At 55.6% G+C, this 69,010-nt stretch overlaps 5 protein-coding genes across 7 annotated transcripts in view; 1 reads left to right on the top strand and 4 right to left on the bottom strand.

Annotated features, from left to right (window-relative positions):
- The window catches only part of POU2F2 (POU class 2 homeobox 2), a 54,181-nt gene extending 52,734 nt beyond the window's left edge, over positions 1-1,447 (bottom strand). Inside the window, exon 1 of the mRNA XM_021003768.2 lies at positions 1,395-1,447. The gene's annotated coding sequence lies outside the window, so the exon portion shown is untranslated. The remainder of the gene's footprint in view (positions 1-1,394) is intronic.
- A 26,405-nt stretch (positions 1,448-27,852) lies between these two features.
- Positions 27,853-37,568, bottom strand: DEDD2 (death effector domain containing 2). The gene is given in 7 exon segments (XM_021003799.2): positions 27,853-28,028; positions 28,031-28,350; positions 32,538-32,672; positions 33,725-33,791; positions 33,794-33,834; positions 35,263-35,674; positions 37,345-37,568. Coding segments are annotated over 7 exon segments (1,182 nt in total). The 5' UTR covers positions 37,474-37,568; the 3' UTR covers positions 27,853-27,950.
- An 850-nt stretch (positions 37,569-38,418) lies between these two features.
- Positions 38,419-44,518, top strand: ZNF526 (zinc finger protein 526). Of its 3 annotated transcripts, XR_013482617.1 has the most exons (3): positions 38,419-38,501; positions 39,192-43,868; positions 44,104-44,518. XR_013482617.1 is itself a non-coding variant. In XM_021003283.2 (2 exons), exons 1-2 carry the CDS (start codon positions 38,433-38,435, stop codon positions 40,947-40,949), a joined length of 1,827 nt encoding a protein of 608 aa, XP_020858942.1. In that variant the 5' UTR covers positions 38,419-38,432; the 3' UTR covers positions 40,950-44,518. The 3 variants fall into 3 exon arrangements, 2 of the variants coding, with proteins under 2 accessions (XP_020858942.1, XP_020858944.1); XM_021003283.2 differs by having other exon boundaries at positions 39,192-44,518; XM_021003285.2 differs by having other exon boundaries at positions 38,424-38,496; positions 39,192-44,518.
- Positions 44,519-44,757: 239 nt separating this feature from the next.
- On the bottom strand, positions 44,758-52,343 carry GSK3A (glycogen synthase kinase 3 alpha). Its single transcript, XM_021003292.2, is given in 13 exon segments — positions 44,758-45,482; positions 45,575-45,661; positions 45,822-46,008; positions 46,129-46,196; positions 46,199-46,223; positions 46,314-46,411; positions 46,793-46,899; positions 46,995-47,125; positions 48,780-48,890; positions 48,981-49,064; positions 50,521-50,708; positions 51,151-51,438; positions 51,441-52,343. Coding segments are annotated over 13 exon segments (1,530 nt in total). The 5' UTR covers positions 51,538-52,343; the 3' UTR covers positions 44,758-45,423.
- A 3,561-nt stretch (positions 52,344-55,904) lies between these two features.
- On the bottom strand, positions 55,905-62,858 carry ERF (ETS2 repressor factor). Its single transcript, XM_021003291.2, is given in 5 exon segments — positions 55,905-57,164; positions 57,167-58,021; positions 58,107-58,222; positions 58,659-58,893; positions 62,688-62,858. Coding segments are annotated over 5 exon segments (1,611 nt in total). The 5' UTR covers positions 62,710-62,858; the 3' UTR covers positions 55,905-56,781.
- Positions 62,859-69,010: the final 6,152 nt, after the last annotated feature.

Genomic DNA, 69,010 nt, shown 5'->3' with positions numbered 1-69,010 from the left:
AGCCCTCCATACTAGTCTGACCACATACAAAGGCCACCAAAGCTTACGGTGTGCTCTACAGTTCACAGAGGCCTTACTGCAGGGCTGCTAGGTGGTGCCATAGTACGTAGAGCACAAGACCTGGAGTCAGGAAGACTCATTCTTCTTAGTTCAAATCTGGCCTCTGACACTTACTAGCTGTGTGACCCTGGGTAAGTCACTTCACCCTGTTTGCCTCAGTTTCCTCATCAGTAAAGTAAGCTGGAGAAGGAAATGGCAAACCACCCCAGTATCTCTGCCCAGAAAACCCCCGATGAGGTCACGGAGAGTCGGACATGACTGAAATGACTCGACAATAACTGTTATTTGGGCCTCACAAGAATCTTGTGAGAGAACCCTAAATTCTCGCCATATTACCCAGGAGGAACCAAAGGGCCAGAGAATACACCCAGGAGGAAAAAGGCAGGCTTTTTCTGGAGCTGAGGCCTAGATTTCCTGACTCCAGAAGACCTACATGGTGAACCCACCATGTTTCCCAACTGGTTCTCCCCAGATATCAGAGCAAATCCCAGTATTACAGTCTCGTGTTAGTGGCAGTGTAGGGCAGTAAAAACAGCACAGGTCTGAGGACCTGGGTTTGAATTCTAATTCTGCTATTAGCTGTCTGAACTTGGACACTTTCAGAGAGTCGCAGAATTTGAGGGAGTTGGGAGGGGCCTCAACAGCTGTCACACCCAACTCATCCGTGAAAGGAACCTCCCCTCTCACACTCCCAGCAAGCGGTCCTCACCCATTCAATGTGGCCTCAGTTTCCCCCTCTGTCAAATGAGGGCATTGGACTAGATGATCTCTAAAGTCCCTTCTCAATAGAAGTCCTAGGCTCCTTCAGTGATCTCAGTGGCAGAAAATCACTGCCTCAAGGAGAGGCCTGCTTTGGTTTTGGCCAACTGAGAATATCAGGGAAAATCTCCTTCTATTTGCCCAAATGATCTGTCTGAGGCTAACCCCCTGCAAACAGAGCCTTTCGGTTACTAAGGACAGCTGTGGTGCCCCACCCCAAGCCTTCCCATTCCAGGCTGAACACCCCCAGGGCCTTTAAGACAGCCCTCGCCATCCTGGGTGCTCATCTCTGGGGGTGCTCCAGTTTGTGAAAATCTTCTCTAAGCTACGCTAAGCTGGTCCTCCACGTGTGGCCTAGCCAGGGCTAGAGGACAGCGGAAGCATGACCTGCCTCATTCTAGATACTTTGGCTAGCTCCTTCCCATGGCTGGCTCATGTGGGACTTGTGGTCCACTGAGGCCCCCCTGCCCTGTGTTTTTCCAGTTCAGTCAGACAGGAGCCCCTGGTGAGCCACATTCTCCTCTCCCCCACCGCCGGACACTGGACATAGCTCAGTCAGACTCAAGAGTCCTTACCTCTTGGGCAGCAGCAGCGGCAGCAGGGGGGCTAGCTCATTCAGTCCACCAACCCAGTCCAGTCGAGAACCTTTAGTTGGGGAAGGGAAGAGAGGGAGAAAGAGAAAGGTCACTTCCAGCCAACAACATCCCTCTGGCGTCTACACCCCCTCCAGAACCCTGCTGGGGGAAAAGGGGAGGCAGCTACGAGGACCCTCGTCGATGTCCTTAAGGACTTCCCAGGCACATAAGTAGATCAGACAAGGGCTCATCTAAGATCCGAAAGGCCTCGAGGTGTACGATGCTAGAGCACAGAATCACAGTCCTGGAAGGGACCCCGGAAACCACCAACTCCAACCACCTCAGTGGATGAGGCCCAGAGAGGGCGAGAGATTTCCCTGAGGTCACCCAGCAAGACAGGGACAGAATCAGGCTAGAGCTTTCCTTCATTCCTTCATTCACTCACCCCTTCATTTAACAAGCATTGATTAAGCACTTACTGCATACCATGCACTGTATTAGGGAGGTGCTGGTGATACAGAGACAAGCTTGCCCTCAAAGGGCTTACATTCTAATCTTCCCAGATAAGACTGAAGTGGAGCTGATGGGCTGGGGTGGGGGGTGGAAATTGAGGCACAGACCATTTAAGTGACTAGCCCAAGGGTCGTGAAGCTAGTAACTATCTGAGGGTGGATTTGAACCAGGTCTGACACCAAGGCCAGTGCCCTATCCACTACACCACTTTGACTCTCTAAACTGAGGCCTCTGTGACCCCAAGCAAGCCCCTTCCCATCCCTAAGCCTCAGTTTCCTGTTTTGTACAAGGAAGGGGCCAATATCTTTCTGGCAGTTGTGGCCTGAAGGGAAGAGACAGGAGACCTTGGTCCTGGACCTTGTTCTGGCTTTAACTCACTGGGCCCCCCGGACCATTCTCTTCCTCCTTTCCCTCCCCTCACCGAGCCTCAGTCTCCCTCTCTGTTAAACGACAGGCCTGGATGATCCCCAAGCCCCGAGCCCAGAGAGCAGGGGCTTGGAGGAGAGGGGAGGAAGTTGTAGGTCTATCTTTCCCAGGCTGGTTTGGTGGGATCCCCCACCGGGGGGCTGAGAGGTGGGGGGGACAGAAGGGGCACATGGGCCTGTCTCCCCCCCCACCAGGCTCTCTCAAGGGGCGGGGGAGCTAATCAGGGCTTGTCATCTGCGCTGTGAGGTCTTGGTTAAGGAGATTTAGGGCCGGGATCAATAGGAAATTTAAAAATCGATGCAGCGCGCGGGGGGAAATCGATGGCGTTTAATCGCCTTGCCAATTCCCAGTCAAAACAATTAGCCGCGCGGAGTGTAGAACACGGCCAGACACCGCGGGCCGTCAATACTGCTGTAAGTGACGGCAGCTGGGGGGGGAGCGGGGGGGCTGGGGATTCCCCAGCTCTCAGTCTTCCAGTCCAAGACCCTCGTGTTACCAAGGGGGGGAAACTGAGGCCCAGAGAGGCAAAGAGACTTCCCTGAAGTCACACAGCACGGCAGGAACCACAAAATGGCAAGACATACAACTCAGAAAGCAGAAGAGAGAAGGTCAGAGCTGGGAGGGCCCTTAGAACAGGGTATGTCAGAGCTACGAGGGCCCTTAGAACAGGGTATGTCAGAGTTGGAAAGGACATTAGAACAGACTGTCAGAGCTGGGAGGGACCTTAGAATAGGGAATGTCAGAGATGGGAGGGCAGTGAGAATAGAGAATGTCAGAGATGGGAGGGACCTTCTTACTGAGAATGTCAAAGCTAGAAGAGCCTTTATAATGGGGAATGTCAGGGCTGGGGGGGCCCTGAGAACATAGAATGTCAGATCTGAGAAGGACCTTAGAACAGAGTATGACAGAGGTGGGAGGGACCTTAGAACATAGAATATCAGAGCTGGGAGGGCCCTTAAAATGGAAGGTCAGAGCTAGGAGGGCCCTTAGAAGAGGGGATTCAGAGCTGAGAGGGCACTGAGAATAGGGAATGTCAAAGCTTGGAGGGATCTTATTATTGAGAATGTCAAAACTAGAAGGGCCTTTAGAACAGGGAATATCAAAGTTAGTAAGGACCTCAGAACAGAGTGTCAGAGCTGGGAAGGACCTTAGAACAGGGAATGTCAGAAATGAGAGGGCAGAGAGAACAGGGAATGTCAGAGCTGGGAGGGCCCCAAGAACAGGGAATGTCAGAGCCGGGAGGGCACTGAGAACAGGGAATGTCAGAGTTGAGAAGGACCCTAGAACAGAACGTCAGAACTCGGAGGTACCCTAAAATAGGGAATGTCAAAGATGAAGGACAGAGAGAACAGGGAATGTCAGAGATGGGAGGGACCTTTTATTACTGAGAATGTCAAAGCTAGAAGGGCCTTTATAACGGGGAATGTCAGGTCTGGGAGAGCCCTGAGAACATAGAAAGTCAGATCTGAGAAGGACCTTAGAACAGAGGATGACAGAGCTGGGGGGGGGCCTTAGGACATGGAATGCTAGAGGTGGGAGAGACCTTAGAACAGAGAATGTCATAATGTAGGATGCCAAAGCGAAAGACAGTCTAGTCCAATCCATTATGTTACAGAGAAGGTGAAGCTGGCCCAGAGAGGGTCAAGAATGTGTTCCCAATCACACAGCAAGTCAGAGCGCCACAGAGCATCGGAGCTGGAAAAGCACAGAGGGCAGAATGCTTGGTTCCAATTCCATTCAACCTGATCATGGGCCTATTCTGTGGGAAGCACGTAGATTAAAGGGTAGAAACAGAGGGCACAGAAATGAGGCAGCAGGATGGCAGCAGAATGTGGAATGTTCACACTTCAGAGGCTGTAGCTAAAAGAGGGTAAACTGAGGCCTACTGAAAAGAAGGGGTTTGCTGGGTCATGTGGAAAGGCGAGGACAGACTCCGCACCCTTGCCCAGCATCTCCACAGGCTTCCCTCTCCTCTTCCAGCTGGGCTTCACAGGGCTTCCCCTTTCAATCCTGCTGCTCCAGGCAGAGGCTTGGTCCAGATGTCACCAAGCCTGGGTCCTCATCTCAGGCTTCTCACTAACCGTATGACCTTAGCTAAGTCCCTTCCCCTCTCTGAACCTCACACCTGTAACATGACGGTTTGGATTCCACAACCACCAAGGTTCATTTGGACTGTGACAGTGTGTGACTTTATCTCAGGATGAGGGCGTGGCAGGGAGGCACAGATAGGGGGTGTGGGGCAGGGACAGGACCCAGCCCCTGCTGGGGTGGGGAGGCAGGGAGGGACCCAGGGGCAAGAGAAGGATGGGACCATGGCTAAAGATGCCAGTAATCGGGAGCTTCCTGTCCATGCAAGGAGAGGGCGGGAGGCAGAGAGGGAGGGAAGAGAGGAGAAGGAGGAGACGGAAGGGGAATTGATCTGACAAGCTCCTAATCGGATGGTCAATAACCCTGACCCTACCACTTAACCTATCGATAAGCAGGCTCAGGAAGGAGCCCGAAGCCAGGGCTGGAGAGGGAGGCTCCGCTGGACAGGCTGAGCCGGGGAGGCCCTGGCCCTACTTCTGGCACAGGGTCCTCCCCTGGAGCCCGTCCCCTTGCCCCTAGAGCACCTCCTCCTCCAGGAGGCCCTCTCTGACCAGCCAGGTCCCCAAAGGGCTCCCCCTCTTCTGAGCTTGATGGGCAGACAGCCCTGGGGCCAATGGCTGGCTAGAGAGGGCAGGGGCAGGCTGGGCACCTCACTGGCCTCCCTGCACCCCGGGGCCTCGGAATGAACAGGTGAAGGGACAGTGGAAGGCAACTGAGGAAAGCAATCGGGGAGACAGGAACAGCCTTATGCCTTTCAGCACACAGAGGTGTAACGCTTTTTTTTATCACGTTTCCATGTGATCCACAACCTGTGTGTTTCCATGTGATCCATGTGGGCGCGTTTCCATGTTTTCCTCCACAGGTCTGTGTTCCTGAGTGTTCACTGATGGGTGCATATTTCTATGCAACCCTTCTGATGTATTTTTCTGCGTGTTTCATCTTCTGCACCTGATTTTGTGTGGCCTGTTGTGAGTATCATTTCCGTGTGGTCATTCCCACGTGGATCTTTCTGTGTGCTCCATTCCAGGTCAGTGTCTGGGCACATGTGTGTTTCTCCACATGTCCACCATGCATCCATGCATTGGTGGTCCCCTTCTGTGTAGAGCAGCCCTTGCTACTGAGCACACATCATGTTGTTTCACCCATGTCTGTAGGTGGGGGTTGGTTTCTGTGAGTTTGTGTGTGCCTCTTTCTGTATGTTTCACCATTGGAGGAGTGTGTGTGTGTGTGTGTGTGTGTGTGTGTGTTACACCTTTCTCTGTCCTTTGCCTGGCCAGTGAGGCTGAGAGTCTGGTGCTGGGCTTCCACACGTGTATATGCGTGTACATTTGTATACGCGTGTCACAGCGGGCAGGGCGGGTGTCAGCCGCTCTCCCATGTCACAGGGTTAATTTCTCCGCAGCCGGGCAGCCTGGGCCCTGAGGGGAGCAGTGGGGGAAGGGCAGCCCCCGTGGACTCTCTGATAAATATGTATTCTGGGCTGGCAGGCAGCAGAGGTCATGGGGGAAGGAGGAGGAGGGAAGGGGGTGGGCTGCAGGGTTGGGGGGGCTAGACACCACCCCTGCCTGGCAGACCCTGAGTGGCCCTTCTTGGGGGGACACAAAGCAAGTCTGTCATTTACCTGCATCTGACAAAAGCCCCCCCCCATGAAGGGAGATGCTAAGACAGCGCAGCAGCTGTGAGGCCACAGACAGAAGGGCCCTAAAGAGTGAAGACAGCCTGAGATCCTCAAAGACGTCCACCGAACAATGCAGAGACACCCCACGGGATGAGGAATGAGGCAGGAAGCTGGGGAGACCCCTGGAAATTCAGAGAGGTGTCCTGAAAAGTGTGGAGTAGAAAAATACACAGGCCCCCCTAAAGACACAAGAACAAAGACTCAGACGCCCCTGAGAAATGCCCCCAAAACCAAGGGCACCCCCTAAAAATCACATCAACACCCCAAGAGCCTGAATATGGAGAGTGAACTGACAGATGAAGAGATACACTAATAACCAGGGAGACTCCCCCCAGCCCCCGAAAGAAAGACCTGGAACCACCTTTAAAAACAGAAACATCATGAAAGGCTCAGAGATCAGTGGACAGATGCAGAGACACCAGACAAGACGAAAAGGCAGGCAGGAATACACCCTGCACACCCTGTCATAGATGCAGGTTCGCATAGAAAGACAGGGAGTCACCCAGACCCTAAATGATGGTGGCCCCATGTGTAAAGATACAGACACATCTCAAGGGCTCCAGAGACACAGGGGGATCCAGGCAGAAAGGGCCCCGGAAAAATACCACTCCCCGCCTCCCCTCCATCACCACACACACATTCAGACAGAGGCCCCGTGGTGGACAAGCGTCCAACCATCCTTCTGAACCGCTCCCCCCTCCCCCCAGGCACCAAGTTAACGATGGCCACACAAAGGCTCTGCCTCCCAGACTCCCAGATGTGCCGACGTCTGCAGGCCCTGATCCAGGCCCGGACACACTCAAAATCTAGGTGACCCTGGGACAACCACCCCCCCGGGACGTGTTCACAGACACACAACACACACGGAAAGGCACCAGGAGGCCCAGGGACACACACACACCCACACCCACGTCCACATATGCATGTATTCTATGTAGGTATGCCACTGTAACTGGACACGTACAGTCAAACACATAACAAATCCTCCAGATGCACACACACACACAGAAAGGTAGACAGACAGACACACCAGAAACCACTAGGCACATAGTTGTACATAGTATCAGTATAATATAATACACACACACCAACCTGGGCACATATAGAGATGCAAGGATTTCAGGCTTCATTAGGATGCCGATGGAAAAACACCCCCCCCCACAATTAGCCACGCGCCGCGCGCACACACACACACACACACACACACACACACACACACACACAGCCTGCCTCCCCCTTCTCCCTTCCCCCACCCCAGCTATCCAGCCTGGGTGTGGACTTCACCCCCATCCCCACCCCCAGCCTCATCTCACCCTCCAGGGAAGAAGGAGGGCTGGTTCTGGACACCTCCTGCCCACCTTGGAGCAGACCTATCCCAGTCAGTCACGCTCAGCCCAGGACTTTTGTTCACCCTACCTCAGGATCCAGCAGGGATTCGGGGCTACTTCTCAGACTGGTAGTTAGAGAACCTGGAGGGCAGTAGGCAGGTTATAGAACACCGAGTGTGAGAGCCTTTGTGTGTCAGGATGGCCTATGTGTGGGTTTATGTGTCTCTGTATGTACAAGTGTGACCTGTGTTTGTGGGTCCCTGTGTATGGCATGAAGCCTGAGTGTATGTATATACTTGTGTGTTTACATAGCTGTGTACACTAGAGTGGGCTATGCCTTGTCTGGGTGTACATACATGTGAGTTTGTGCATATGTATGTGTGAGCATGAATATGTACTCCTTCTTTAAGGTACATGACACTGATGGGGTCTGAAGGCCTGCATTTCCCTCTGACTGAAATGTGTGCTTGTGTGGGAGAGGATGAGGGGAAAAGACGGGGACCCTAACTCCATGATGTGCTATTGGGAAGGGTAGCTACAAAACAGTCTTCCTAATTCTCATAGGAAAGCCCGTGGTTGTGGATGTAACAAAGCCTCATGGGCATTACATGTGTCTCTTTGGAGGGTAATGGGTCCCAGGCCAGGGTCTGGAGTACATTATATCTCCTCCATCAAATCTCTGCCATACGATATAATGAGCCTACCTGAAAGAGAAGAGCACTGGCTTTGGGGGAGATCCTCAGAACCAGGCCAACCAGATCTCTTCTCTACTAATACTCTAATACAAGGGTTGGCACATTATGGCCAGCAGGCCAAGTCCAGCCTGAAGCCCAGGAATCTAAAATGTTTTTCAATTTTAAAATATGATAAAACTTTATTTATAAACATTTAGGCCAAACAAAAACAGTGGGCCAAATCTATCCCTTGGTTTGCTGATCCTGTTCTAAATAGTTCTGCCACCCCAGGAGTCGGTAGACCATTCCTTCCTTCGTGGTTTTTGTCTACATGGAATGGACAGGTGTAGAGCAGTATGAGGGTCAGTCTTTTGGCTTTTATCCATGTGTGTCCACCCCTGTTTAAACAGAAGACTTACATCTATAATAGTGATGATAAGACCAAGAGCCGGAGGGGCCCTTAGAACATAGAAACCAGAATGAAAGGGTTGGGATGTTTCTTGAAACATAAAGCAGAGATGGAAAGGATCACAGGATCATAGATTTTAGAAGGGACCTTAGACATCACATTTTACAGATGACGAAACTGAGGCCCAGTGAAATAAAATGGCCTGGAGTCATGCAGCTAGTACAAGGTAGGAATTAGGGGAAGGTCCCAGGTAGAGAAGGGACCTACCCTCCCTGAAGAACTCCATACCTAGTCCCATTTCTCCCACTGGAATAAATGACTCAGACGTCTGGCCTAAATCCTTTGGAGTCTTCCTGACTACAAGTCCAGCACTCTATCTATTCCACCACACTGCCTCTCAAAAGGATCTTGGAGACAACCTAGTCCAAGCCCTTCATTGTACAGAAAAGGAAAGTTAGGCCTGAGAGAAGAAAAGATTTGTCCAAGGATATAGCTCAGAGGCCTCTGACTCCAAACCCGAGTGCACGTGGAAGATTGGGATTTAAAATGACCAGCTACCAGGGTCAAAGGGACCTTAGAAACCACCCCACATGGCCTCCTTGTTTGGCAGAGAAAGGACCCAAGGCTCAGAGAAGGGCAGGACCTTGCTCAATGTCACACGGCCAGCCTAGGACCCAAGTCTTCCACATTCTTCCATATCCCACATCACAGAATGTCAAGAGCTGAAAGCGACCTCAAAGATGATGTCATCAGGGCCCATTATATTACAAATAAGGAAACTGAGGTGGCAAGGTCGGTGGGGGAGATTACACAATGGAGCAAGTGTCAAAGCTGGGGTTCAAACCCAACCCTTTGGTCTCTAAGTCCACCAGAGGCTATTTATTCCATGATGCTGTCTCCTCTGTATATAGGCTCTAGAATGTCTCTCTATTGACCATCAGGTCTAGCCCAAACTCTTCATCCTAGCATTGAAGACTCCAGGGCCCATTGTGACGTAGCCTCCCAAGTCCCTGAATTTCCCAGGCCTATCTTTGCCCCCAAACATCTTTCTCTCAGTTGACCAAATCCCAAAGGCCCTTTAAGCCCCAGATCTAGAGCAACTTCCTTTAGGAAGCCTGTCCTAAGAGTTAGAGGCCTATGGGAACTTGTCAAGGACTTTCTGGCTGGTAGGACCACTGAACATGAGCACAAGGAGCTTGGCCCGAAGGCAGGTATAAAAAGAAACCCCGGCCTGCCCTCACTGAGGAATCCCAGAGCCAGGCCAACCTGCGCTATTCTCCACTCCCATTTGTATAAATCTGCAACCCAGATATGCAGGAAGACCCATTCCCTCACACTCCTGTAGGAAGAGGGGCCTCTCAAGACCAGGCCTAGTCCAACCAATAGTATCCTTATTGAATGAATGAATACTATCCCACACACAGAGACAGAACCAGAACCTGACAGAAATGGGGTGTAGAGGGAGAAGACAACTCACAAAGAGAAAGTAACAGAGAAGAAAGAAACAGGAGACAGAGGGATACAGAGAGAAGAAGAGATACAGGAAGAAGAGGGAGAAGGAAGAGAAACAAGGAGGAAGACAGGAGATGATGTGGAGGAGAAAGACACAAAGAAAGAGAAACAGAGGTGCACTGGGGGATGCAGACACACATTGATTAGGTAGGCCCTCATCTCATGGATGTGGAAGGTAAGTAATGCAGACATCTTGGCCATTTGTAAAGAAACCCCAACCCAAAGGAAGAGGAAAGGATGGCCTTTGAACCTGGAGATTAAACCAGCCTCCCTCCCCCTGTAAGAAGGCCACACATGCCTTGGAGAGGGCAAAGAGGAGAAGAAGAGTCATTCTTTCTGCCTTACTCTCAATGACTCTGGGATACAGACCTAGTAAAGTAGGAGTAGGGAACAGTTCAAAGTGGCCTAAGCCTGGTTCTGCGGCAGATCCCCTCGCCTTCTCTCCCACTCAGACATTTGTGTCTGATGGTACAGAAACAGCATGGAAACGATCCCACTTTGGGAGGGGACAGGGTGTCGCCTGGGCGAGGGGACCTCCAGCCCTTGGCCCAGAATACCTTGGGCCTGAAGGAAGAGGAAATAAGGGACATCTCTGGCCAAGCCTCCCTTTTCCACTTCCCCACCAGCTTGAGGCTACTGACACGTTAGTCCCCCATCTCTGGACCTCAGTCACCTCTATTTAAACAGCAGAGGGACTGGACCAAATGATTTCTGAGATGCAATGCAGCTCTAATTAAATCCCATGTTTCTGTAACCACACAGACTCAGGATACAAGTAAAGAAAGTTATCCCTTGGCGGGCAGAGGGAGAGACAGTAATGGCTAGAAACTGACTAGAGCCAGTGAGGAGTGAAGTTGTGGACAGGTAGCTGGCTGTCTGGGGAGCTGTAGCTCACACCTTCCTGGATGGTGAGGGGACAAGGCAGAAGATTCCAAGGTTCATTCTGGTCCTCACTGGCCTTGAGACTCCGCCTGAATGGCCCTGGTCCTGGGGGTCTTGGAACAGCCCTGGTCCAGGGGCTTTGTCTGCTTTCCTCCATTTATACAACAGAATTAAAGTCCTCACCCACTCTTGCTTCCAGGGCCAAGAATCAGAGTAGATGAGATGGGTTGAAAGGCCTTGTGAAACTGAGCCCAGGGGAAAGAAGGTGGCTAGGCAGAGCTGGGGAGAAGATAGACCTGAAGCAGAGTCTGGAGAATCAATGGGTTTTTTTGGTTTGGGGGGGCTTTTTTTAGGCAATTGGGGTTAAGTGACTTGCCCAGGGTCACACAGCTAGCAAGTGTCAAGTATTCCATCTGAGGCTGGATTTGAACTCAGGTCCTCCTGACTTCAGGGCCAGTGCTCTATTCACTGCGCCACCTAACTGCCCCCAAGAATCAATGTTTCTTAACCTGTTCTGAGACACACCTAGAGAATGTCATCGAATTCTAGAAAATCAAATCTAGAAGGGCCTTTAGAACACAGAACATTAGAACTACTAGACTATGAGGAGGAAACTTAGAACACAAAACTTAGAATGTCAGAGCTGGGAGGGCCCTCAGAACAGGGAATGTCAGGGCTGGGAAAAAACTTGGGCAGGAAGGGACTTAGGGAAAGTTACACAGGAATGAAGTCCTGGAGTCCTAAGTAGGACAACAAGGTCTTGTGTCTTGATGGTCAGATCAGGAGGGGTGACTGGCCGCCTCTGTGTGCCCACTGAGAACAAGGCTTGGCAGACATCTCCCACATTGGACAAAGAAGAGGGAGGGGGACAGTATGGGAGGTGCCGGGAGTGCAAACAGAAGTAGAAACATCTCTCTGAGCATCAGGAACTGGAAAAGGGGGAGGCTCAGGGTACAATAGCCACCCCAAAAGTATGCTACACCTGCCCCAGGTACTTGAAACCCACCTTTGTCTCACACACACACACACACAGCCTCATTGGTGCACTGAGGCTTGGCCACCCCAAACGGCTCTTCATGTGACACACAGATTCGAGATAAACACACATATGTGTGCCTTCTTCAGGCCCGGCACACGTATGTACACTTCTTTTACGCGCTCCTCAGGAAAACTCAATCCTGCATGCAGCACAGACATCCTGAATCCCGACACGGAGACTCAGACACACGTAGAGTACACAGAGTCAGAGCTGCAGGCACATACACGCATCCACATGTGGACACACACTCATTTACTCCATCAGAGGTGGTCAGAGACTCAAAAGCAGAGACACGTTTGCGTCATGTGCATGTGTGTGTCCGTCTCTGTGTGCGTGTCTCTAACATACGCACACACACACATAGGGATATACGGAATCCCTTCTGTGTACCCATCATGCCTTTCACACAAACACCATGGAAAACCCTGCTTTTGGTCCCTTCATGCTCACATAGCAGAGAATCCTGCTTACAACTCTCCACTGCCGACAGCCGACTGCAAACCTCCCCGACGCCCATCACCGACCCATTCCCCACCCCCCAGAGACACAAATACTGCACGCACTCCTGAGCCTCCTAGAACATAGCCCTTGGACTCACAGGCCTTCCACATGGCCCCCTGAGCCCTACACAGGACTCCCAGCCATCTCATCTGGAAGGGAAGGGATTGCAGGGCCCTGGTTAAACCTTCAGAGCCAGCTCAGCTGGCCCACACAGGCTCAGTGGCCCCAGGTATCAGCCCTTTCCACAATCCCTTTTAGCTTGCTCTTTCCAAATTAATCCACCTGCCCCCTGCCTCTTAATGGAGAGGAGCTAACTTTCCAGCAGAATCCCATTAGTATACCTGCCCGCCCTGCATCTGAATCAACCCCCCTAGGCTCCCATTGGGATGAGTCCATACATCCATGAACCCCTACTGGTGACTCTCTCTCTCCCTCATGCTCCCAAATTCTGCCATGGAGGCTAGAGGATGCCAAGCTGACTTGCATATGAGCCTCCTGGCCTCTAATCCCTGAGATCATTTCCCTGGGGATGCCTCTGTGTGAGCCCCTCACACCCTCATTTCCTTATGGTCAAACCAATACTGTGAATGGGGATAGCCCCAAGCCCCTGTGGTTCACCTTGGCCTCTAGATAGTGGTGAAGAATTCATTTGTCTGTGAACCCACCCACCTGCCCCGTAGTCCCTCTGCAAACCTGTATCTGGGAGTCCCCTCCACCTGTACCTCTATGGCCCAGCCCAACTTCTGGATGGGAATGCGCAGTCATGGCCCTCCCTTGTCCTCATAACCCTGAATGCATGGCATATGTGTACACCCTTCTTTGTAACCTGTATTCTCCTAGGCCACCTAGCTTCAGCCCAGGAAGGGACCAGTGTTTTTTCCTGTGGCCCCTTCTGGCTAACTTGGCTTCTTGGCTTCTCATTGGGAATGAGCTGAGTTCCCATAAACATCAGACAAATGCTCCTGGGAAAGGATCCAAGCAAGTGGTCCTTACCCAAAGGAAGTAGGTTCTTGAGCTATGCCCTCTTGCCCAAGGCCCAGACAGCAACAGTCCAAAGGGCAGGTATGATAGTGCTTGGGGCACATCTACAGAAGGGCTAGGGCAACGTTCTGGGCCTCATCTATCAATCACTCATACAAGATGGTTCAAGGTGGGGGTGGGGGGGCAGGAGTAGAGGAAATAGGAGTAAAGAGGAGAGAGAGGAGGAGATAGGAAAAATGAAGAGAGAGATCAACTATCAGAGGGAGGGAAAGAGGGAAGGAGGGGGTGGGGGGAGAGGGAGAGAGAGAGAGAGAGAGAGAAAGAGAGAGAGAGAAGAGAGAGAGAGAGAGAGAGAGAGAGAGAGAGAGAGAGAGAGAGAGAAGAGAGACAGAATGAGGAAGAGAGAAAAGACAAAAAGTGTGAGGAAGAGAGAAAAACAGAGACAGAGCCTGAGTGATAGAGAGGAAAGAGAAAGAGAGAGAGAGAGAGAGAAGAGGAAATTGCAGTGATAAGTGATGGAAACAGTAAGGAGGAAAGGGGCTGGTGAGAAGAAAGGGGTGCTAAGGAGGAAGAGAGAGAAAAGGGATGACACAAAGAAGAGCTAAGAAGGGGAGATCTCAAGGCAGCAGAGGGAGGAAACCTGTCGGGGAGGGATGTGACAGGGCCCTGGCCAAGCTCGCCAACAACTTTTCTCTTCTCCCTCTGGACAAAGGGACTCCCCTAGCAGTAGGTACTGCCCCCCCCCAGGCCTGCTCCAGCTCCCACATTCCAGATACCTCTCTCTCTCACCCTTAACCCCCGATTTTCTCCCCACCTACCACAACTCTCCTTCCTGTCCCCTCCATCTCATTCTTTCCAGTCTCCACCTCCTCCTTTCCTCCATCAGCAAACACGCCTAAAAGGGCTTCCAAGTACGACTGATAATACCCCTCCAAACACACACACACACATACACACATATCCACACATTTGTGCCCTGATGCCCCGGAGATAAGGAGACAGGCACATATCCCAAAGACCCTGGGAACAACCCCTCACACATGTCCTAAATACCCCTTTACCCTGTGGATAATTCCGTGGTGTATACACATACACACTCCACACTCCTGGACATATCACACCCCACAGGCCCCCTTACATTCCCCAAATTTCCCCTCACACACCCTTAGTCACACAAATAACCTAGCTTTCCCCTCACACCTCCACCCCCTAGGAACACCTTCATTATTCTCTGACTAACCCTTCATACACCTTGTTACCCCCTCCTACACCCCTAAACAACCTGAGTATACACTTACCCAACCCCCACCTCCCCTCACATCCTAATACTTTCATCTACCCTCATACTCAGGTAAAAGGGGAAAAAAAGTCCTACACATACCTCCCTCCCATCAATACTCCTGTTAAGCAGAAACCAGTAGCAACCCTCCATATACCTTGGTACCTCTTTAAAGGGAGGACAGCACCCCTCTCACAGCATACATACACACACACACACACACACACACACACACACACACACACACACCCTGGAATATATATCTGAGAAAGGGGAAACAGCCCCCTCCATATCCTTTGATAGTCTCATTTTTTTTAAATCACAGCCCCCCAACAGTCTAATTTAATTCCAAAAGCATTTATTAAGTGCTTACTAAGTACAAAGCACCCAACTCCTTCCCACCAAGAGGAAAAAAACAGACTGCTAGATGTTAAATGCCTTCCTCAATACTGAGAAAAGCCCTCACTAGAAAACAGCCCAGACCCCCAAATACCCTCGAGTGGACCCACTGAATAACCTATGCAAGAGACAACCCCCACACATCCCAAGTCTCTCCCCAGATCCATTCTCCCTTTTATGCCTCCTTCCTCCCCATTTCCTTATTCTTATGCAGGGATTTTTTTTTTAAATAAAGATTTAAAAACCTTTCCCCCCCCCCAAACTCCCCAGTTGGGAGGGAGTCTGGAAGAGGGGACTAGAGGAGGGCAGAGACCCTTGTCTCTTTATTGTCCAGTCAAGCTCTGGGGTTTTATTGAGTCCAGACTGGCCATCCCTGGCCCCCTCCCCTTCCTCTGCCTTGGGGAGCTGGTCCCCCGTTACATATCCACTCTCCTCTCCCTCTCCTTCCTCCCTCTTTTCTCTTTTCCTACCCCCTCTTCCTACTGTTTTAGAGTACCCCTCCACCACCTCCCCTTTCCCATCCCCCTTTTCTTTCCCTCTCTCGCTTCTTTCTCCATCTCCCCCTTTCTTTCCCTCCCTTTTCTCCTTCTCCCTCCCCCCCCTTTCCCTCTCCCACCCTCCCCCTTTCCCTTTCCCTCCCTCCCTCCATTTCTCCACCATCCCTTCTTTTTCAGACCTTCCTCTCTTTCTCCAGTCCCCCTCTTCTGTCCCCCCCCAGCTCTCTCTTCCCTCGTTGTTTTCCTTCGGAGCACCCCTCACTCTTTTTTCTTTCCTGCTTGCTCCCCCCTCCATCCCCCTTTCCCATCCCTTGCTCCTCATTCTCCATCCCCCTTCCTTTTCTCCTCTCCCGGTCTCTCCGGCTTCGGTCTGCCTCGGCTGTCGCCCTGACTTCCCATCTCTCCCGCTGTCCTCACTCTCCTTTTCTCTCCAAATCCATCCCTTCCTCTTTTCCTCTGCCTTCAAGCCCCCTCTGCATCACTCCCTCTCTCCTTCAGTCTCCCTCTTTCTTTCTATTCCTCCCCCCCTCAGCCCCCCTGTTTCCCGACCATCGCTGGCTCTCGTCTCCATCCTCCCCTTCTTCCCATCCCCTTTTTCTTCCCTTTCTGCTCTCCCCTTTCCCCTTCTCTCTCCCTTCTCCGAATTCCTTCCTTCTTCCCCTATTTCTCTGCCTTTCCCCCCTTTGCCTAATTCTCCCCCTTTTCTGATCTCCCCCCTTTTCTCTCCCTTCTCCCCCTAATTTTCTCCCTTCTCCCCATATTTCTCCCTCCTCCAGCCAATCCTCCCCCCTTTTCTCGGGTTCTTCCTCCAATTTGCCCGCTTCTCCCCCATTTGTCCTCCTGCCCCCCCAATTCTCCCGCTTCTCCCCCAATTCTGCTCCCCTTTTCTCCCCCTAATACTCTCCCTTCTCCTCCCGATTCTGCCCCCTTCCTCGGCTCCCCCGCCCCCGCCCCGGTCTCGGAGGCCCCGGGCAGGGGCTGCCCCCCGTTTCCCCCCGCGCCCCAAAAAGCGGCGCCCCGGCGAGGCGGAGAAGCGGGGCTGGGCTGGGTGTGGGGGGGGAGAAGCCGGAGCGAGGCGCCTCCGCCGGCTCCCGGCTCAGCTCTCCCAGCCACGGGGGCCGCGCCGGCTGCATTAAGCCCGCTTTGCAATCAATAAAGCGCGGGGCAGATTATGCAAAGCGCGGATATTAATATGCAAAGTTTTAAAGATTTTTAAATGCAGCTGGGGGGGGGAGGCGCACTGGCACGGGCGGCGAGGGGGAGCGGGAGGAGGAGGAGGAGGAGGAGGAGGCGGAGGAGAGTGGGGGGGGGGGGGACCAGGCAGCAAGGGGAGGGCGCGCCTCACCTCTAGCTCCATCGGTAGGCGCCGCTGTCTCCGCCATGCGCGTCAGCTGCCCGGCTCAGAGGGGCTGGCTGAGCCGCCGCCGCCGGCCCCCCGCTCCCGCTCCTCCCGCTCGCTGCCTGCGCTCCTTGGGCTGCTCCCGCCTCTGCCGCTGCTGCTGCTGCTGCGCCCGCCGCCCGCCCTCGCTCCTCCTCGCCCGGCCCCGCTTGGCGGCGGCGCGAGCCCAGGCGCGCGCCATCCCGGGCTCTCCCCCACCTTGTCCCCATGGCAACCTCCAGCCCAAGGATGCTCAGGGAGGGAGAAGGAGGAGGCGGGAGGAGGGGGCGGGCAGGCGGGGGGGAGCTCCTGACGGGGAGCAGGGAGGGAAGGAGGGGGAGCGCCGCGCGCCCCCTTCAGGCTGGAGAGGGAAGGGCCGGAGGGGAATGGAGGGGTCCAGGGCCCCCCCAGGTGTGTGTTGGGGGGGTGAGGAGGACGTGGGCGCGGTGAGCAGGGGAGCCCCAGGGAGGCAGGTCGAGGGCAGGCCACTGTACCCCCGGCGGGCTGGAGCGAGGATGGGGGCGCCAATGGACCACAGAGGAGAGAGCCGGGCCTCGGGGAGAGGCAGGTGGACAGGAAGGGGCAGGTAGAAGCCCCAGGGAGGCAGGTGGAGGGCAGGGCGCTGCACCCCTTCCAGGCAGGAGCGGGGAAGTGAGGAAGGACCTAGGATGTAGTGAAGTGGAGGGGGCAGTAGAGGAGGAGGGTGGAGGGGAGAGCAGGTGGACAGGAGGGGCAAGTGGAGGGGAGAGCTCTGCGCCCCCTGCAGGCAGGAGCAGTGAAGTGCGGAGAGGACGCCGTTGGACCACAGCAGAGAGAGCCAGGCAACCCTAAGAGGCAAGAAGACAGAAGGGGCAGGTGTATAGGGAAGGCCCTGTGCCCCCTGCAGGGTACGTGAGGAAGTGCGGAGGGACCAAGAATGAAATGGAGAGGAGAGGCAGAGGCTCAGCAGAGGAAGCAGGTAGACCAGAGGGGACAGGTGGATGCCCCAGGAAGCCAGGTGAGGGGAGAGCGCTGCGCTGCCCACAGGGCACGTGGAGAAAAGTGGATGAAGTGAACTGACTGAAGAGCAGAGAAAGTCATAGGGAGAAGCAGGATACAGCAGGGAGCAGATGGAAACTCCAGGGAAGCAGATGGAGGGGAGAGTGTGCGCCCCTTGCAGGATCGACCAAGGAAGTGTGAAGCGAGTAAGGATGGAGTGGAGAGGAGAAAGAGACGCAGGGGATAGAGGGTGGGGCAGGTGGAAGCCCCAGGGAGGCGAGTAGAGAGGAGGAGCTGCACCCCCGCCCCTGACTGGAGCAAGGGAAGTGTGAGAGGACCAAGGATGGAGTGAGAGAGAGGCGGAAACAGGTAGACAAGAGGGGGCAGGTGGAAACGCCTGTGAGGCAGGTACAGGGGAGGGAGCTGCATCCCCTACTAGCTGGAGCTGGGAAATTCACAGGGGGCGAGGATGGAGAGCAGAGGAAAGAGAGCCGGGGCCAGGCCTAGGAAGGAGGCAGGTAGACAAATGGTGGGACAGGTGAAGGGGGGACGCTGCGCCCCCTGAAGGCTAGAGCGAGGAAGTGAAGAGGGGCGGGTGGACTACAGAGGGGAGAGGGAGTCAGGAGGCAGGTGGAGGGGAGAGGGCGCACCCCGCAGTCTGACGGGCGAGGATGGAGAGGAGGGAGGGGCAAGCTGAGGAGGCAGGTAGACCAGAGCAGAGCAGCCGTGAGGGTTGAGTGGTAGATGGAACAGAAATGTGGGAGTCAAGGAGACCCGTGAGAAGGCGGGCGTTCTCAGTCGAGGGCCGGGCTGGAACAGGCCAGGGGAGGGCGGACGGCTGGAGGCTGGCGGACTGGGAGTGGGCGCGGGGGAAGAGGAGAGAGAGGCAGGTGCGCGGGAAGGCGGGCATCCCCTTCAGGACCGTAAGAGGACGCAGTGAAGGAAGGGGTTGACGGATCCGCAGGCGCAGCAGAGCTTTCTTGGGGCCCAGGGGAGCTGGGAAACTAGAAGGAACTTTTGAAGGCTTCTAGCTCGGCCCCTTCATTTTCCAGACGAAACCGAGGCCCACAGGGGTGAAAGGGATTCTCCCAGGATCCCAAGAGTGACGGGTGACGGGTGATAGTGGCAGAGCAGAGTTTGAACTGAGGTCCTCAGACCCCAGATCCAGGATACTTTCCAAACTCTTCATTTTACACGGAGGATGGACTAAAGCCCAGAGGAGTGAATTGCCCAAGGTCACGGATAGTAAGTGGCAGAGCTAGGGTTTAAACTCCTAACTCTAGGCCTCTTCCCCCACAGTTCCGAGCATTTCCCACCTAGGGGAGTTGGGTGGAGGAGCCTGTTGGGGGGGGCATCACCTAACAGGGTGTGTCTGAGAACACCTGTGCCTGCATACACTTTGGGTGAAGTTCCAACTCCAACACACCTTTGAGCATCGAATGATCGAGCGGTTTACATGCATGTGTGTGCATGTACCTCTGGAAAGTGTGGTCTGGACCACAGAGGATTTGGAGTCGGGAGCCTGGCGGTGGTCAGGGGAGAGGGAGAGGGTCAGGGGAGGAAGCAGGCAGACCATTGCTGGTTTCCATCAGTCTTGGTGCATGTGTAACCTCTGCCAAGTCCTTCTTTCTGAGCTTTGGTTTCCTTCTCTGGAAAATGGGGATGGAAGTACTTACCCAACCTTCCCTCCCAGGCTTGTTGTAAGGACACTGGCAATGTAGAGTCACTAGAGCTATGGTGGAGAGCCTTGTCTTCGGTGTTATCGTCTCTCCTCTCTTGCCCGTCCTCTCCTCTCTGTCTCTCCCTCCCTTCCTCTCTCTCTCTCTGTCTGTCTCTCTCCCTTCATCCTGTTTTCTTTGGTCCTTTCCCACTCTCTCTTTTTGCTTTTCTCACTTTTGGCCTCAATCTCTGCTTTGATGTTGTTTTAGTTCTGCCTAACTCTTCATGTCCCCGTTTGGGGTTTCCTTGGCAAAGATACTAGGGTGATTTTCCTTTGCCTTCTCCAGCTCCTTTTACAGATGAGGAAACTGAGGCAAACAGGGTGAAATGACTTGCCCAAGGTCACACAGCTAGTGTCTGAGGCCAGATTTGAACTCAGGAAGATGAGTCTTCCTGATTCCAAGCCGGGTGTTCTATGGTGTCACCTAGCTGCCCCTTTGAACTCGTGTACCCTGACTCTAAATCCAAGACACTTTCCACTACCTCCCTTTATTTAGAGACAGATTCAATTCAACACACATTTTATTTATTTAATTTACTTTTTAATTAATTTAGTTTTAGTCTTCAACAATCACTTCCATAAACTTTTGAGCTTTAAATTTTTCTCTCCCTCCCTCCCAATCTTCCTCCCCAAGACAGCACGCAATCTGATATAGGCTCTACACATACACTCCTATTAAACATATTTTCACATTAGTCATGTTGTAAAGAAGAATTAGAACCAATAGGAGGAATCACAAGAAAGAAGAAACAAAACAGAAGAAAAAAAAAAGAACAAATAATATGCTTCAATCTGCATTCAAACTCCATGGTTTCTCTAGATGTAGATAGCATTTTCTATCATAAGACTTTTGGAGATGTCTTAGATCTTTGCATTACTGAAAAGAGCTAAGTTTATCAAAGTTAGTCATCCCATAATGTGGCTGTTACTGGGTACAATGTTCTCCTGGTTCTGCTCACTTCACTCAGCATCAGTCCATACAAGCCTTTCCAGGTTTTTCTGAAGTCCACCTGCTCATCATTTCTTATGCAACAATAGTATTCTATTACATTCATATACCACAACTTGTTCAGCCATTCCCCAATGGATGGGCATTCCCTCAATTTCCAATTCTTTGCCACCATAGAAAAAGCTGCTATGAATATTTTTGTACATGTGGGTCCTTTTCCCATTGTTATGATCTCTTTGGGATATAGCCCTAAAAGTCCTACTGCTGGGTCAAAGGGTATTCACATTTTTATAGCCGTTTGGGCATAGTTCCAAATTGCTCCCCAAAATGGTTGGATCATTTCACAACTCCACCCACAAGGCATTAGTGTTCTAATTTTCCTATGTCTTCTCCAACATTTATCATTTTCCGGTTTTGTCATGTTGGCCAGTGATAGGTGTGATGTGGTACCTCAGAGTTGTTTTGATTTGCATTTCTCTAATCAATAGTGATTTAGAGGGTTTTTTCATATGGCTATAGATAGCTTTAATTTCTTCATCTGAGAACTGCCTACTCATATCCTTTGACTATTTACCAATTGGGAAATGGCTTGCATTCTTATAAATTTGACTCCATTCTCTATATATTTTAGAAATGAGGCCTTTATCAGAGACAATGGCTGTAAAAATTCTTTCCCAGTTTTCTGCTTCCCTCCTGATCTTGGTTGCATTGGCTTTGTTTCTGCAAAAACTTTTCAACTTAATGTAATCAAAGTCATCCATTTTGCTTTCATAATGTTCTTTGTCTCTTGTTTGGTCTTAAATTCTTCTGTTCTCCATAAATCTGACAGGTGAACTATTCTTTGCTCTCCCAGTTTGCTTATAAGTATCAGCCTTTATATCTAAATCATGTAGCCATTTTGACTTTATTTTGTCAACACATTTTTAAAGCCCATCTGCCAGGCTCCATGCTAGGTGATAGAAATACTAAAACAAAAATGAAAACAAGTCCTTGCCCTCAAGAAGCTTACATTCTACCAGAATGGAACAGTACCTAAAAGCTAAACAAATACAAGATAAATACAAAGTGATGGGAGATCATCGCAGGGGAATCTGGGATGAGGAACCAAAATGTAGAATGGAAAGGAATAGGAAGGACAACTCCTGCCATTCCTCCAGAGGGGTTGTGGATCTAGGGTTCCTCATCTCAGCCCAGGGTGGTTAGGAACTTCAGAAACTGTTGACCCAGACTGATGTGACTGAGCCAGGCTCTCTGGACTGGCATGTACAGCAGCTGGTCATGCCACTAACATTTACTTAGCACTTTCGAGTTGGCAGAGAAGCATCCTGAGCTGGCCTTAGAGTCAGGAAGACTCTGCCTCCTGCAATATGGGCTCACTGCCTCACTTCTCAGCACCCAAAGGTAACTATCAATGTCTTGGTAGAGGGAGTTCTTCTACAAGAGCTCAGGTTCAAAAAAGAAAGAAAAGATTGTAAAGAATTTCACACATTAGCTCGATTGAGTCAAGACGAGAACCCAGGGGAAAAAACTGAAACTCAAAAATTTATGGGAGTGATTGTTGATAAACCAAAATATATTATTTTTTTTTTAAAAAAGACTAGAACCCAGGTCTCCTGATCATCAAATCAGGACTGTATCAATGAGGCTCCCTGGGGGGAAAGGGTCATTAACCCAAGCAGAGCAACTGAGGAAAGGGGCCATCAGGCCAGATCGAGGGGAAATCAGAGGATAAAATAAGGCACTGAGGTAGCCGAGACTTGTCAGGATTAAGAACCTGGCTCTGCCCCAAGCAGAGGGCTAGAATTAGCTGTGGGAGTGTTGGCAACAGCCACTTCCCTCTTTGGGAATTTTTAGTTTCCCCATCTGAAAAATGAAGGCATTTGGCCTAAATGAGTCATGGATTTGGAATTAGCAGACCCCAGTTCCAATCTGTAGGTTTGGGGGAAATCATCTCACTTCTCTGGGGCTCAGTTTCCTCATCTGTAAAATGGAGAGGCTGGATGAGATGGCTTCTGAGGTCCCTTCCAACTCTGATGTTCTGTGTAAAGAGAGTGAAATGTAGTGGCCATGAGGGTTAGACCTGGAGTGAGAACTGGGTTCAAATCCCGATTCAGACATTAGTGATCCTATCATTCCATTCTCAGCTCCTCAGTTTCCTAACCCATGAAATGGGGATAGTCATATGAACACTGCCTGCCTCATAGGGTTGTTTTGAAGCAAGTGTTTTGTAGGTTGCAAAGCATTACAGAAATGTGAATTATACCCTAGGGTTCCTTAGAGCTCTGACCTTTTATTATTCTGACTCCAGATGTGACCTTGGACCAGTCCCTTCCCCTCTCAGGGCTTCAGTCTTCTAGTCTGTAAAATGCAAAATTCAGTCTTCTCCCCTCCCCCAAGCCCCTAACTACACCCTTAAGAGAGAAGTGAATGGATTTTGACCAAAGGAGGAATTCCTTTGTTAAGTGTGAGAATAAATCTGGGATTTGGAGTCAGAGGACAGTCAGTGGTTCAAACCCAGCTTTGCCCCTTCCTACTTGAGAGACCTTGGGCAAGTCACTTAAATTGAGCCTCAGTTTCTTCTTCTGGAAAATGAGGGCATCCAGCTAGATAGATGGGCTCTGTTCTTTTCAGCTCACTCTCCTAGGACACCAGTATCCAAAATATCCATGTGTCACGCGCCACCTGGTGGCCATTTCTGAGAATGCAACAAAATGAAAACTCCAGTTTCTTACTCCTCGATGCTTTCCAAGCAAGCCCACCCGCACAAATCTCTATGCTTTTGGTCTCCAACTTACTTATCTGACCCTAAGCTCTCTACTGACTTCCAATCTTGAGTCCCCAACTACCTTTCAGACATCTTAAACTCAACATGTCCAAAACTGAGCTCATCATCTTTCCCCCAAACCCTCTTCCCAATTCTTCCTCATTTCCCTATTTTTATAGAGGGCAACACCCTCCCCCTAGTCACCCAGGCTCCTCATCCTCACCTCCTCACCCTTACCCCCTCCACCATGTTGAATCAATGGCCAAGACCTGTCATTCATACCTTCATGATACCGCTCCTGTATACCCCATTCTTTCCTGTGACCCTGGGGCAGGGCCTCATCCCCTCACATCTGAGACACAGCCCTGACTGGCCTGCTGCCATGAGTCTTCTCCATCTCAGTCCAGGGAGGGGGGAGGCCATCTCCGGTTATTCTAATCTATATCTCACCACTGGACCCAGATAGCTCCAGAGGAGAGAGCGAGGCTGGTGACTTTGCCCAGTCCTCCCTCACTTAAGTCCAATTCACTTGCAAGTCAAGGCATTATCTTCCTGAGGTCATGGTCCTCTTCAAGAACGAAGGACAAACAACCTGTGACTAGTCTGAGCCGTTCCACTGGGGACCCAACTGACCAGTTCCAGTTGGGCAACTCAGTTCCCTTCCCTTCCCCTCCCCTTGCCTTCTTCCTCTCCCTCTGCCCACATAGGGTATCATCCCCTTACCTGGGGGTGTTCTGACCAAAGGAATGTAAAGTTTGACGGCTGAAAGCTAGTGAGATATCTAGGGGTTTAGAGGCTAGACTTCTTACTTGAAGACCATGCCTTAAGCCCAATTCACTCAGGCTTTCATTGATTGGCCAAGAGAATGCCCCAGCCCAAGCCCCACTTTGTGGTCATACTTTGGGCCTGGTCGGCTCAGTGTGAACGTAAATAGTAATTGTTTCCGTTTTAGCCAGAAACCCTGAGGGTCGTCCCCTCCCAGATTGATTTTTTTAAAAAACTTGGTAAAAGGGGCCATTCCTTGGCTCATTTCTTACCCTAGTCCTAATCACTGAATGGGTGGTACCTCAGTCAAAGTGAGAACTGGGAAAGACCTTAGCTCAAAAAAGCCAAGGTCTCCCACTGCACCCTGGGCCCTCTCCAGTCATTCTGATCTGTTATCTCACCACAGGACCCAGATGGCTCTGGAAGAGAAAGTGAGGCTGGTGACTTTGCACAGCCCTCCCTCATTTAAATCCAATTCACTCACAAGTCCTGGCATCACCTTCATGATGTCATGGTCCTCTTCGAGAACGAAGGGCAAACGGCCCCCACCATCTCAAGGCCATTCAGCCACCCAGGTAGTCTTCCTGAAGCTCATCTGACCAGGACGAAAACATAAAATCCTCTTTGGCTTTTAAAGTCTTTATACAATAACTTTTTTTTTTGCTTTTTGGTGAGGCCATCAGGGTTAAGTGACTTGCCCAGGGCCTCATAGCTAGCAAGTGTCTTGTGTCTGAGGTCACATTTGAACTCAGGTCCTCCTGACTCCAAGGCCAGAGCTCTATCCACTGCACCACCTGGCTACCCCTAAACTCCTTTATAATCTGGTCCCTTCTTACCTTTCCAGTCTTCTCACACATTACTTATGCCCTCATACCCTGTGGTGCTGTAACATCAGCTTCCTTGCCGTTTCTTGAACATCCTGGCTCTGGGCATTTTCCCCGGCTGTCCCACATGCCTGGAATGCTCTCCCTCCTTCTGACTCCAAGTCTCTGCTAAGGGCTCACCTTGAAGAGGAAGCCTTTCTTAGCCCCTCTGTATTTGAGGGCCTACTCTCCATTGATCATTGCCTATTTATCCTGACTATAGCTTCTTTGTACATGGCTGTTTGCACATTGCTTCCGCTAGACTGTGGACACCCTGAGGGCAGGGACTGTCTCTGGCCTTTCTTGGTGTCCCCATCACTTAGCACACAGTAGGCCCTTAATAAATGTTAGTGACCGACGTGTGCACATAGACACAGACACTGGCCCATCAGATCTGGAAAGGACACGTGAAACCATCTAACACACACAATTCCTTTTATAGACGAGGAAAGTTTGAGTGTCAGAAAAGGCAGGTGAACTCCCCTCAAGGTCACAGAGCAAGTCGAGGGTAAGGTAGGGCCTAGGACCCGAGCTTTCTGACTGAGAGCCAAGGAACTTCTCATCCCATGTCCTGCTCTCTGAGACCCTGAAGACCCTTTGTTTGGGGGACAAATGATCAGAATAGTCAGGCGCTGACAAAAAAACACCAGGACTGGGCCAGGGGATTAGAGTTCACATTGCCAGTTCTAAGGGCCCTCCCAGCCCTGCCATTCTCTGGCTTTTTTTGTTTTTTAATTTATTTTTAGTTTTCAACATTCATTTCCACAAGATTGAGTTCCAGATTTTCTCCCCCTCTCATCTCTCCCCCCACTCCAAGACGGTGTGCATTATGAATACCCGTCCCCCTAATCTCTCCCTTCTATCACCCCCCGCCCTTATCCCTTCCCCTTTTATTTTCCTGTAGGGCAGGATAGATTTCTATACCCCACTGCCTATATATCTTATTTCCCAGTTGCACATAAAAACAATTAACATTTGTTTTTAAAGCTTTGTGTTCCATTCTATGTTCTAAGAGCCCTCCCAGCCCTGACATTCCCAGTCCTAAGGACCCTCCCAGCCCTGACATTCCCAGTTCTAAGGACCCTCTCATCTGATATTTTTACGTGTTCAGGTTCTTTCCGTGGCCAACAGCCGATGTTTTAATGTCCCCTCTCCATAGCCCACCCCCACACCCAAAGAAACAGAAACATCTTTCACTTCTAGCTTGGCCTCTCCCAGGCCTTCTCTTTATTGACATCAGTTGGACTCTTCTACCACCTGCCAAGGTTCCCCAACCACATTCCCAAGTGCCCACTGAGGCCCAGGTGCCAACATTCCCTCCCCTTCCACACACACAGGCTAGCTGGATGCTGGAGACGGGGTTGGGACAAGGGGGTGTAAAAAAAAATCAAACCACCTTCCTTTAAGTCACTTTGAAGATTAACAGATGTGGAGAGGTTTCTGTGCCTTCCCTAGCTGGATGGTGGAGACTCATCTGAACTTCCCTGCATGTACGGACAGGACCAGACCTGCGATTTCACTAAGGTGCAGGGAGCGACTTGCTGGGGTCACAGACTGGTAGGAGCTGGCTTTGAGGCCCACCCTCCACCAAGATTAAGTGAAGCTGTGCCCAGACTACACACTGGGTGGGTGGCAGGAGCAAGCTGCATTTTCAGCCCTGGCCTGACAATCAGCATCTCTAGCTCAACATTCATAGGATGTGGGAGGTCAGCAGTACATGCATTTATGTACAGAACCCATTTTCCAGATGCAGAAATTGAAGCCTAGAGCAGACCACTGGCTTTTTGGAGGACGCACAGAACCAGATTTTCATCTTGGGCCTTCTGAAGCCCACGTCCAGTGGTTTCCAGCTACCCACGCTTGCCATCCTGAGCCCACAAGAATCCTCCTGACTCGCCATTACCAGCCACCCAAACAACCTGCATGTCATACAACTGGTGCCATTTCCCTGTGTAGGGGACAGAACTCACCCAAGGTTACAAAGCCTGTCACAGACACACAAAAACCTCGAGCAGCCTCCTTCCTCTCTTCTGGTCCTGCTTCCTCACAGGCAACAAGAAGGCCGCAGGAAGCTGCCTCAAAGGTCCCCCCAACTCCAGCACTGCTACGGCCATTGAGTCCCACCCCCTTCCTTTACAGATGGGGAAACTGAGACTTGGGAGGCGAAGGGTTAGGATCTAGGACTCCATACTGCCTCCTCCTACAGGACAGTGGAGAGAAAGCCCTGCTCTGGTGCAATTCTACAAACGACTCTACCCAAGGCAGTGTAGACCAGTGGAAAAGGCCCATCACCTTGAGCCAAACCCTTCTGCCTCTCTGGGCCTCAGTTTCCCGACCTGTAAAATGCGGGAGCTAGACCAGGTGGTGTCCAAAGTCCCAGCAGCTTTGAAGCCCTGCTCACGTGCAGAGATGGCCCTGAACATAACCAGCCCTTCCTAGAACCCTGCTACCAGGTAGAAGGCGTGGTAAGGGAGGGGTTACGGGCAGGGGGGAGGGGGGGCGGTGTTCCTGTCTTTAGTGCACTGTAGGCCCAGCCAGGGTTTGGTCTGGGGGGATGTGTCTATAAAGGCCTTGGGGGCTCGAGCTAGGGGCACTATGGGCCTAAGAAAAAAGGTCTATGTGAACTACTCCTGCATATACACTCTTCTGTCACTGGCAGAGATATCCCAGGTTTGTTGGGAGGAGGGGAGAACAGAGAAAGACCCCTCCTCCTCCCCCTCCCACCCCAGGCTAGCTGGTTCCAGCATCACGGGCCCCACAAGCCCACCCACAGCAGGGAGGGGGTTCTCCCTCGGACATCCTAGTTGGCCCAGAAAGGAGTCAGAGAAGGATGGTATCTGGAGGGGCAGGGTGGGGGGGGCGGGGCAGCAGCAATGCCCCCTCCCCGGGTGTCCAAGGGCAGCAACCAGCAGTGCCCTGGGCAGAGTCCAGAGTCAGCGGGGTGGCAGGGCCTGCGTTGCCCCGGGGGGACGGCCACCCCACAGCAGCAGGCGACGGCGGCCGGCCTCATATAATCCCCCTCGTCCACACTGACCAGCAGGCGAATCGGCTCCCGGCCCACAGCTTCTCGAAGGGCCTCGGTCAGGAAGACACCACGCAGGGCCTGGAGCAGGGCCCCACTGAGGTAGTCCCCCCAAAAAGCATCCAGGTAAGACAGCTCAGAGAATTTGATGTCACACACCACGGAACCCAGGTCCCTGGACTTCAGCACTGCCATGGCCTGCCCAAACAGGTCCAGCTGGCGGGCCACAGACTGGGGCCGCCGGGAGACCACACCCTGAGCCAGGGCTGCCCCGTGCTCGCAGTACTCGGCCCGCACTCGGAGGCGGATGTCTGCAGGGAAGAGAGGGAGGGTCTTGGTGAGGCCTGGGACAAGGCACCCGGCCACCCGCTGCCCAGGTACCTCCTCTTCTGCCTCAGCCTTGGCCGCTCAATCCCCTGCTTCCACCTTCCTTCCCGGGGCACCTGATTTTCCCCCTCCTCCAGCGTGGACCTGCTCTCCAGGGTCTCCCTGCGATTCCGCGCCCCCTCCTGGCTCTCAATGTCCCGCCCTCTGATCCCACCAAGGCCTCCGGTCTCTGTCTCTCTCTGTCTCTCTCTCTCTGTCTCTCTCTCTATTCTCCCACCTTCCCCAACCTCCCACTCTCCTTCTTTCATAATCTGGACCCAACAGTTAATCAATTCAGCCTCTGCATTCTGTCTTCCCTGCTCCATCCATCTTGAACCTTGGGTCCCCACCCACCCACCCACCCTCTGCACTCCTACCCCCAGGGTGGCCAGGTCCACCTCAAAATCATGCTGCCTCATCTCAACGTGGTCTCCCACAGAAATCCTTTTCTTCCCTCGGATTGAGTCTCTATCACGTTTTCTCTAGCAGCTCTCCCCTCTGGAGCCCACACCTCCATCCCTCTCAGCATATGGCCTATCCCCTTCTCTACCAGGAACTGCTGGGAGAGCCTCTGTCTCCCTCACCTCCTCTTCGCCCCTTTTCCCTGTTCTCTCCTGCCTTGCTCCAGGCTCCAGGGGATGGTCCTTCCCCTGCCTACACCTCTCCTTACCTCCCCATGGAATCAATCATCATGGAGACTCTCTGGGCCTTGGGTCTCACCCCATTCTTTATGAGCATGGCCCCACTAGCATGTCTCTTCAGTCTCTCCCAATTTCCTAGCTTCCTTCCTGCTACCTACAAACTCAGGTTTCCTCCGTTAAAATTAAACAAGCAAACCAACCCTCCCCTCCCCCCCTCGGTGAACTGGTTCAAGTCTACACTGTCTCCCCACTCCCCACCCCCTTCTCCCATCTAAGATCTTGCCCAACCAAGCCTCCACCTCGGATCACTCCCACCATTGGCTGCCTTCACTTCTACACACATACTGAACAAAGATGGAGGAAACGAGGCGACCACCCTGCCTGGTCCACTACTGATTTCTGTTACACAATCTCACCCGGCCCTCGCGGCTGCCGTGATCCTGTCACACTCCCCAGTCAACAGTCTCCCACTCTCCCAGTCTTTTCATTTCCTCCTCAAACTTCCCACGGCTCCTCCTCTCCCACTCTCCCAGCCAAGAACTTTGTCTCATGTTTTACAGAAGAAATGCAGGCCACTCACCACGCGCTCCCTTTTCTCCCTTCTTCCACATCTTCTATCACTCAGGTACCTTCTGTCACCCGTCTCAAATGATGAGGCGACCTTGCTCCTTTCCAAGGCCAACCCTCTACTTGTCCAAGTGACCCACTCCATCCTGTCTCCTCTGTCACCCTGCTCTCTCCCTTGTCCTCAACCTTTCCCTCTCTGCTGACTCCCACATCCTCAAAACCCCCTCCCAACTCAGCCTCCTCCCACGGCTCTTCTGCCCTTTCTGGCTAAAGTCCTTGCCAACACCATCTTCAGAGGAGCCTCCGCTCACTTCCCTCTCTCTTGTTCCCCGACACACTTCTCTCCAGCTACAGTGATCTGACCTGCCCAAACCAGTGAGCTCTTCTACACCTTTGTGTAGCCTCCAACGCTGTCGTTCACGCTCTTCTCTTTAGGTTTTCGGGGTACCCCTCTTTCTTTCTCTCCCGCTTCTCCTCCTGCCTCTCTTGATGGCTCCCTCTCTGTCTCCTTTGCCGGATCCTCCTCTGGATCACACCCTCTAAGTGGCCCCTGGCGCTCTGTCCCCTCTTCTCCTCTCCCTCTATAACCTCCTTAGCTCCCCAGGGAATCAATCGTCATTTCCATACTGATGATTCTCTAGTACTGACCTCTCCAGGAGTGCCAATATCTATCTCCCACTGTCAATTACACATATGGAGCTCCTGGATGTCCTAGAGACATCTGAAACTCATTATGCCCAGAACTAACCTCATTATCTTTCTACCTGCCAAGGGCAGGCAACCTGAGGCCTCAAGGCCACATGTGGCCCCCTAGGTCCTCAAGTGCAGCCCTCTGCCTGACTCCAAATGTCAGAGTGGATTCAGAGGGCTGCACTTGAGGTTCTAGAGGACCACATGTGACCTCGAGGCCTCAGGTGTCCCTCCCCCCCTCTTACCCATTGCTATAGATGGCAACACCCTCCTCCTAGCCCTCCAAGCTACACCTAGCAGTTGCCCTGGACTCCCACCATATCTCACCCCCCTGCCCAAGTTCAATATGGTGTCAAGGCCTGTCAGTTTCCCCTCCATAACATCTTGAATGGGCCCCTTCTCTCCTCTGACGCTGGCCCCCCACCTTGGTGCTGACCCTCATCACTTCACACCTGCACTACCACAACAGCTTGCTTGGGGGGAGGGGGAGCCTGCCTGCCTCTGGTCTCTCCCACTCCAATCCAGCCCTCCATTCTGCCAATAAAGTGATCTTCCTAAAGCACAGGTTCAACCATGGCACTTCTCCCCCCAAAACAAACTGCAGGGGCTCGCCATTGCTCCAGGAGCCAACACAAAATGCCAGCTGGCATTCAGAGCCCTTCAAAACCTGCCTCCCCCTACTTCTCCCATGTTCTCATTCCAGACATCCTCCTGGACAGGGATCCACCCAGGGGCATTTTCTCCGGCTGTCCTCTGTGTCCAGAATGCCTTCTCTCCTGCCTTCTGGCTTCCTTCAGACCTCAGCTAGAATCTCACATCTCTAGGAGGTCTCTCCCAACCTGCCCCCCCCCAAGTTCGGGTGCCTTTGCACAGCTGGCAACTTCCAGTTTATCCTGACTATAGCTTCTTTGTACATGGCTGTTTGCACATTGCTTCCGCTAGACTGTGGACACCCTGAGGGCAGGGACTGTCTCTGGCCTTTCTTGGTGTCCCCATCACTTAGCACACAGTAGGCCCTTAATAAATGTTAGTGACCGACATGTGCACATAGACACAGACACTGGCCCATCAGATCTGGAAAGGACACGTGAAACCATCTAACACACACAATTCCTTTTATAGACGAGGAAAGTTTGAGTGTCAGAAAAGGCAGGTGAACTCCCCTCAAGGTCACAGAGCAAGTCGAGGGTAAGGTAGGGCCTAGGACCTGAGCTTTCTGACTGAGAGCCAAGGAACTTCTCATCCCATGTCCTGCTCTCTGAGACCCTGAAGACCCTTTGTTTGGGGGACAAATGATCAGAATAGTCAGGCGCTGACAAAAAAACACCAGGACTGGGCCAGGGAATTAGAATGTTCAAGTTCTAAGACACTGTTCTAAGGGCCCTCCCAGCTCTGACATTCCCTGTTCTAAGGGCCTTCCTAGCCCTAACATTCCCAGTTCTCAGGCCCCTCCCAGCTCCGACATTCCCTGTTCTAAGCACCCTCCTTCCAGCCCTGACATTCCCAGTTCTAAGCACCCTCCTCCCAGCCCTGACATTCCCCGCTCTAAGGGCCCTCCCAGCCTTGACATTCCCTGTTCAAGGGCGTTCCTAGCCCTGACATTCCCAATTCTAGGGCACCTCCCAGTTCTGACATTCCCTATCCCAAGGCCCTCCCTGTGACTGTGTGATAGAAGGGGCCATCCCCTTCCTTCCCAGATTTCTCCCGTGGCACAGTGTCTTCCCAAGCTCCCATAATTACAGCATCTTGGAGCTCAGAGTGACCTCAATGCCCATCTATCTCACTGCCCCCACAGTTCTGCCTACAGCACAGCCAATGGGGCCTCCCCAGGTTAAGCTGGGAAGTCTCCAGGGCCAGGGAGCTCACTCCCTCCCATTCCACTTCTGAACTTAAGAAGTCGGTTATTTTTTTTTTTCCCCACATCTAGATGGGTCACTCTATGACTTCCCCCACTGCCTCTGCCTCATGGGGCCAAACAGAAAAGTGTAGGCCCCTTCCACAGGACAGCCCCTCAGGTGCTTGCAGACAGCTCTCATGCCCCCCACCCCAGCTCCTTCAGACAGGAAGGGACCTATGGCCTAGACTTGAGTCCCCAGGGCCCCTGACTACCCTCCTCCAGGCTCCATCAATGACCTTCCTAAACTGCCCCAACACCAGGCCCAAGCTCTCAAAGAAGCCCTGGGAAGGAGTGAGCTCCCTGCTCAGCCTGGCTGGCCTCCACCCACCGCCCTCACCGCAGGTCACTTTGTTTGCAGCAGGAGACGACACAGGATTTTTCGACCTCGAAGCTCCGTGGGGTCCCCGCCGCCGTCTCCCTCCGGCACTGGATCGGCCCAGACTTCTCCTCTGCCTCTTCCCAGGAGGTGAACCTGCTGGACAAAGGGCTTCAGCTAAAATGTAAGTCCTACCCCAAACAGGTGCTGCCTGCTGAAATCACTCTGGGCAAAGCACTCAGCCTCCTTCCTTCTGAGGCGGCCTCTCAGGCCCTTCCGTCTGTACCTGGACGATCCTGGGGAGGGAAGAGTGGCAATATTCTCATGGATGCCCTAAGGGAAATCTGGAGAAATAGAGATTAGCATTGCTAGTGCATAAACTGAGGCAAGATAGGGTGAGAAGGAAAGTGAGGGACTGGAGGAGCGTCAGGAGTAATACGTGAAGAACCGACGTCTAGGAGAGTTTGAGGGGGGAGAACAGAGCCTTGAAATGAGTCGGGGGTGGGGGAAAAGGGGAGGAGCATCCTTTGTGTTTCGTTGTTTTTCAGTCCTGCCCAACCCTCCATCACCCCATCTGGGGTTTTCTTGGCACAGACACTGGAGCAGTTCGCCACTTCCTTCTCCAGTTCATTCGACAGATGAGGAAACTGAGGCAAACAGGGTGAAGTGACTTGTCCAGAGCCACAGCTGGTAAGTGCCCGAGGCCGGATTTGAAGCCAGGTCTTCCTGATTCCAGGCCTGATGCTTTACCCACTGTGCTGCCTCCTCTGAACCCCGTGTCCTGACTCTAAATCCAAGATGCTGTTTATTGCTGCTAGCAGGAGCTGGGAACCATGCTGCCCACCACCTCAACCGCAGAGGAATAAAGCTGTCATAGCAATGTGTTACAGCTGCGATTTGAACTTATCCTCCGGCCTCTGAGCCCAGAAATATTCCTGGAGTCACTGAACTACACCTAGGCACACATTTAGGGGTTGTGTCCAACCCCCTCCTTTTACAGAGCAGAAATTGAGGCCCAGAGATGGTCTTACCCAGGGTCACAGAGGTCATAAATATCTGGTGCAAGATTCGAACCCAGGTCTTTTATTCACTATGCCACACCACTACTTGAACTATATTTCAATAAACAAACCTTATCACATTGCATCCCTCTGTTAAAGGCTGCAGAAACCCCATTACACAGACCCACCCCACTCCACTGGACTCACCTGCCTCCCACTGGGCCCTTTGCGAAGTTCTGCTGGCCGAGCCCAAACAGCTACCCTCCGGCCTCTCCAGTCTGACCCAGAAGGACCACAGCCATAGCGCTCAGGGGACACTGAGGAAGGGAAAAGGTGGAGGCACTGGGCAGTGCGGTCCAGATGCCAAGGCTCCCCCACCCATCTGATCCCAGGGCCTGCCTGTGCCTCCCTCCAAGAAGGATCTGAGCTTCCCCATTCCCAGAATGATACCTGCCTTCTGCCCATCCCCTGTCCAACTGATCCCCGCCCCCCCCATCCTCAGGCCAGGCAGAGGGACATGATTCTGGGAGAGCAGGTATTGTCCTAGGAACAGACAGAGACTGCAGTATACCCCCCAGGGAATGGGGAAGATGGTCAGTGGTCTGGGATAATTGTGGAGAAAGAGAACAAGCAGGGCTCTGGGAACATGGGTCTGGTCTTGGTTATAGGATGAAGAACATGACATAGTCAGAGGTCCTGGGTCTAGACCCTGGCACTGCCCTTAACTTGCTGCAGACATCAGTCTCAGCTATGAAATGAGGAAATCACCTCAATGAGCTCTCAGACTCTTTAACCCCAAGTCCTAGAATTCCAGGACCTAGCTGGCCCACACCCTCTCTAAGAGATGTCTGATCTATGGGCTTTCCCCAGATTGTGTCTGTGCACCTCTCCTCCAAAAGGCAAAGCACCAGGGGCAGCTAGGTGGCGAAATGGGTAGACCACCGGCCCTGGATTCAGGAGGACCTGAGTTCAAATGCAGCTTTAGACACATAACACTTACTAGCTGAATGACCTTGGGCAAGTCACTTAACCCCACTGCCTAACCAAAAAAAAAAAAAAGATAGAACACCCCCTCCAATGCCAAGCCTCACTGTTCTTCTCCAAGAAGTATCTGTTTATCCCCTCCTCCCTTCTCATCTCTTTCTTCTGCTCCTGTCAGACCAGTAGCTCATCTCTCAGGGCCCATCCGTCACCTTCTCCACACAAAGCACTCAACTCCTAATCGCTGGCCAATATCTGCCCTCTGGAGACCATCTGTCCCTTTCTCAGTCAGCAGCTAGCTTCCTGTGGGACACTGGTCCTGCCCACCCCCTTCCCCTGGAGATACCCAACCAAACCTGATCTATGCCTTTATCATAGAGGGGGCCCAGCAGGCCCTGTTCCCATCCCTCCTCTGGTTCCTAACCGTCCCCTTCCCCTAGAGGGGCCCCAGCAGTCTCTCATCTCTTTTCTTGTTAGAGCCCTAATCATCCCTTTCCCCTAGAGAGGCCCCACCAGGCCCTGTTCCCCTCTCTGAACCCTATCTATCCCCCTCTCCCAGAAGGACCCCACCAGGCCCTGTTCCCCTCTCTCAGAGGGGCCCCACCAGGTCCTGTTCCCCTCCCCCAAAGGGGCCCCACCAGGCTCTGTTCCCCTCCCCCAGAGAGCCCCCACCAGGCCCTGATTCCCTCCCTGGGCCCCAGCCATCTCTTTCTCCTGGAGGTCCCAACATTCCCCAGCTCCAGGGCCAGCCCTGTCCTGCATACCTGGGCGGGCCCGCTTGAGCGAGAGCCTGGGCAGCAGATCTTGCCGGGCCAGCACCCGCAGCAGCTGCATCAGTGGCCCCAGGTGGGCCTCGTCACACTGGCCCCTCCTCTCCAGCTCCAGCAGAAGCTCCAGGCCAGAGCGGGCCGGAGGCCGGCCCAGGCCCCCCACTGGGGCCAGGCTGGGCTCCCCATCCTCGGGTGCTGGCAGAGCCTCGTCCAGCAGGAAGGAGAGCACGGACAGCTCCTGCTCAGCCAGCTGGGCGCCCACCACCTGGAACATGCGGTGCAGGGACTGCAGCCCGTAATAGTCTAGACACGCATCCTCCTCCCAGCAGGGGCTGCACGGCCCCCGGGGCCCCACCATCGGGGCAGGTTGGGGAGGGTGGTCTAGGGGAGACGAGGAGAGGAGATGCTGAAACAGAAAGGGGCGAGGGAGGGGGAGTCAGCATCCTAGGGCATCACCCCTTCCAGCCCCCGCCCCGGCGGCCCCGCCCCTCCCCACGGCGCTCCCCTCCACGGAGGGGAGATGGTACCTGCCCAGTTCCCCGAGGGGGGGGCTCTCAGTCAGCCCCTGCTCGGACGGGTGGCAGGGTCCGAACTCTGTTTAAATGGTCCCTCCCAAGTCCCAGGGTCTCCGTCCGAACTCTTCAGCCCCCCTCCCGCCCAGACCGAAGGCACAAGCCGGACGCTCCGAGCCCTCGCCCGCCCGGGGGGGAGGGGTGTCGCGTCCACAGGGGTACCTCCCTGGGCTGCAGCAGCTGGACTCTTTCTCGTACCTTCTCTGCAACTGCGCCTGCGCAGAGAGCGCCCCGCCCCGCCTCCTCCTACCGCGGCTGCTCACCCGCGCAGGTGCGGGCGCCCAGGCTGGCTCTGCGCAGACGCAACGAGTCTTCTCCCCGTGCACCTGCTCGTCCCCCGCCCCCTCCCACACCTGTCTGCGAGGGTCAGCTGAGCATGCGCATGCCGAGAGCGGGCGGGACAGGAGGTGGGTAAGGGGGAGAAGGACGCAGGCTAGGCTTCTCAACTTGTTCACCTGAGCTCACCTGAGGTCAAAGCCGGCCTGCCCAGCCTCGAGTCACTTCCCCCTCTCTGGGCCTCAGTTTTGTCACCTGTAAATTGAGGCTGATGCCACTTCCAGGGATGCAGTGCCTGGGGGCCCTGCCCCTCCTTGGGCCTCGGTGACCTTCCTCTAGGGTCGGCCTGGCCCATCCCTGAACGCCCCTTTTCCCTCCAAGTCCCTAAGAATCCTTGGATTTGGGAATAACAGCTCTGAGTTCAAATCCTACCTCGGCCGATTAACCTAAAACTCAGTTTACTCCTCTGTAAAATGGGGATAACAATAGCAGCCACGCCAGAGGGTGGTTGTAGTACTCGTAAAGTGCCGCATAAATGCCCCCCCCAGGGCATTCCTGTCGGAAAACCAAAGCTAATTGCCAGATTCAGCGCGGTAAAAAGGAGATGTTTGGTGGAATTAGACCCAAGAGCATCACTGCGCCCCGGGAGGACCTAGAGGTCCAGGAATCCCAAGGGGCTACGTCGCCCATGATATCAGGAGCACCCAAGTAGCACCCAAAGGGGTTATCTCCGGGTTTCCTTCCGACAATCCCCCGGAGGGAGGTGTTGTTATAAGCCCCACTTCCCAGAGGAGGAAACTGAGTCAGGGGCAGGTAAGGTGACTTAGCAAGGGTCTGAGGCAGGATTTGAACTCTGAGCCGCCAACTCAGTAGCAGTAAGCGAAAAACGGTCACGATCCACGCGATCTGGAGTTGGTTTTTAAAAGGAGACAAGTTGCGTAATAAACGAGACCCAAAATCAATCACAAACACCTTATTGGACAATAGTGCCTGGGAAGCCTAGCAGGTTTTATCCATCAATCAGCGATGATGAAGCGCCGGCTGTGTGCCTGACTGCGCTAAGCGCCGGGGACGCAGAGTGAGGTGGAAGAGCCCCTTCTCTCAGGGAAGCCGCCTCCCCCCACCCCACCAATGCCAGAAAGCCCAGCCTTCCCCTCCCTTCCCCCACCAGTCCCACCTGGGGCTGGCTAGCGCAGGGAGGGGGAGGGGGAGGGGGAGGTCCCCATACCTGGAGAGGCTCCGGATGTGGGGCTTGTGGCTTCTTGGGTGCAGCTGCCCGGGGCACAGGGAGGAGGGCTGTGGCCACTCCGGGAAGGTGGGAGGGAGGTCTCCTCTGTCCCCGCCCACCCTGACTCATCCCCCTTCCCAAAGGGAGGCAGGGGGCCCCTCGGCAGGGCAGACTCAAATTGGTCCCCGGCTCGGGCGTCAGTCACAGGGTGGGGCAGCTTGTCCCCAGCCTCCCCAAACACAAACTTCCTTCCTTTCAGGGGCGTGCCCCACCCCCAAATGGCTTCAACCAAAAGTCAATTACATAAGCATTTATTAAACGCTTACAGTGTACCAGGTAGTCTTTATGGGAAAAAGAGAGAAGCAAACTGAGCAAATCCAGAGTTGGGTGAATTAGGTCACCTTGTGACCCACAATACGGCCTTGCCCCCAGCCCTGGGCTTCTGCTGCTTCCCAAATGACTACTTAACGCTCCCTTTATGTCTGGGGTGGGGGGGTGGGGCTAAAGGGTAGGGAGGGCGCGCGGCGCGTAGACGCCAAGTTGAAAGGGACCTTAGGGGCGGTGGAGAAGTCTTTCCTGGGTCATATGGGCACTAAGAATGAAAGGCAAAATTCGAACCCAGGGCCTCCATCCCCAAGCCAAGGACGCTGATCCACTGTAGTAGCACAGGACCGGCCCCTTTTGGAAGGAGAGGTGTGAGAAGGGGGAGGGAAAGAGAGTTTTTCTTCTTTGACCCTCACAACAGCTCTGGGAGGTAGGTGCTTAACACCGAGGCAAACCACAGAAGTGATCGGGGCAGGGCCGCACAGCTCGAGTCTGGAATCCCTTAAGAACTCTGGCCTTCCTGGCTCCAAGCCCAGCGTTCTGGGAACCATGGCGCGGCCTAGCGGCCCTAAAAATAACCGGTCGCTTTTGCCTGTCCTGCGCCTGCGCCTGCGCCTGCGCCTGCGCCTCGAGCCTCCCCCTCAGTCCAGTCCTCAGAGAGGTTCGCGCCTGCGCCTCCTTGAGCCCCCTTTAGTCCCGCCCCTGCGCTCCTCGCCCCGCCCCCGGCGCCCATTGGATCCCAAGGCGCCCAATGGGAGGCGGCGATGGTGCGGGGTGCGCTCCGGGCCGTGGTGGCAGTGGCGATAACGGGAGCGGTGACGGCGGAAGGTCCGGTAAGGGGGGGCAGCGGGGGGAGGGGCCAGTGAGGTGGGGGTGAGAGAGACACCGAGAGAAGAGAGGCATTGAGGGAGAGACAGAGATGAGAGACACTGAGAGACTGGAGATACCAAGGGACAGACAGAGATGAGAGACATTGAGGGATCAGAGACACCGAGAGGCTAGAGATACTGAGGGAAAGACAGAGACAAGAGACACCGAGAGGCTAGAGATACTGAGGAAGAGACAAGAGACAGAGCCAAGCCCCCCTCAGCGCGGTCTCCCGTCTCCAACAGCTGTGTCCCGACCCCGACAGAGACCAGCGGAGACAGGGGAGAGCCCAGGCAAGGAGGGGCCCAGCGCTGGACCCCCTCACCCCACCCCCAGTTTAGGGGCTTAATGAACCACAGAGGCCACTAGGGGGTGCCATGGGGGGGCCCTGGGCACCTAAACCTCTGCCAGCCTCAGTTTCCTCACCCGTCCAGTGGGGATTGTGACAGCCCCTCCGTGCCAGGGTGGGGGTTGTGAGAGTCAGAAGAAGCGGGTGGTAGGAGCTGTGCCTGGCACATAGTAGGTGCCTAATGGGTACTGCTCTTACTGTCGAGAGCAGTACTGTTAGGGAAGCAGAGGCAGGGGTCCCGGGCGTGGACCCCGGGGGGCAGGTGTGGGGAGGGGGCGCTCCTGACTGGGCTCGCCTTGCTCCGCAGGCCATGGCAGAGGTGACAGCGGGCCCCGGTGCCCCACTCTGGCTGCAGCACCAGTACATCTGCTCCGCCTGCGGCCTGCTCTACGACACCCTGGAGGAGGTCTTCCTGCACCAGCAGCAGCACGCCCAGCCCAGCCCCGAGGAGCTCCGCCCGGCCAGCCCAGCCAGCGGCTCCCTGCCCCAGGATGGCCACTTCCAGTGCCTGGAGTGCTCCGAGCTCCTGCTGTCTCAGGAGGCCCTGCTGGCCCACCGGGACGCCCACACCCAGGACTCCGACCCTCCCGTCGGCCCCCTTCAGGGCCACGTCCAGTACCACTGTGGCGACTGCGAGGAGCTCTTCTTGTCCCCTGACCTGTGGCTGGCCCACTGCGAGGCCTGCCCCGCCCCCGAGGAGGCAGAGCCGCTGACCCCCTCGCCTGTGGCCACGATGGACCCCTACGAGTGCCCCGAGTGCGCGCAGCTGCTGGACACCCCTGAGGAGTTCTTGGAGCACCAAGGGACCCACTTTGCCTCCCTCGAGAAGGAGGAGGCTGACGGAGGAGAGGAGGAGGAAGGGTCCCGCCCAGAGGGGGCAGCAGCCGAGGACGAGGGAGCTGCCCACGTCCGCCAGTGTGGGGATGGCCAGGGCGCCTGGGGATCGGGGGAGGAGCTGCGGCGGCCCCGACGGGCAGCCCGCGCCCCAGCTGCTGCCCTCCATCACTGTTCCCAGTGTCAGCGTGGCTTTAGCTCTGCCAACCGTCTCCTGGCCCACGGCCGCGCCCACGTTGGGGGCACCCACGAGTGCCCCGCCTGCTCCAAAGTCTTCAAGAAAGCCACCTCCCTGGAGCAGCATCTCCGGCTGCACCGGGGCGAGGCACGCTACTTATGTGTGGACTGCGGCCGGGGCTTCGGGACAGAGCTCACGCTGGTTGCCCACCGCCGGGCCCACACGGCCAATCCCCTGCACCGCTGTCCCTGTGGCAAGACTTTCAGCAACATGACAAAATTTCTCTACCACCGGCGGACCCACGCGGGAAAGAGCGGGGCACCCCCGCCACCACCTCCTGCACCCCCACCACCCCCGCCCCCACTGCCACCCGCCGCCTTGTCTTGCCCACACTGCACCAAAGCCTTTTCCTCCGCAGCCCGGCTAGCCAGGCACCGGCGGGCCGTGCACTCCCCGCCTGAGCGGCGGCACCGCTGTGGGGTCTGCGGGAAAGGCTTTAAGAAGTTGGTCCACGTGCGCAACCATCTGCGCACGCACACAGGCGAGCGGCCCTTCCAGTGCCATGCCTGTGGGAAGACCTTCGCCTCGCTCGCCAACCTCAGCCGCCACCAGCTGACCCACACGGGGGCTCGTCCCTACCCTTGCCCTGACTGCGGTAAGCGATTCACCCAGAGCTCCAACCTGCAGCAGCATCGGCAGCTGCACGGCCGGTCTGCAGCCTTCTCCCGGGCCTCACGCCTCCAGGCACGTCTGGCCACGGTCCGGAGCCTGTACGGGAAGGGGGCGGCCGGGCAGCGGCGCCCCCGGCACGGCCACGTGGGGCGGGATGAGCCCAAACCCACCGCAGCCCCCCACCCGCCAGCCCCAGCCCCACAGCAGACCGTCATGTGCACAGAGCTGGGCGAGACCATTGCCATCATCGAGACTTCGCAGCCCCTTGCCCTGGTGGACACGTTGCAGCTGTGCCAGGTGGCACTGGGGGCTGGGGGGCTGCACCTGGGAGGGACAGGTGGAGCTGGGGGACTTCTACACCTGGACGCTGCTTTTGTGTGACAGGCTGAGACAAGGCAAGGCGGGGCTGGGTCCTTAATAAATGAGTTTGCATAGATGTCGCTGTGCTAATGAACTAGAAATTTGCCTTCTCCACATGATCACAGATTGAGGAGGAGAGAAGACTGTGCCACCCTCCTCTTTCATAGGTCAGGAAATCAAAGCTTCCAGAATCTAGTGACCTGTGGGAGCTAAACTGAGCCCCTCTTGTCTGCCTCAGGTCTTCAGCTTTTGGGGGACTGAGGCTGCTCACACCGCAGAGCTTGTTTCTCCATTACCGGAGGCCAGGTGGGCGTCCTTCAGCGTTATGGTGGTCATGGTCCCCAGCTGTCCTGGGAGATTTAGTTTCCGAGGCCCTTCCTGGGCACAGAAATCAAGTGAGTTAGGATACCAAAGAGCATCCGCAGTGACCCCACAGAGAACCTCAGCGCTAGCTCGCCTGGTCTACAAGTGGCTAAACCGTGCTCAATCAGCTCTTCCTCCTGGCCTGACTGCCCAGAGCAGCCCGTTCCCTGCTGGCCCCGTGCCCTCTCCCGGAGGAACATCCCCAGGTCGCTGGAAGTGGTATGATGTGGTTTGGACCCCCTTCTCCTCTCTGCTCATCTCTCTTGCACCCTGGGGTTTCCAGGAGCTTCAGGTGCCTAGTCCAAACAAGAACCTGAAATGTGAGTGCTCCCCACCTTGCCCTTCCTGGTGAGTGACCAGCCGGCCAATCCTGTGCCCTTCAGGCTACCAGCTCACAAGTGCAAAGGAGAATGAGGAACTGGGCCCTAAATCTGCATCTAGGGAGAGGGGGTGCTCCCAAGAGCGTCTGCCTTGGGAGAAGGCCCATGATGAAGTCCTGAGCTGACCAGCCCAATGGCAGGGGGAGGGCAGATGGCATTCCCATTTTCCAGAGAAGGAAATCATCTTCACATCTGGCAACTTGAGCAGGCCGCCCTTGTGAGGAGAACCACCGTTGACCGTCCCTTTCTGCTCTCCTCCCTTCAGCAGATGAGGAAACCTCACAGGGCAGAGCCACTCAGCCAAACCCAGGGGATCCACTGCACGTGGGCGGCTGAACAGACTGGTTCCAGCCCCCCTCCCAGAGGCACTCCCTTCAACAACGAGCACCCCTGCAGCAGTGTCCAAGGAACGCCACTCTATAGAGAAAACCCCAAAAAGTCACCCGTCAGTCCGTCAGTCACCACGCTTACCAAACACCTGCTACATGCCCAGTGCCGGGATTCAGAGAAAGGCAAATGGCCATCTCTGCCCCAAGCTGCTCAGTCACGAGGCAGACGGGCAAATGATGTCGTCAGAACCACACTTCTACTGGCTAAGTTGGGCGTAATGTAAGGCACCAGCCCTGTGGGAGGTCAGGGAATCTAGGGGTGCCAGGAGGCTGAGTGGGCCAGGCCTGGGCACGGCCAGTGAGAATGCCCAGTCTTGTGGAGGAATAGCAGCCAGGAGGGCACTGTCACTAGATGGAGACTGGGAAGGTTGGAAGGGGACAGCTTATGGAAGGCTTCATTTAAAAGCCCAACAGGGTTATTTTTGTGTTTGATCGTGGAGCCGACTGGACGGCTGGAGGGGAGAGGATGACTTCCGGAAGATCAGTCTGGCAGTGGTCGGGGGGGAGGCGATGAGGACCTGCACCAGGGACTCCTGGGTTGGGAGCCTGGTGCTGCCTTTTACCATGACAGAGAAGCAGGGGGCTGACACGGTCAGTTGGGGACACACTGAATTTAAGACGTCTAATAGGCAGTTGGAGACGCAAGGTTAGGAGAGGGGTTAAGGCTGGACAAATCTGAGAATCGTCTATAGAGATGACAGTTAAAACCTGGAAGGAAACACAGCAGACTATGCTGGGGAAAGAGGCCAGTCAGAGGAGAGCCAGGAATTTGAAAATGCCCAGAAGAGGGGCCCCCCAGCCAGAGGTTGCAGAGGGAAGGACAGAGGGAGAGGCCACCTCAGCCCTGCACTGGACAACTGAGGAGACAGACCAGAAAGGGGGCGGGGTGCCCCAACCAACCCAAGTAGGGAGTGGCACAGGCCCGGTCTGAGCCTGCTTCTCGAACTTTGAGCCCACTCAGGGCTTCCCACAGCCCTGTTCTGCCACCCTCGGGCCAGACCCTGCAGGTTCGGAGTCCAGCGTCACATGGGCCTTATGGTTCCTGCCCCGACCCCAACTCCCCCTCCCCCAGTACGTGTGCACCCCATGAACACTGGAGCCATCTTTTCCAGGCCACAACAATAGAGGAGGGTCTGATGTAGACGGAGCCTTGGTTTGCCACGGGGCAGTGAAAGGCTGATCCGGGACAAGAATCTAAGACTCGGCATGGGGCCACGTGTTCAAATCTCAGTGTGACTCAGGTCAGGTTACAGGAGTTCAGAAGGGATGACGGTGGGTGCTCTGGAATCCGGCCTGAATTTCCCCCCGTGACAGGCTTGACATGAAGCCTCCCAATGACAGAATGGCAGAAGGAGAAGGGACCCTGGCAGTCATGGAGGCTGTGGTGTCCAGCTCCAACAGGAAGGGGAGGGAGGCAGGAAAGCCTCCCTGCAGGCTGTGGGTGCCTTAGAAAACCACTCCGACCAAGTCTTAGCGCATTCTTATTTATTTTGTTAAATGTTTCCCGATTACATCTTCACCTGGTTCCAGCTGCTCGAGGAGCCCTGGAGTTCTTATACCTGAGGCCTCTGTGATCAGGGCCCAGCTACACCCAAATCACGAATCCTACATGAGAGGCTTCCCAGACAGATGGTCATCCAGCCTTTGCCTGAACACCACCAGAGGGAGAGGGAAGTCGCTACTCCTGATCGGCCATCCCAGCCACACTTCTCACGAGGGGAAACCAACCCCCTTCCTTCCAAGGTCACCCCCTTCACCTCTGGGCAGCTCTGTGAGGGGTCTGGCTGTGCTCTCTGGGGCCAAACCAGGCAAGTGTTACCCGCCCCACAAGACACCTACTGGCTGTGTGACTGGGCAAATTGCTTAGCCTCTGCTTACCTCAGTTCCTTCATCTGTAAAATGGGGATAATAACTGCATTGTTGAGAGGACCAAATGAGATCATATATATAAAAGTGTTTAGCACAATGCCTGGCACACAGTAGGCACTCTATGCGTGCTTACTCCCTTATTCCAACAATTAAGGATGACTTTTTGTTCTCCAGGTGAGAAATACGCCCAGGGCCTTCACTACAACACAACGTGGCAGGATCTCAAGGACCGCCACCAGATTTGGCGAGGGATTAGCTCACACTCCAGCCATGGTCCAACTAAGGCCAAGGACAATGGGACTCCCAAGCCCTTCCTCTGAGACCCCACGATCTTGTCAGCTCTTGTGGCCGGCGCGGGGCGCCAATGACGTCATCACACAAACACATCTAGCTGTTCCTCCTCTATCTTGTACTTCCCAGATACGTCACCTAACATTTCTTCTACCAAATGCGGCCCTTCATTGTACCCTGATCCAACAAGCTTGCTTCCCAAGCCTTCATCCAAATCACTGACAAAAACGCTGACCGCTTAATGTGGGCCTCAGTTTCCTCCTCTGTAAAATGGCAATAAACACATGCCCACAAGCTACCTCCCCGAGTATTTATTTGTGGGAATAAATGTTTTCCACCCTAGGTCAGCACTACAAGAGGAGGCCCAGCCTGGACGGGACACGAGGAAATGTGGGGGCCAAGGCTCCATTCCCCAACAGGGAGAGGAGGCCCAGGAGGAAAGGGCCTGCCCAGGATCCCAGGCAGAGCCAGCACGAGGCTCAGGCCCACACCACCCTCCCCAGCTTGCCCAAGGGACACCAGGGCAGAGGCAGCTCCTTCTCATGCCAATAATTTATTGAACGGAAGTTCTGTACACAGGCAAACCCTACCGTGGGAACGAAGACATCAGGACCCCCGGCCCCCCGCCCTGTCCCGGGGGGCCGGGGGGGGGCAGCAGGGAGGGCAGATGGGACATAACTGGGGCTGGAGGGATGGGCGGCGCGAATCATTGCAACATTTTCTTTAAGAAAAAATTATAACAATCTATTTACACCCGGGGGGAAAAAGAGGGGAGGGCTGAGGAAGAAAGAGGGGCCTGAGACAGGGTCTGGTCCTATTTACAAGGGACAAATGGAGGGTGGCAGGGACAGGACCAAGGCAGGGGTAAGGGGGGAATGCTCAAACCCCTGTGGCCAAGCCCAAAGAGCCTCTTCCTTCTCTCTCCACCACCCCCCAACACCCAGTTAAAATCCTCTGTTAAAAAGCTAGCTCGGCCAGCCAGCTCAGTGCAGGGGGCTAAAGGGGTACCCCCTCCTCCATGTCCCCTACCAGGCTCTTGCCTCTGTGAGGTAGGAGGGGCCTGGGTCTCGGCTGTCTTCTCCCCTTTCCTCGCCCCCCATCTAAAAACAGCCCAGCCAGGGATGGGGAGAAGGCAGGCTCGAGGACCCAGGCCTCCACCCCAGGCTTCCAGGATGGAAGGTGGGAGGGGCGTCCTGGAGGCCCTCAGGAGGAGTTGGTTACAGACGTGGAAGGCTCCTGTCCTGGAAGCTCCTGGTTCTCCCCTGAAACCAAGGCAACACAGGGAAGTGTCAACTCCAGGCCCTCCCACTGACCTGCCGCCGCCCAGAGGCCTCCTGGTTGTCCCCCAACTCACCACGTGAGGACGACGAGGCGGAAGCTGCAGGGCTCCTCAGGTGGGGAGGGATAAGGATGCCATTGAGATTCGGCTGGATGGAGAGTTCTGGGGGGCGGGGGAAGGCAGATGAGTGAGCGTCCGTACTCCCCAGCCCAGCCTCGGTTCACCTCCTGCCTGTCTGCCCCCACCCTGGCTGACTTCTACCTCTCATCTCTCCCCTTCCCTGGCTCCATTCCCACCCCCAAGCCCCCTCTCCCCAACTCACCACCAGGGCTAAAGTTGAAGAGGGGGGGCAGCTGCCGGCTGTTGGGGAGCTGGGCCCCGGGGCTGCGCAGGTCATCGAAGAAGCTATGGGCGCAGGCCTCCAAGGGGGACAGCCTCGTGGCCGGGGTGTACTCCAGCAGGTGGGAGCACAGTGCGATAGCCTCTGGCGGTGTCCGTGCCTTAAAGACCTGACACACAGGAGGACACAGAGGGCCCGGGGCAGCCGTGAGCCTCCTCCCGCCGTGGGCCGGGGTCCTAGGGCCCAGAGCCACTACTTCCCCCCCCCCCAAAACAAACTATGGCCAAACCTTTGTCCATGGATGGGCCTTGATCTGGGGGAACTTAAACTCAGTGTAATTTGGGTTCATCTCCCGATTTGCTCCCGTGTGGGCGTCCCCAACACCTGCAGGGAACGCAGTGACCTTTGTCGAAGGGCTCAGACTCGCCCTCGGTGCCACTCACTCTCACAGCTCACAGACTCCTCCATGCTCACCTTGATAATTTCTACCAGTTGGTCCACCCCACTGTCCCCAGGAAAGATGGGCTGGCCGAGGAGGAGCTCAGCTAGGACGCAGCCAGCCGACCACACATCTGCCAACAGAAAGCCCATCAGAAGGCAAAGGAGTACGTTCCGCCTCCCGGGCATCTGTGGCCTCCTCTCTGGACGGCTCCATCACGGAGGAGCTGCCTGAGCCGACCACAAGCCATCGGGGCCGGACGACCTTGCCATCATCTGGAGGCCAGGCACACAAATGGAAGTCTGGTCTGGTGGCACCAGAAACCTGGTTCTGCCCCAGCCCCATGCCCACGGTCTGGCCCTGACCCCTGAGTGGCTGGAGCTCCAGCCCACCACGGCCGCCAACCATCCCCGTCAATCCTCCCTGACCCCACCCCAGACCAAAAACCAGGTGAGACAAAGAGAACAAGGCAGCCTCTGGCCCACCATGACCCCAGCCTCCTGGCGGCTCTGACCGATGGACGAAGTGTAGTCGGTAGCTCCGAAGATGAGCTCGGGGGCCCGGTAGTACCTCGAGCAGATGTAGGAGACGTTGGGCTCTCCCCGGACCAGCTGCTTAGCACTGTCAGACAATGTGCAGGAGGGAGGAAATGAAGGCTGCTGAGGTCCCGGCACCCCTCCCCACACCGGCTAGCCCCAGGCCCCAGCTCTGCCCACCTGCCAAAGTCACAGAGCTTGAGGACAGCAGTGTCTGGGTCCACCAGGAGGTTCTGGGGCTTGATGTCTCTATGGCACACGCCCTGTGAGTGGATGTAGGCCAAGCTCCGAAAAAGCTGGTACATGTACACCTGGGGGCAAGGGACACTGTGGTCAGCCTTAGGGCAAGACACCCCCCACCAGAGCATTAGGGGAGGCAGGGCTACCACAATATCGCTGTCCCAGAAAGGGTCAAGGGAGTCTTCCAAGCTAGATGCCTTCATGGATTGCAAGGTCCAACCACTAAGGGCTCTTCTGCTTGGCCCCAGAGGGTCTCCATGTAATGTAACCTGGTGCTCCAAAAGACCAGGTAGTGAGCCCCCGACTGCTGGAGGTCCTCCAGCAGAGGCTGCATATTCGGTCACTTGTTGAGAACAAGGTGGAGGTAGAGGGGACTCGGGTCCTGGCTGGGCCACATGCCTTGTGCAGTCCCTGCCAGCCCTAAGAGTCTGAGCTAAGGCTCAGTGACTGAGAACTCCCAGTCCCAAGCAGCACGCAGGAGCAAGTCCACAGAATCAGACAGGAGAGCCAGGAGGGCCTGGGGGCTCCTGTCGTCTAAGGCCCCTGACTATGCAGGGGGTCCCAAGAGGGCAAAGACCCTGCCCGCAGTGAGTCACAAAGTGGGCCATGGCAGAAGTGGGACACAGTGCCCTATGCCCGTCTGTTCCCTCAAGCCCAGACATGGCTCAGGGGCCACAGTTCTTGACCAGGAGCACACACAGAGGAAGGCAGCCAAGACCAGAAACTGCCCCATGAAGATCCACTGCTGAGCCTGGAAGCATGGGGGGGAAGACCCTGGGCTGGTCCTTAAGACACAGCCAATAGCACTGGCATGTCAGGCCCACAATCCGGCCCCGGCTCAGCCTCCGCTAGCTGTGACCGTGGACAAGACACATCTTCAGCCACGGAAGTGATGGGGAGAATCGCGGGCAGGTGAAACGTAGCTCACGGTAAAGAAAAGCAAACTGACCCTGTCAGAACTGCCCAACGACGGGACGGGCTGCTTTGGGGAGGAGCGAGTTCCCTGTCCAGGGTGGTCTCCCAGCACAGTCTCAGAAATACCAGAGGGGATGCTGGCTCAGCTGAGGGTTAGCCTCAATGCCGTCTGAAGCCCAGGCCAGATCTTAGAGACCCCTGGGCACAAGGCCCTACAGCTCATCACTTAAGGAACAAAGACGGGAGAGGCTTGCTCGTGGCCCTTGCCTGGTCACTCATACCACTGTCCTCGCGCCCATCTTGCTCACCCACACTGACTCCCTCTAGCACCAGGGGTCCTGACCCCCGGGGAGAAAGTCCTCAGGCACTGCAGCCTAGGAGCATGCTTCAGGGTCCAGAGCGGCTGGACTGGAGAGCAGAGGCCCAGCCTTCCTACAGGCCCTTGTTGGGGTATGAGGGGGTCTTCTTTATCACAGACACTTCGAGGTGCCCACTCTGCAGAACAGAAACCAGGCCAAAAAGAAGCACCTTCTAAATCAAGGGGTCTGTGAACTTGAGGGGAGGCGCAGTTACATCTATTTTCAATAACCTCTAACTACAATTATTTAAAAACATGATTCTGGAAAGGGTCCGCAGGCTTCCCCAGGCCACCCAAGGGGCCTATGGCTGGTTCATGTGAGCCCAGGCCCGCCCCCTCCCCTCCTCTGGCCCTTTCTTGCTGTCCCATGAGGTCATCCCCATTCCCATGTCTGAGAGAGCAGGACCCTCCCAGGACTTAACCGCAAGGATGAGCTGGGGCCCGAGTCCCACCTTGACGTAGATGGGCGGGATGGTCAGCTTGGCCTTGGTGAAATGCCGTGCCACCCGGTAAACGGTCTCAGGCACAAAGTCCAGCACCAGATTCAGGTAGAGCTCATCCTTCTGCCGTGAGGAAAGGAGAGCAGGGTGAGGAGGGGACCCAGGCACTCCCCAGAGCTGGGGGAGCCGCTCTGCCAGGCCTCCAGACCTCACCTTCTCCCCACTGGAGTAGAAGAAATAGCGAAGCCGTACGATGTTGCAATGGTCCAGCTTCCTCATGATCTGTAGCTCCCGATTCTGGGGAAAGAGAGCGCTGTGCTCAGGAGGCAGAGCTGAGCGTGGGGCAGAGGCAGCAGAGCCCCTCTCTTCCCCCTTCCAGACTAGTTTTCTCCTTTTGTGGTCTCGGCCCACTCTTGCCCAACCTCCATTTCCTCCTTGTGCCCTTGCCTCAGACGTTCCGTCCCCTGTCCCTGGGACGCCAGACCTCCCTGCTTCCTTCACCAGGCTCAACTCCCCTCCCAGGCCCGTCTCAGACCCTCGTCTTCCATGCACCACTTTTCTCTCTTTCTATGAAACCTCTGATGCCTGATCTCCCCCTCCCCAAACATCAGAAATTACAGAGTTTAGCAACGAAAGGAACCTTAGAGGTTCTAGGCCCATGGCCTAGAGCTGAAGGCAGCCAGCCCAACTCCCTCTCTGAAAGGTGAAGGTGAGGCCCAGAGAGGAGTGACTCATCCAAAGCCACACACACAGTGGCCCAAAGAGGATTTGAACCCAGGTCTTGTCAGGTCAAATCTACTTCTCTTTCCACGAGGTCAAAGTACCTCTTCCCGATTCGCTGCTCTTTTTAGGAACTGGACCATGGGCCAGGATGCTTCCGGGGCCCCAGTCTCATAGAACTGCCCTTCCTTCTCCTGCCTTCTCAAGCACCAAAGCCCCATTCATCCAATGGGAGCTCAGCCCAACTGTGTCCCCACCACTTCTCCGGATGCCACCACATGATCCTGGGCCCCAGAAATGAGTCTTTTCTCCAGGCTTTTCCCTTCCCAGACCTCCAGAATTCCTTCTCCCCCTGAGATCCAGATCCCTGCTCAGATCTGGCCACTCCCCATCCCCCTGGCCCAGGGATCAGCCCCTCTGAGCTGACCACAAAAAGTAGCTCTCCCCTTTTCTCTCTGGGATGGAGCCTCCAACTCCTGACTCCAGCCCTCCCAAGCCACGAGTCTCCCACGCACCAGCTACAGGTCAGATGCTTCCTGGCCTCCCTAGCTGCTCTAGAACCCTGATCCTGCCTTAGGGTCTCTCATCAGAGTTCCCTCTTTCCTCTACCTCAACTCTCTCATCCCTGGACCCTCTAGGACGCGTCAGACAGAAGCCGGCACTCCTTTCTAGGACCTCGACCTTTAGTTTACCACCTGGCTCCTCCTGCCCTCCAAACCCCACCCCTTGACAGCCAGAGCCTCACCCCAGCCTGGGTCTCCTGCTCCCCCAGACGCTACAGCCCGCTCCTTGTCCCTTGCCTCTCTCTCTGCTCGAAGACTTAGACTGAGGTTCATGCCCCAGACACAGTCCCTCGTCCTCACCAGGCTCCTCGTCATTCTGGTCTCTCTTACTCCTCTGGGGGACCCAGACCGGGCAGATTCCCCTCAGGGACCAGATCTCCCCTGTCCCCGACCCATCTCCACTCTGGGTCACTGAGCTCCACTGACCTCTACAGCTTGGGTTCCCATGCCCGCTCCTCGCCCCTTGGTACCTTGAACCTCTTGTCCTGCAGCACCTTCTTGATGGCCACCAGCTCCCCCGTCTCCGCCAGGCGGGCCTGATAGACGACACCAAAGGAGCCATTGCCGATCACCTTGATGTCTGTATAGGCCACCTCCTGGGAGCGCTCCGGCCCCTGCCCCAAGGTCGCCATCACCGTGGTCACTTTGCCACCGTCACCTGGAGAAGAGGGACATGGCGACTCCCTGCTCCCCCACCAGTCAGTGGAAGGGGTAGGGAGTGGTCACGTCCAGCCCCTGGGACAAGCCCCTCTGCCCCTCCTGTGGCTGACCTGGTGCCTTTCTCAGGACAAGGGGCTGATCTCAGCATCCCTCCTCAGCTGAAGGGGGGGGGAGCCCTCACCTTTAACCTCCAGTCCCTAGGACCGCCGGACTGCTGGGGGGGGGGAAGCCTTAGTTCAGCCCCCTTAGTGACAGCCGTGGGGGCTAGGAGAAGCAGAGACCCTCTGACCCCCACGACCACTCCCCGGGTGACTGACCTCCGAGGAGGAGCCCACTGTGGAAGCCCTTCCCTGCCTGGGGCAACTGCACCCCCCCCAAGTCCTCGGGAGGTGGGAGGGGGCGAAAGGAGGAGGGCAGGGGAGCCCCCACCCCCTACTCACGGCCCAGTTTCACGGCAGGTGGTGGGAAGCTCGAGCCGCCCCCTCCTCCTCCTCCTCCAGAGCCCGAGGCCAAGGCCACGTTCACGGCTCCCGTGACACCGCCGCCGCCGCCGGTACCCGAGCCGCCGGGGCCGGGACCAGGAATGGGGCCCGGAGCAGGACCCGGGCCGGGGCCCGGACCCGAGACTGGCGCCGGGGCCGGCGGGGCCGAGCCCGGGCCGCCTGCCTTGGGGACGGTGGCCCCGGGGCCTGCTCCGCTTCCGCCCGGCCCGGCCCGGGCCCCGCCGGCCCCGGCTCCACGAACGAGCTGGTCCGGGCCCGGCCCGAGATGCTGTCGCTTCCGCCGCCGCCGCCGCTGCCGCCGCTCCCCGGGGCTCCGCCGCTCATGGCGCCTCAGAGGCCGCCGCGCTGCTCCCCGGGGCCCCGGCCGGGGCGGGTTGAGCTAGGCTCCGGCTCCGCTCCAGGCCGCGGCCGCTCCGGCCTCCGGCTCCGGCTCCGGCTCCGGCTGCGGCTGCGGCTCCGGCTCCGGCTCCGCGCCGCGGGGCTCGCCGGGAAATGCAGTTCGCGCACGCTCACACGACCGGCCCGACCCCGCGGAGCGTACTGGGAAATGGAGTCAGCGGCCGCTGGGCGTCAGGAGCGAGGAGGGGCACGGCCCGTCGCGCATGCCGGGAAATGGAGTCCTCGCTCCGCCGCAGAAGCAACGTCATTGGCTCCAAGGCGACCGGCGGGGGCAAGACGGCAGGGCCCGGAGAAGGTCTGCGAGCGCTCTCGGGGCGCTAGGTGAACCGAGGACGCGGAGAACGCCTCAAAAGTCGAGATCCCTGAAGAGCACTGAGGGGGGATGGCCCCAAGGAATGCCGGGACACGTAGTCCGTTCCCCAAAACCCCCAACTACCTCCTTCTGCGTCACGGACCACGACGGCGAGGGATGCCGGGAAATATACTTCATTGTAACATTTTGGTACCTGAAGCCACAGAGGATCCTGGGAGATGGAGTTCGACACCACCCCCTCCTGTCAAACTACGGGTCCAAGGGAGAGCCTCAAAAAAAAAAGTAAGGATATGCCGGCCGCGAAGCCAAAAGACTTCTGCCCCGCTCCCTGCCTCCGCTCTTCTTCAGCAGCTAGTTGCAAGGAAAGGGGAGGCAGTGGAATTAGTCATCGCAGCTTGTGTGATGAGGATGCTCGAGTATACGTCACTGACCCACCCTTGTTGGGGGGGAGGGGTTAGAGAGCAACAAAGCATTCTGGGAAGTGGAGTATTTTTTTTTTTAACCGATAAGAGCAGGGAACCAACGCCCTCGCGCAACGACCACCGGGAAAAGGAACTCTCGACCTTTCAGCTCCTCCCCCCCACCCTTCAGGAATGCTGGGAAATGTAGTTCCCGTTTCCTTCCCCGAGGTTCGTTTTTATTTCTCCCCTCGCACCCATGGAATGTTGGGAAGCGGACTCTTCTCACTCTCCCCCATAAGCATACAGATGCACGTGCACCAACACTGTCAATGCTGAGAGGAAATGAAGTCCTCTAGGACACATTTATCTGTGTCTCCGGAAATGCTGGGAACTTTCAGCACTTCCTAACCCCAGTGAATTCTGGCTATTGGAGTCCTCACATGGGTCCCAGTCTGAACCCACGCCCACCCCGTCCTGAAGATTTCTGGGATTTGTAGTTCTCCCTGAGCGGAGGGTAGGCTGGGGCAGATAGGCATCCACACAGAACTTAGTTTGGAGCCACATATTCTGGGAATTGTAGGTCTCCACGCTGATGAGGGCGGCGTTCCTAGCGGATAGCAGAGGTATTGGAGAAATCTGTGTAATTTTCCAGCCTGATCATTGGTATAGGACGTAGAAAATTAAAGTCCAAGGCTGAGATTTGTGCGCACTGGCTGCTGGGAGTTGTAGTTCCCGGCCTGGGCAGGCCGCGCTGCCCCCTGCCGGCTGTCAGTCAGGAAAAGGAATGCGCAAGTTCTGACGTGGGCCACGCGGCTCCTTCTGAAGGCTCCATCCCTCGGGGGGTGGGGCGGGGCGGGGAGAGGCCGGGAGGGAGCTGCCGTTACCCAAGGAGGTCTGGGAGGGGGCGGGGCCGATGCCTGAGCATTCTGCTCCAGTTCTTAGCTGGGAAGGGGCGGGGGCGGGGCCTTTAAAGGGGAAAGGGGCTGAGTGAGAGGGGATGCGTGGATCACAGAGAAGGGGTTAGGAGCTGAGAGAAGAGGGAGAGGGGATGCATGGACCAGGGAGACGGGGTTAGGGGCTGAGAGAAGAGGGGATGCATGGACCAGGGAGACGGGTTAGGGGCTCAGTGAAGAGGGGATGATTGGACCAGGGAGACAGGGTCAGGGGCTCAGGGAAAAGGGGATGTCGTGGACCAGGGAGACGGGTTAGGGGATCAGTGAAGAGGGAATGCTTGGATCAGGGAGACGGGGTTAGGGGCTGAGAGAAGAGGGAGAGGGGATGCATGGACCAGGGAGATGGGGCTAGGAGCTGAGAGAAGAGGGGATGCATGGACCAGGGAGACGGGGTTAGGGGCTCAGTGAAGAGGGGATGCGTGGACCAGGGAGACAGGGTTAGGGGCTCAGGGAAAAGGGGATGTGTGGACCAGGGAGACAGGCCAGGGGCGTATTTAAAGGGTTCGGAAGACTGTCAAAAAGGATACTTGGTTCTAAGAGAGGAGGTGGGGACTTGAGAAGAGGTTCCAGAAGGGATGGGGGTTCATATCAGGAGGGATGGAGGCAATAAGGAGAGGGGTGCTGTGTGGAGATGGGAAGGGTCTGTTCCATGGAGATGGATGGGGGATGGGGAGGCAAAATGAGGAAGGGCATGGGAAGCAATGAGGAGGATGGAAAGGCTCAGTTAACAGGATATGGTACTCACTGAAGGGGGTGGGGAACTCGGTGAAAGGATGAAGGTAGCCAGCTTCTCTGGGGTCAGGGGAGATGAGTGAAACTGTAAAGGGGTCACCTCCCCCTGCTTTTACGGTCCTGACCAGAGTCAGCACCATCTGAGGGAGAGGCTGAGGGGATCCCCTGGGGCTGGGGTCAAGACCAACGAGCACATCCACTCTTCAGCGGGGACTGAGAGTTTGTGGGAACCAAGGTCTCCACCCTGCAGGGTCCCAGCCCCCTCCTGGAGGTGACGACATCCTTCCCTCCCGCCCCCCCCCACTACCACCACCCTCCCAGCAGCATCTGCGTTGCCGGGTAACAACTTCCCGAAATAGCCTGGCGCCTCCACCCCCGGCGGCCCCCACCCCAGGGAGTGACTTACATCACCCAGGAGACTGCAGTGGCCCCGTCAGCCTTCGTATGCCTCAGTTTCCTCCATCAACCAGCTCCCTTACTCTTCCCCCTTTGGTCTTAGCCATCCTTCTTGTCTCTGACACTAGGTTTCCCCCATCCTCTCCTCCCTGCCCACCCTCAATAGCATGTCACAGAAGGTAGTTAAGAGGGGGCTATCAACTTATCAAGCTTCTATTAAGCACCAACCTCGTACCAAGGCCTGCTCTGAGCCTCTAATTCCAAGGAAGCCAGCCGAGAAGGCAGAGGCCTTACCCCAGAACAAAGCTGGAAGACTGACCGAGTGCTCCTCCAATTGCAAACCACTCCCCTGACTCCCACAGTCACTGATTTCATCATACTGAGAACCCAGTATAGCAGAGGATGCAAAGGTGCCCATTTTTACAGATAAGGAAACTGAGGCTCAGAAAGGGGGACTTGCCCACAGGTACAGAGGTGAGAAACCCAGATCACTGGCAGCGTGGTAAAAGTAGAAAGCTTGAGTTGTAAGGATGTGATCTCTCATAGGCTGGCTGTGTGACTCTGGGCATGTCACTTAACCCAGCCCCAGATAGCTCACAAAGACTAGAAATTGTGAAGCCAGTGCTGACTTGCATCTCAAAGGGGAGTTTCCTCAACAGGACCTACCAAGGAAATTTCTTGGGCCCTTCCAACAAACATCTCCACAATACTTTTCTTAAGACTCACTAAAGTGCTTGACTCATTGAATCAGTAAGACAAGCATGAGCATGACCTCGCTCATTCAAGGAAGAGGAGGCAGGTCCAGAGAGGTTGTTACTTGCCCCAGGTCACATGGGAGCACTCTTAGGAGCTATCTGATCTCAGGAGGGCTCCCTGTAAAGTGGGACTTGGAAAAGCACGGAGCTGGAGACAGAGCCTTGCAGGGCTACACCTTGGTCCCGAAGAGAGAGGAAGTGTCAAGCTGTGTGTCTGGTAGAAAAGCCCCCTCTTCAAATGAGTGAATGATCACACATGTCACAGAGTCCCAGGAGAACAAACCCTCCTTTCAAACACGGACAGCTTTTATACCCGACTTGAAAAGCATCTGTTGGGATGGACGATAAAGGGAGGGCTGGTGACCCACCTCTCCCTTCTTCCTTTCCCTGCCTCTTGGAGCACTGATGGATTCAATGACATCCAGTCTACCTAACCAGGCACTTTAGGAAACAGGGGTCTCTGAGAAGAGCCCTATGAGGCAGGAGCAGACAGAGTTCCAGCTTCAGCTCTGGGCCCTCCCTTCAGAGATTTTCCCATCTGTGTTTAACCAGCCAGGTTCAACATCCAGAAATCCTCCAGACACTGATTTCTCTGGCCCTTTGTCAAGCCTCAACAAGTCAGGTCTCCCCAATATTCCCAGCCACAAAAAGGACCTGATGTAATGGGGGGGAGGGGAGGCAGCCACACACTGTGTAAAGATCCCAAAATTTTTATTGTTTTTGATACATTCTCCAGGTCCCTCCCTCCCCACCCCTGCTATACAGAATAAGGCTGATTGAGTCCCACCCCCACCCCCCCAAAAGTTCCAGTTCTGTTTGGTTTGGGCCCCCTCACCCGGGAAGCATGTATGGGGGGGGCAGGAGGGATGGACAAGGAGGGATGGGCACAGACCATTTGGGGAAGGGCAAGAGGGAGGGGGGCAGTAGGCACTTGTAGAGAGAGAGAGAGACTTGTGGCCCCCAGGAGAGCAATGCCATCTCCCTCCCCACCCCAAGAAGTTTTTGGTAAGTACAAAGTTATCCCCTCCCTTTCCCCATCCCACCCCAGACCTGGTGGGCAAGGCCAGCCCCAGGCACTGACCCCCACCTCCCCTACACAAAGGAGGGGCAGGGAAGAAAGGACAAAAAGGCTTGGGGGGGGACAGGACATGACTGAGAGACTGTGCTATGGCCCCAGAGGGGGGGAGGGGAAGGGAGAGCAAGGCTTCATTTCCTAAGCTGCAGTTACTTCTTTTTTAATTCCTGTGCACTTCTGAAATCAGGGTAGGGGGAACCTCGGTTCCAATAAAAATTGCCCCAGAGAGGTCAACCCCCTCCCCTGCAATATGAACCCCCTCCCTCCCCAGGGCCGAAATACAGAGATGGAGGCCCTGGGATTCCCCCCACTCCCACCCATTTTTTAAAAAAGAAAAAACAAAAAAGTTTTATACAAAAGAGGAGAGGGCAGGAGGAAGAAGGCAAGGGTCCAGGAGAGTCCCCTGGCCTGGGGGAAGGGTCCCCAAGAGCTGTCTGCTCCCCCTCCCACCTCTGGTGACCAGGGAGAGGGCAGAATTAAGGCAGCAGAGAAGTAAAGGACGGGGCGGGGGACAGGGCTTGGGAAGATCCAGGGCAGCCCCCCCTCAGGAATCACGGTGCTCCAAGGAAAGCTGGGCAGTGGCATGCTGGAGGTCGGCACTAACCCGCCTCGGGGCCAAGGGGGTCCCAGCCCTGACCTTCTTGTCCTCCTCCTCCTGCCCCCCGCCGCCACCTCCGCCACCTCCCTCCAGGCGGCGATCCTCACTCCAGCGCCGCTTGAACCGAAGTTTGAGGGGCATGCACTGGGCGGGGCCGGGGCCCTCCCCAGGTTCCGCCTTGGGGGGCGCGGGGGGCACCCGAGGGGCCTTGAAGACCTCCCCGTCCTCATCACCGTCTTCATCGCTGATGTCAGTCACCTCCACCTCCTCGGACTCTCCCTCTGAGATGGGCTCCACCTTGATCTGCGGCGGGGCTGGGCCGGGAGTGGGGGGGGTGTCCCCCACAGGGCCCCGGCGCCCTTCTCGGCCCCCACCGGGGGCTTCTCCCGCTCTCGCTGGCGACGGCCCAGAGGAGGGGGCTGCAGCTTGAACTTGAAGGGGGAAGACGAGGAGGACGAGGAAGAGGAAGAGGCCGAGGACGGGGCAGGCGGCGTTTCGGGAGCCAGGGGTGGGAGCGGGCACTTGTCCGGGCGTTGGGGCTGAGGGACCACCAGCCCAGGATAGTGCAGGAAAGCCCGAGGGCTGAGGTGGTAATTGTAGACGCTCTGAGTGTGGGCCTGGAGGTACCGCTTCATGTCCTCTGGGCTGAAAGAGAAGTGGGAGCCCCCCCCAGAACTGCCACCCCCACCAGGGTACATGGGGCTCAGCGTGGGGGATGGACTGTAGGCCAGGTGGGTGGGGGTCACGGGCATAGCTGGGGAGAGCTGGGGGGGGAGCAGGGAGCCAGGGCCAGCCAGGGGGGAGACAGGGAAGGGGCTCAGGGGCTCCGGCCCTCCACGGGGCCGGGGGTAGACACGGAAGACGCCCGCGTCTGGGGCCAGTCGGGCCAGAGGGGGTCCCCGGAAGGCGCCCAGCTCTGGGGGTCCTGGGGGGCGGGCCCTGGGGTCTTCCACCAGGGCCTCCTCCAGCTCTGAGGTGCCATCGCTGCAATCACTGACAGAACCTCTGCCCAAACGTCGGGCCACCACGGCAGAGAAGAGCGAAGAGGCCGACGAGGAGGCCGAGCAGGCCGGAGGCGAGCGAGGGTCCTCCGTGGGGGACAGCACCTCGGAGGGCGTCGAGGGGGGGAACCGGAAGTGGCCTCCCCCAGAGGGCACCGGCGGGGCACTCTGAGGCACGGCCCCTCCTGAGGGGGAAGGCAGGGCACAGGTCAGAGGCAAGAGAGCACACCTGGGCCCCGGCCCGCCTCTGCCTGCGATGCCCCCACTTACCGGCCAGCCCCACATCAATGAATGGGTAGTTCACCAGCACGAGCTTGTTGAAGTTGAACTTGTAGGTGAACCTTTTGCCCTTGGTTTTGTGAAGGATGCGCTTGTTATAATAATAACTGAGGGGGACAAGAGACGCAGAGAAGTCAGAGATGGTGAGAGATGACCCGGCAGAGACACAGGAGAAAGGGGGCCTCGCTAGGCCAGGCCAGGCCCTCTCTGAGACTCACTTCCCCCAGCTGTAAAAGCAGAAGGGAGCCCCCCCCCAGCTCTGCCATCCTACCAATATTGGGGGACAACTAGCCCCCTAAACCTAGAAGCAACCCATGAGAATGAGACGCCCATCACAGAGGGTCTTCAAGCCTAGCCAGGATGCTCAGAGACTACTCTGCCTCAGAGGGGTCTTCCCTCCTGAGGAGCAGCCCTCTGGGATGGGGGCTCCCACACCTCAGTCTTGAGCCCCACATTTTGACACAACCAAGGCTGTGCAGTCCCCAAGGGGCCGGTCAAACATTCCCCACCGCACTCCGGTCCCCATGGGGGTCCCCCACTCACCGCAGGGCCCGGCTCAGCTTGTCATAGTTCATCTGGGGCTTGCACTTGCGGACTCCCCACAAGCGGGCCACCTCATCGGGGTCCTTGATGACGAACTCGCCGTAGTCCCCCTGCCATGCGATGACATCCTGGTACTCCTCCTTTCGGAGCAGCTCCAAGATGAAATGCCACAGCTGGATCTGCCGAGAGCCCGGGGATGACTCGGGCTTGTAGGCCCAGTCCGGGAAGGCAAAGCCTGGGGAGGGGGCAGAAGAGGCAGGCAGGGTCAGGAGCCAGGCTAGCCTGACTGGGTCAGCCCCCCCACTTGACAGATCAGAAACCCCAAGGCCCAGGCTTGGGCAGAGGCAGGAGCCTTCTCTCCAAGGGGGGAGGGGGCCTGGGTCTCCCTGGGAGACTCTTCCCCGCTGCAGTAGGGACCCTTTTATCATTCTCAGACCAAGGGCCTTGGAGATCATCTAGGCGAATGTCTTTATGTTACCAATGAGAAAGCAGACTCAGAGAAAAAGGACTTTCCCAAGGTCACACGTAATGAGTGGTTTGAACTCAGGATCCAAGGCTCCGAATGTGGAGGCCTCCCAGCCTCTTCTCTTGCAATCCCCACCCACCCTCAGGAACCTGGTGTCCCCCCCCCCAGACCTCTTTGCCCCAGTCGTCAAGGACTTGGAGGCAGCAAGGGTCTCGAGTAAGTCTACCGGGGGCAAGGGGAAAAGAAGGCAGGAAAACCAGATTCAGAGGGAGACAGAGACAGCCAGAGACATGGAGCCGGCGGCTTGGGGCAGCACCGGCAGAGACAGGAAACCGGAGGCTGCCGTGTCCCGGGGCCGGTGCCAGGGGGCCGGGCGGCCAGCCAGCTCCGGGCAGGGCTGCCAGCAAGGGGGAGGGGCAGGAAGAGGTGGCAGGCACGAGGCCCCCACATACAGTCTGTCTCCCCTTTCTCCCCCATTCCTTCTTGAGGCTGGTAGCACTTAGCGCCCTGGGCTTCCTTCCTCCATCTGAGGATGAGCCCCCATATCCCAGCTCAGGCCCCCTACACCCTTAGGGGGAGAAGTGTCTGGAAAAACTAAGAGAGGGGTGGGGTGGATGGTAGCCGATGAGGTCAGCGCACACACATTCACGCGCACACAGGGGCCTCTGTCTTCCCCAAGAGAGAGAAAGCCAGACTGTCTGAGAACTTGGGGGGGGGACACCCAAAGCCTCCTTCTCGAGCCCTGGGGGTCCCACCTCTCAGCCACTCCCAGAGCAGGGGCGGGCAGCATTAACCTTGGGCAGAGGTTGGTGGTGGGCTGGCTGGTCCCCTGGGGGGGAAGGGGGGGGCTGTGGTCGCTCACATCTCCCAAACCCTGGGCCAACCAGAGTCCATCAATAATTCAGCACCAATGCAGCCGGTAATTGAGGGGGAGAGGAGGAGGAGGGAGGGGGGAGGGCAGGGGCCGCCAAGGGCAGTGAGAAAGGCAGTAAGTGGCTTTGGGAGCTGGGCGGGCAGGCTGGGCGTCAGGGGACCCAGGAGGCTCGGGCCCTCCTGGGAGGAGGCAGGCTGCCCTCCCAATGCTGGGTGCCAATCTAGTCCCAGGAGCCAGGTGTGCTGGTCACCCCCATGGGCCACGACGTGGATGGGGGGAAGGGGTTGTAGGAATCCTTCCACCACCTCCCCTAGCATACACCTCTTCTCCCACCCCCCCAAGCTTCCATGTCCCGGTAACCAGGCAACCAGCGCTCAGAGATGGGGCCGGGGAGCGGGGGAGCAGGGGAGCTAAAAATAAACTTTGCGGAGAAGAGAAGGAGTGAGAAAGGGAGACACACAAAGAGAGTGAGGGAAAGGAACCGGGGGGGGGGGCTGCTGCAGACCCAGGAGCCCCCGGCCCAGCCCCGGCTGCAGGGATGGCCCTCCCAGGCCAGCCCTGAGCCTTCAGCCAGACGCTTCACTCCTGGCAGGTCCAGGGACCGTGCCCACTGCTTGGCGGGACAGAGGCCCAGGCGTGCCCCCTGCCCCCAGCCCGGTCCCCTGTCTGGCCCTCTGCAGCAGACACAGACACACATACATGAGGGCCTGTTCCTGGGGAAGGTGACGTCAGGGTCTCTCAATGGGGCTCTGTTTGCCCGGAGCCAGGCACGAGAGTGTGAGTGTGTGTATGCGCATACTTGTGTCTTCTTGTGTGGACATGGGGGGGAATCAGCTCAGCTGGGACGCCCTGGCAGGCCATCGCTGACACTCTTGAGGTTCACAGCTGGAAGGGACCCTAGAAATCTAGCTAAGTGCTGACTTCATCTTACAGAGGCCCCCCCCCCCCATGGGGCCAGGGACCTGCTTAAGGCCACACTCCAAATGGATTCGGGAGTCCAGACCTAACACATGGTGGGCTGCTGGCTGCCGGGCTGGGGTGGGGGTGGGGGGGTGCAAGGCAACCAATGAGACCAGGAAGAGAGGCTGCGAAGTTTGGGAAAGGGGCCCCCCTGGCCCCAGTCAGACAATGGGAGGGAGCCCTACAGCTAGGAGCTGGGGGATGCAGGGATGCCCACCTACATGGTGGCCAAGACAGGCAGGGAAGGAGACAGGCCATCGAACTCCCATGGCTCACATAACTTTCGGGGGCAGGGGGGAGAACCTCTGCCGCCTCCTCCAGGCAGCCCCCTCCCCCCCTCCTCAGGCTAGAGGCTGGCGCCAGGGCAGGACCAGAGAAAAACAGGAAGTGGGAACAGGGAGAGGATGGAAAGGCCAGGGCAGAAGGACAGAGGGACAGATGGAGTCGCTGCTGCACCCATGCCCCACCTCATCTTAGACACGAAGGCAGGCAGGCAGGCAGGCAGACAGACAGACAGACAGACACACATACACAGAGGGGTGCCCCTGAGCACGGGCCGGGGACAGAGTCCTGGACGACAGCTACAGAAGCCCCTAAATGGCTGCTCTCTCCCCACCCTCCCAAAAAAACGAAGGGGTCTCTACCACTGGGGGGTGCCCGGGGGGGGGAATGAGACCCACGTGACCCTCACCCTCCACCCCTAGCGGACCAGGGGTCACGGACCCCGCCGATCCCCAAACACCCTCAGTAGGCTGCGGGCCCTTTAAGAGCAGTCCAGGGAGGAGGGGGAGGGGGAGAGTACACACAAGTTCTCGGGGAAGGAAACAAGTTCGAACAGCCCGGCGCCCCCCTCCCCTCCCCTCCTCCTTCCCCCTCCCCCCTGTCCCCGCCCCGGGCCGGATTCCGACGGGGGGCAGTTCAGCCCCCCTCCCCCAGCCCAAAGTCCAAGCCCGGGGGCTGCGTGGGGCAGGGGGCCTCCTGGGGGGAGGGGGGCTAATCCCCCCTCCCAGCCTAAAGCTGGGGGAGGGGTAACAGGCCCCTTAAGGTGGATCGGGCGGGGGGGGGCGGAGGAGGGGAGAGAGGAGGGGGGCCATAAAGGGAGGAGGCGCGCCCCCCCCCGCCGCCGCCGCCCGGGGTCCCCGCCCAGGCCGAGCAGATCGGGGGAGGGTCTGCCCCGGCCCCTCCGGGCCTCCCCCTCCCCCTCCCGGCGCCACCTTAAGCCGCGCGTTCCACCGTCGGAAACAAAAAGTTCCTTTTTCGAACGTTCGGGCCGAGCTTTGGGAACTTTGCGGCAGCCGCGCGGCGGCGCGAGCGGGGGAGGGGCGGCCAGCCCGGGACCCCCGCCCGCCCCCTCCAGACCGCTTACCCCCCCCTCGGGCAAGAGCCGCCCTGAAGGTCACGGGCCGGACCACGCTGCCCCGCGGGAGGGAGCAGTTCCGCGGCGGGACGCCCCCACACACTCCCACGGTGGTTCGGACCCCGTTTGCCAAGGAGGCGGGAAGAGAGGGGGGTTGCGCTCCCGGAACCCTTCCCCCCGCAGCTCTCCGTCCCTCCTATTCCGGGCCACCTAGCCCCGGGAGCAACAGGTCCCGGCGCACCCCCGCCCCCGGCGGCGTGGTTCCGTTCACGCGCCCCCCTCCCCGCAGGAAACTTTCTGGGCTCTGGGGGGCCCGGCCCCCACGTGCAAACGGCCCCCCACGTGCCTCCCCCGCAGCCCGCCCGCCCGCACCTGTGTCCGCTGGGGTCTTCATGGCTGGGGGGCGGCTGGGGAGGGGGTAGCGGGGAGGCTGTCCCGGGTCCGGGTGCTGGCCGCGCCGCGGCTCCCCGGCCCTAGCCCGGGCTCCCCGTCCCGCACGGCTCCCCGGCCTCCTTGCCTCTCCCCTTCCCCGCCCGCCGCCTCCCGGGTTAATATCGCACTCGGGCCCGGGACGCCCACGCCCCCCGGGCGGCGACGTCACCGCCGCGTCGCCATGGAGACGCTGCGCCCGCCCCTCCCCCTCACCCCCCCATTCCCTCCCTCCAGTACTCACACCCAGACACGCGCGCGCCGGCGCGGGCGGGGGTGGGGGGGGTAGCTGGAGCCCCGACAGAGCTGGGGGGCGGTGCTTAAAGGGGCCGCATAGAGACGGGAAGGCAGGGGACGCGCCCCCCCCCCCCAGTCTTGGAGGCTTCTTCAGGAACTTTTCTGCAGTCCTCCCCTGCTGTCCTCCTGCTGGGGGAAGCCGCCCGACGATTAGGGACTGGCTAGCCCCTGGGCTGATGGAGGGCCGAAGTCCTGGATTCTAGTGCTGCTCCACCAGCCTCTTGCTGGGTGACCTTGAGCAAATCACGCCTTTCCTGGGCCTCAGTTTGCCTCTGTGTACCAGGAAAAACTAGACTGGAAGAGGCCGCCCTCCCCGAGTCCCGAATGTGGCAGCGGGAGGAGAGAGCTGAGTTTGGGATCCAGTCTGCACTGGAATCTCCCTTAAGCTCTGCACCTTTAGCTGTGCAATCCTGGCCCAGGTCCTGCACCCCCGGGGTCTCAGTTCAAAAAATGAGGGCAAGCCCCTATGGCTGGGACAGCCTGTTGGCCCAGTGCCTGTCAGAGGGGAGGCCCGGTGTTTATGCATTGCCTGAGCCCATGCTGCTTGGGAAGCCTGACCCCAGAGGTCTACAAGCTCAAGGGCCACCTGGCTGGATGGCTGACCTGGGATAGTCTAGATTTGAGGATTAAAGAGCAAAGTCCCTTCCACCTTCTGGGCCTAAATCGCAGCCTCTGTAGAATAATCTTACAAAACCTACTTCACAGGACTTTTTAGGAAGGGCTATAAACTGGATCATGGGGAGCAGAGCCTAGATCTTAGAACACAGATTGTCAGAGCAAGAAAGAATCTTAGAATTTAGATCTCAGAGCAGGAAGAGACCTTAAAACTTGGGATGTCAGAGCTATGAGGGGCCTTTGAACATGGGATGTCAGAGCTGGGAGAGGCCCTAAAACAGATGTCAGAGCTGGACGAGTTCTTAGAAGAGGGATTGTGAGGGCTGGGAGGGCCTTAGAACAGAGAATGTCAGGGCTAGAAGGTCCCTTAGTCCACTATTAAACTTTAATGGCTATGATCATTTTTTCCTTTTAAATGAATTTTAAAAATTTTAAAGTTTGTTAATCTAGTAATCCAAGTTTAAGAAACAGATTAGTTATAGAAATAAATTTGATACTTAAAAAAGGGGAGGGGGCAGCTAGGTGGCACAGTGGATAAAGCACTGGCCCTGGCCAGGAGGACCTGAGTTCAAATCCTGCCTCAGACACTTACTAGCTGTGTGACCCTAGGCAAGTCACTTAACCCCATTGCTCTAAAAAAAGGGGGGAATACTTATTGTTTTAAATAATACTATTTTTAGAACAAGGAATGTCAGAGAGCTAGAAGGACCCTTAGAACAGGGAATGTCAGAGCTAAAGGCACAATGAGGTACAGAATATAAGATTTGGGAGGGATCTTGGGGAACCGTCTAGCCCAAGTCCCTCATTTTCCAGATGGAGACACTGAGGCCCAGAGAGGGGACGGTCATTTAGCTAAGTTGTATCCACCACACCTCAAGCACAGGATGCAAGGACTTTTTCTCCTCAATCAGAAGGGATGAGAGATGTCTCCCCCTCTCCCAATAAAGTTTCAGACAGCTGGGATAGGCTCCGGTGGGAGGCCTGGGCCTCCGGCCAGGGTCGGAACATGGGGGAGGCTGCTGCTCTTCCCCTTCTTCCACCTTTGGATGGGGCACTCAGCTCATCCTGGCTAAGCTATCAAAGGGGGGTGGCAGGCATCTGAGGGGGGAAGGAAATGACCGGAGAGGTCATTGTAAGACCTCATTCAGGGGCATCCGGCCTGGGCCTGCAGCTGTTACAGGGAGGGGGTGGGTCCGGACCCCTGAGCCAGAGCAGCTGGATGGTGGGTGGAGGATTGGGACAGAGGAAAGGAAGGACTGGGGGCTCAGATGATTGGTTCCCTGAAAGAGTGGGGTACGGACATGTGGGTCTCAAGGAGGCTCAGAAACAAGGCTTCTGGGTCCTTGAAGGTAACCAGGTAATGAGGGAGAGGACCTGAATACTCGAGTCCTGGTGCAGAAGCTGGAGCCAGGATGATGCATCTGGGGGGACTTGGGGATCCAAGAACCTGGAATGGGAGCCATGAGGCCTCAAGGAAGGGATTTTAGAAAGCCTTTATCTCCAATGGGAGGTGGGGAATCAGGACACCTGGGTCCCTAAGCAAGGAGATCGTATGGGTATGGAGACCTAGTTGAGGCAAGTCTAGAGTCCCTGTGGAGTGGGAACTGGGCAGGAAAGGCTTGAACATGTTAGGGAGTAGCAGGGAGGTAGAGAAGGCCCCAACCATCTTGGTCCATGGAGGCAGGGAGGAAGAGATGATAAGCAACCAGGTGAACTTCGCTCAGCCCATATAAGGCAGGAAACCAGAGGAAGGATACCAAGGCAGAGAGAGATGTAGGGCAGACATGGGATATGCCATTGAGAGAGAGAGATGGGGAGCTGGGCCGCCAGGAACAGAGAAGGTAGAAACCTGCCAGGGAATGAAGGAACAAGGACAACTAGACTGCCGAAAAGGAGAATGATCCAGAGGTGACAGAAATCAAGAGAGATAGAGACCCCGAGACAGCGAAATGGAGACTCAGGGTTGACAGTCCCCAAACCTTGAGGCACCGTGCTAAGTGCTAGAGATACAAAGAAAGGCCCTCAGCCTAATGAGGAGAGACAACATGCAAACACTTTGCCCGCTCCAGACAATCACCAGAATGCAAAGGGAAAAGAGGAGCTTCCTATGGGAGGTGGGCTTTTAGCTGAGACCTGAAGGATGCCAAAAGAGACCATTTGGGACAGAGAAAGAGCAAGAAAGTGACCCAGAAAGTAGAGATTTTCTGAAATGGGCTTGAAGACAATCAGAGAGGTCTAGGGGAACTCCAAAATAGAAATAATAAGAATTGTCACCTTTCTAAGCCCCTTGAATGTTTGCAAAGCTTCTTATATGCCTTATCTAATTCGAACCTCAGGACATCCCTGATGGATGGATACCACTTGGTATTATTATCCCCATATTACAGACAGGAAAACCAAACCCCAGAGAGCCTCCCCCTCCCATCAACTTGATCAATGGATCTGACATGGTCATGTGGCTAGTGTCAGAGGCAAAATTGGAACCCAATCTTCCTGCTTCTCAAGTCTAGGACTCTAGAGCATGTCAGATCTTGTGCATACTTATCTGTGCATGTATCAAACACCTTACCATTCCTACCCCTTCCGTCCACTCCACATGGAAGGTCAAAAGTTCCATTTTTGCTTTGCATCTATCCTCAGTGCCTGCATGTAGTGGAATGGAGGTGTGAACACACACAGGGCCTCTCAATCTACACAGCAACTGCCTTAATGAAAAGACTGGTGTGAATACTAATAGTCTGCAATTTGAATGTTCTTGAAAATGTTCCTCTTTGGCAAATAATTGACCTACATTTTTAAAAAAGTCATACCCAGAGGAGAGTCTAGCACTAGTCTCAATGCATAGAAACAATGCTAATAATTGCCTTTATGGCTGCAGGAATTCATTTTCCATAGATGGTGTGGACTCCACATGTAGAGTCTATGCTTCCCCACCCCACGCCCCAACATTGGCATATTCAAGGGGAGTGTAATTCTCCCCAAGATAAGTATTACACTGTTCCCCTTTAGAACTAAATAAAATGCCCACAAAAAGTAGGAATACTCCATGTATTGTGTGAACTGTCTTTTAAAAAACAGTTTTCAAGTTTCAGAAACTTTAATGCAAGAAAAAAAGGATATTTCCATACATGAATGTCACAAAACAAAAACTATAAGGATATTCAAGCCAACATGTTCTTTACTACCAAAGTAGATTAATTACCTAACCCCAGTGAGGCCAAGAGTTTTCCTTCGCTACCTCAACCCCATTTCAAATTCAGTTAGAAAGTAGCCCAGAATACAAAGTATCTTTCAGATGACTCTACCATGAATACTCGAAGCACTAGGCAGTTTTTAAAAAAAAAAAACCAATTACATTTTAAGTTTCCATTGGAAGTGTGAACTCTCTAATAGAAAGTATGAACCCTTTGTGAAGAGTAGACCACCCCCTCCCCAGAGTGTAAAACTCTAAGAATGCAAAACTTCTCTTAGGGATAATTACCAGTTCCCACATTCTGAATGCTCCAGGAAGCTAATGATCCTGTCTCCTCTTCCCCAGGGGGCAATTTGAGCCCCCAGAAAGCAGTCTCACGGATACTGGGATGAAGGAATTGTGGGCCGCATGGATAGTGTGACTTTTGCTATAGACAGTCTCATGCCTTTGCTTTGCTGGAGGTCTAACTCCTCCACTGAAAACATGGACTCCCTTGGACACTTTCCTCCCCAATGGACAATGTAACACCGGGAGTGACAAAGTCAAGCCTCAGGGACGGAATACCGCCTCCCTCTTGGACAGCACACACAGCCCACAAACAGAGTGCACGTTAGATGAACATTGTAACATCCCGTGGACGGTATAACTAAGCCATAGACTGTCCCCTCTGCACTCCCACAGACAATGTTATCTCTTGCACCCAACATATGGTATTTCCCCAAAGATGCTGTATCCCCATTCCACCAAGACAGTGCAATTTTCCCCTCCCCCTAAAAACTGTGTCATTATTTTGACAAAATGCCTGGAGAAGAGAAGACAGGTGATTTGCTTTCAAGTATCTGAAAGGCTTTCATGAGGCAGGGGAAGATGATTTATATTTGTTCTGACTGACCTCAGAGGACAAAACTAGGTGCAATGAGTGGAAAATAAAAAAAGAATTGTAGACAGAATGTCAGGGAAAACGTCTAACAATTAGAGCTGTCTGAAAGGGGAATAAGTGGGGATGGGAAGGAGGCAGCTAGGTGGTGGAGTAGAGTACTGGCCCTGGAGTCAGGAGGACCTGAGTTCAAACCTGGCCTCAGACACTTGACACTTACTAGCTGTGTGACCCAGGGCAAGTCACATAACCCTGACTGCCTTGCAAAACACTCTCCCTGTCCCCCCCCCAAAAAGGAGGAATGGGCGGCCTCAGGTGGTGGCAGGTTCCCCCTTGCAGAAGGTCTTCAGGCAAAGGCCAACTGATCACTTATGTTGGCCATTGGGTCTTGGAAGGGATTATTCACCAACTAGGGGTTGGATTAGATGGTCAATGAGGTCCTGTCTGGCTCTGAGATTCTGTGAGTCTGTGAATAACAGTTCACATTTCTACAGAGCTCTGACATTACTCTCTGAGGTTGTAACTCTTCACAGACTATTGGAACCCAGAAAACTACACCAAGTCCAGTGTAAATTCCCTTACTTTAGTTCACCCACCCCCCACAATATAAATGGCTCATGAACAATGAATGTTCCCCTGCCATCAATCTTGATATAATAATTAACAATAATAATCTCTCATCACAAATTGTAAAACCCAGCAAAAACCAAAACACTGTGACCCATCCCTAGTGCATATTCACACAGATGCATACTTCCACCACTGACAAATTAGGCCAATGGACAACGGAATTCTCATTATGTGTGACCCATCCATCAACCACATAAATACCAAATAGAATGTGATCATTTCCATGGAAGATCTGAAGACTCCCTTCACACAGACACTATAGTCAATTCCTTCCAAGAACAGGGTGAACCCATATAGACTCTGTGTTTTTCAGAACAGCTCATCTTAGAACAATGCCTTGAACAGAGTAGACATTTAATAATTTTTTAAATGGAATTAAACTGAACCTCTTATTGACAATGTATACACTCAATGGACTTTGTGAGCCCTTTTGAAGTGTGAACCCATAATTACAACAGGATCCCCGAGGTGGTGAGATAATGTTCCTTATACCTGAAAGTGTGGCACCCATATTGACATAAGGATCCTCCTGTGAACGGTATGAATCCCTATGATCAGTGTGACTCTGTTTCTGGACACAGACTTTTTAGGGGCGATAAGTGCCCCATGGACTCATGAATATGAACCAGTTAATCTCACAGATAGTTTGATACT

The sequence above is a fragment of the Phascolarctos cinereus genome, unplaced genomic scaffold (genome assembly GCF_003287225.1).
Source record: "Phascolarctos cinereus isolate Bilbo 61053 unplaced genomic scaffold, phaCin_HiC Scaffold_726;HRSCAF=1367, whole genome shotgun sequence".
Taxonomy (NCBI): Eukaryota; Metazoa; Chordata; class Mammalia; order Diprotodontia; family Phascolarctidae; genus Phascolarctos; species Phascolarctos cinereus.
The sequence above is the reverse complement of the archived record's forward strand: the minus strand, read 5'-3'. Positions and strand labels throughout refer to the sequence as shown.

Coding starts and splice junctions, on each gene's coding strand:
- ZNF526 (XM_021003283.2), top strand. CDS start 38,433: ATGGTGCGGGGTGCGCTCCGGGCCGTGGTGGCAGTGGCGATAACGGGA. Junction 38,502..39,191: donor CGGTGACGGCGGAAGGTCCG/GTAAGGGGGGGC, acceptor CTTGCTCCGCAG/GCCATGGCAGAGGTGACAGC.